General features: G+C 34.6%; 6 protein-coding genes across 15 annotated transcripts; 3 read left to right on the forward strand and 3 right to left on the reverse strand.

Moving 5' to 3' along the window:
• Positions 1–4,625: 4,625 nt before the first annotated feature.
• LOC113780644 lies at positions 4,626–5,549 on the reverse strand. Its single transcript, XM_027326425.1, has one exon. The coding sequence runs from the start codon at positions 5,547–5,549 to the stop codon at positions 4,626–4,628; it is 924 nt and encodes a 307-aa protein (XP_027182226.1).
• Positions 5,550–6,331: 782 nt separating this feature from the next.
• On the reverse strand, positions 6,332–15,522 carry LOC113779280 (peptidyl-prolyl cis-trans isomerase CYP95-like). Of its 4 annotated transcripts, XR_003469466.1 has the most exons (15): positions 15,390–15,522; positions 14,175–14,311; positions 13,942–13,996; positions 13,180–13,268; positions 12,852–12,876; positions 11,661–11,699; positions 10,871–10,988; positions 10,603–10,730; positions 9,988–10,345; positions 9,688–9,788; positions 9,029–9,239; positions 8,162–8,941; positions 8,002–8,067; positions 6,747–7,187; positions 6,332–6,640 (listed from the first exon to the last, which is right to left on the reverse strand). XR_003469466.1 is itself a non-coding variant. In XM_027324826.1 (14 exons), the coding sequence occupies exons 2-14, from the start codon at positions 14,247–14,249 to the stop codon at positions 6,878–6,880; spliced, it is 2,355 nt and encodes a 784-aa protein (XP_027180627.1). In that variant the 5' UTR covers positions 14,250–14,262; positions 15,390–15,522; the 3' UTR covers positions 6,332–6,877. The 4 variants fall into 4 exon arrangements, 3 of the variants coding, with proteins under 3 accessions (XP_027180627.1, XP_027180626.1, XP_027180628.1); XM_027324826.1 differs by having other exon boundaries at positions 6,332–7,187; positions 14,175–14,262; XM_027324825.1 differs by having other exon boundaries at positions 6,332–7,187.
• Positions 15,523–21,217: 5,695 nt separating this feature from the next.
• On the reverse strand, positions 21,218–25,371 carry LOC113780645 (ammonium transporter 3 member 1-like). Its single transcript, XM_027326426.1, has 3 exons — positions 24,757–25,371; positions 22,699–22,984; positions 21,218–21,759 (listed from the first exon to the last, which is right to left on the reverse strand). Exons 1-3 carry the CDS (start codon positions 25,369–25,371, stop codon positions 21,218–21,220), a joined length of 1,443 nt encoding a protein of 480 aa, XP_027182227.1.
• A 7,746-nt stretch (positions 25,372–33,117) lies between these two features.
• On the forward strand, positions 33,118–39,907 carry LOC113781660 (pentatricopeptide repeat-containing protein At4g32450, mitochondrial-like). Of its 7 annotated transcripts, none has more exons than XM_027327625.1 (2): positions 33,118–35,433; positions 39,217–39,907. In XM_027327625.1, the coding sequence occupies exon 1, from the start codon at positions 33,225–33,227 to the stop codon at positions 35,418–35,420; it is 2,196 nt and encodes a 731-aa protein (XP_027183426.1). In that variant the 5' UTR covers positions 33,118–33,224; the 3' UTR covers positions 35,421–35,433; positions 39,217–39,907. The 7 variants fall into 7 exon arrangements, with proteins under 7 accessions (XP_027183426.1, XP_027183427.1, XP_027183428.1 ...); XM_027327626.1 differs by having other exon boundaries at positions 39,221–39,907; XM_027327627.1 differs by having other exon boundaries at positions 39,262–39,907.
• Positions 39,908–40,905: 998 nt separating this feature from the next.
• Positions 40,906–46,496, forward strand: LOC113780646 (tRNA (cytosine(38)-C(5))-methyltransferase 2). Its single transcript, XM_027326428.1, has 10 exons — positions 40,906–40,986; positions 41,077–41,187; positions 41,472–41,565; positions 41,673–41,791; positions 41,898–42,020; positions 42,962–43,295; positions 43,389–43,483; positions 44,819–44,884; positions 44,973–45,037; positions 46,060–46,496. Exons 1-10 carry the CDS (start codon positions 40,906–40,908, stop codon positions 46,136–46,138), a joined length of 1,167 nt encoding a protein of 388 aa, XP_027182229.1. The 3' UTR covers positions 46,139–46,496.
• A 5,098-nt stretch (positions 46,497–51,594) lies between these two features.
• On the forward strand, positions 51,595–57,219 carry LOC113781146 (pentatricopeptide repeat-containing protein At3g54980, mitochondrial-like). The gene is made up of 3 exons (XM_027327009.1): positions 51,595–54,458; positions 55,118–55,288; positions 56,690–57,219. Exon 1 carries the CDS (start codon positions 51,597–51,599, stop codon positions 54,165–54,167), a length of 2,571 nt encoding a protein of 856 aa, XP_027182810.1. The 5' UTR covers positions 51,595–51,596; the 3' UTR covers positions 54,168–54,458; positions 55,118–55,288; positions 56,690–57,219.
• The last annotated feature ends 2,548 nt before the right edge of the window (positions 57,220–59,767 follow it).

Below are 59,767 nucleotides of genomic sequence, written 5' to 3' on the forward strand. Positions count from 1 at the left end.
TCTCTCATTAAAAGTTAGAAGTATAACGTAAGCACAGACCAGTTAGATTGGAACTGAAAATTGACATCATAATTAGGGATATACAACGTTTTGTCTACTATAAGCCAGTGTCAAGATCAACTTTCATATCGTGTCTTAAACAACACATTTGAGAATTTACAGAAAAGTTGTCAAGCCAGAAAGGATGTGTATGTTGAGAAATCAAGCGAATAACCATATTTATTATTTTGTTGTTGAAAGGAAAAAGTTTAACTGGTGGGAAAGATTAGTAGTAGGAGTGACAATCGAGTCAGAAACGGATTGAAGGGCTCGGTTGAGACTCGTGTACAACCGACAACTCGTTGACCGAACACTACCCGTCAACCCGCAACGGGTCAACATACCTGACCTGAATTCAAAATTTTCGAGTTGGCGGGTCACCCGAATGACCCGAAACATAATTTCAATTTACTAATCTACCACTATAGTTTTTAACAAAATTAATTTTGCACAAAGCTAACTACATAATCAAGTAATAAAAATCTCGATAAAATAATTCCAAATCAAATCTGAAATAAATTAAAACACCGTAAAAGTGTTTTATCCCAAACCAAATTTAAAATAAATTAAGACACTATAAAAGTAGAAAATAATGTAATGCATCATTTGTCCAAACATAATAATTCCAACTTCACACAAGTTAAACAAATTCATTTAGGTTTAAGTGGTTAATGCCTTTGGAAAAAAAAAGAATAACTTAGTTTAGTTAGATAAAATATTTTTATATTTATTAAATTATTTTTAATTCATAAATGGGTTATCAGGTCAACCCTTGGGTGACCTAAATTCGATCTATTTTCTTTTCGGATTCGACCCGATTTTGATCCTAACCCGCGAAGTCTCAACTTGAACCCATTAATTTCGTATTAGATTCATATCGTATTTTCAGATCCTGTCAAAACTGTCATCCCTAATTATTATTACGTTCAACATAATGTCATACCGTATTTTTTTCAAATCTTTTGTTTTCCTTGGGTTTTTGGACAAAGATTGTGCTGTTAATTTAAAAGGATATCAATGACCAAATAAATTATTTTATGGTGTAGATAGGGTTTTAATGTAATTTGAACCTCATAATTTTAAATTGGGTGGAGCTAAATCCACACTCCTCTAGTCTAAATCTACACCTTTTACACAAAAATGTCTATAAAGCCCATACTATTTATCAAGATTTCATAGAAATTTTTTCAATACCAAAGCTAAACTTTTGTGGTGGGAAAAGATGATGCCAATTAAGTTTATTTTTCCCTCCACTCAATTGCATCCTTTCATCATCTCTTTTTCCTTACCTTTTGATATTCACGAACTATAGCAGCAATTATCATTAGGTGGAGAACTCCGAACTTTTAGCTCCATGTGAGTATGAAATCATTGTTGATCGACAAATTTCTGCAAGTGCACAGGGTCAATCATAGTAATAAACCACCTAGAGTATTCTAGGGGTCGAACCCATAGGGACGAGTTAATTATTTACTTTAATTATTCTAAAATAACTAAATTTAAATTCAAGGAGTGGTATTTTCTAACTAAACAATAAAATAATAATCAATTCAAATAAAGTAATGGTGAGAAAATAATAGACACGAGTCTAGAGTTTCAGGTTTTAATCCAGAATTTAAGTCAATTATCTAGTTAATTGCTCAATAAACCATGAACGCATCACACATTTGTATTTTAGATTATCTCTCGATACATCTAAAGTGTGTCTAATTAAATCCTACATCTCTTTCGAAATCACAAATATTCAATTAAACGCTTTAAGAACCTTGGTGATATAAATGCGTCATACAAATTCTAATCTACTCTCGTAATTAGGCTAAGTATGTTTATCTATCTAGTGCACGGTTGTATATCCCTTCACAATTCAATATAAACCCTAAGAGTATACCTATGATGGCCAATCACAGACATGTAATTAAATCAAGATAGATAAATCATAGCAAAATATAAGAATCAAATATCTTCATAAAAACCCTAACCCTGGAAACAATTTAGTTCAACATGATTTGAAAATTGTAACCACGAATTCAAAGAGTTGCTACAAAGCTAAGAAAAAGAGTAAGAAAACTTCTTAGTTGCTTGCTCCAATCTTCTTCTTGTGCGCTCCTTGATTCACTTCCGTTTGATCTTGATCTCTCAATAATAAACTATGAAAAGTTGTTAAAACTAACCTAAACTAATGTTTTCCACCCTAAAAAGAAAATGACCTAAAGAACCCCTACTTATAGTTTCTTGAAAATATATTCTAAACAGGGTAGAAATTAGCTTTATTGGACTCGAAAAATCACATTTCTACACATTTTTTCGATGAAGACCAGTCTAATGTTTGGCGTTGATCATTGGGCCAAGATCAAAACACAAAAGAATCTAGAGATGTCCGGTGTGAAGTCTTTTGTGATGTTCAATGCCGGTCATGGATCCGTTCGAGGATCACATTTGAAGCCCCAAAACTCTATCAAATAGACTGAACCAGTTCTTTCTTAAAACACGAAATTGTAGCCCTTTGAATAAGCTTTCTAACACCGTAAGAATCGAGTCATTTGAAGGTTTGAATGTTGAGATATACCCAAAATACTGAGACTTGATCGTAAGAGCATCGCAGCACAAGTATACTTCAGTAATTTGGATTTATGACTATGAAACGTGAGAACTGGACTTTGATGTCTCATAAGATTTGTAGAACATTCTCTTAGTTTCAAACTAAATCAAGAATCATCTCAATCCGATTTGAGTAGCTCAAGTTATCGCCAAAATACTGAAACATGTCCTTCCTATGAAACCTCTTTCTCTTGACTTTTTCCTTTTCCATTGCTTCTTCACTCCATGTTTTTAGTCCATTTTCTCTCCAATTGAGCTTTTCACATATTAGAACAATATAAGAGCAAAATTAAGTAGTTTTCACTCAAGATAAACTAGCAACTTATACCTATTAATGCACAACAATTTACACCCGATCAATTGCCATGATCATCATTTGTTTTCTTTTTATTATTAATAGATATTTGAAAATCAAGTATCACTCTTCAGTCTTGATTGGAAGTTTTTAAGAAATTTTAGTCATTTTAGAGTCTTTGGATATTATGGTTTCTAATCTTTCATTTGATTTGGACATCAAACAATCATACGTTTAGTTGGTTAAATCAATATGGCTATTGAGATGAGAAGCTTATTTTATGCTGGAAAAAACTGACATGGAAATAATTATTGTCTAGTAGTGTTAATCTGTTTACAAACGTAATTCTATTGATTCTCTTAATAGGTTGAGTGCTTGTAACAATTGATCATTTTTAGACTAGTACACTTGTAATCTGTTTTATTCTTAGCATACATGTGAATTATGGTACGAATTACTAACATTTTATAGGTATGATAGAAATGATAGAATGCAACTCAATTGGCACTATATTTAGTGTAGCTGATGACTTCTTGTGGAGCTAGATTTTAGTATGATTTGCAAGAACTGGTGTACAAACCCATTCCTTTCCATTGATTATGTCTATCCCTAACATGGGATTTTTATTCTTCTTTTTAAGGCTCAAATGCATTAGCTGCGTACATCATGGAAGACAACAGAGGAGAAATTTTGTTTCAAATGGCATTATGGGACTGTGACGAGTTTTATTTAGATTTCAATTTTCTATGGAGAACCCATATTCATGTGTTTATTTGGATATCCAGTAGATAGCCTTACATATGTTAATTTCTAAATTTCTTAACCTTTTTCTTCATTCCTTTTGTTGGCATTGGTTGAAACAATGTTATTATCTCTCTTATTATATATGAGAAGATGAGAAATGTTCTGGTAAATTTTTGCTATGCTCTGGTACATTATAGTTGATGATGATAGTTGCTACTATAAGTCTTCAATATTGGAAGGCAAGGTAGGGGACGATAAAAGATGCAGTAAAGTGGGAGAAAAGATGAATTTGATTGACTCCATCTTTTTCTACCACAAAAGCAAAAGGTTAGTTTTGGTATTGAAAAAGTTCCTATGAAATCTTATAAATGGTGTGGGCTTTATAGACATTTTGGTGTAAAGAGTGTGGATTTAGCCCCACCCTTTTAAATTGAGTTAGGTCTAAATTGGTTTCCAATTTCGTTCTACAAAATTGTTCTTTTATGTTTTTAACAATTCCCATACAAGTCTTTCCGAGACAAATTAGGGCAAATGGAATCCATAAAAAACTTCCTTCTAAAAATGAAAGTATGTAATGAATACAACTATGCAAGATGAAGTACATGCCATTCCCTATGAATTTATTCAGATTGTAATATAATGCGTTTTGGACCAAATAGTTTGAGGTATGCCTGGCCTGATGTAGATTGCCACAATGTTGTTTTACACACAAAAATAAGAAAATGAAGATGATTCAATGTGCCTAGCTAATGTTTTTTAAGAGAAAGGAGATTCACAAGAATAACTTAAAAATATATAAAATCAAAAGAAGGCCATGACAATTATACAATGAAATAAACAACTGTAGATGTTGTTTGGGAAGCAACTGTGAAATCAAAAGAAAGTACCTCTGCATGTAAATCATCGCAAAGAAAAAAACTTGAGTGTAGCAACAAATTGATGATTATTTTCACCATTGATGCATCAAATATTTACCATCTACATGGCTATCTAAATTAACCTCCATCATCTTCTTCATCAATGAACCAGCCTTTTCTCGAGCTCTACCAGAACCCCTCACGGAAACATCAGCTAGAACTGTCAAGAAATCAGGCAATCTTAAAGCATCCCTTATGCATCCCTCACTTTCATCAAACAGTCTAATAAGAATATCAGCTGCACCTTCCTTACTCAACATGCATCTACCTTTCAAAACTTCCAGCATTGATCCAACAATCTCATCAGTCTTTCTCAAAGCACTCAATCCCTCTTCAAACCTCGCGAGCAGGCACAAAATCGCCAGGGAAGTGCCAGCGAGATCCTCACCATCTCTATTCCCTGCGAATTTGAGTAGCATTGGAACAGCACCTGACCGTACTGCCACTGTACAGTTGCCGTGGAACTGCACAAGTTCAGCAAGAGAACTAAGAAGGTGATGAGAAGCCGGACCGTGTGATCGTGAAGAAATTGCGCTTACTAGAACCTGAATGGTGCGGGCAACTCCAAACTTTGCCTTGTTTTTGTCCAACATTGCTAGGCTACATAAAAATGAGGCTGCTAATTTGCTGGATTCTGCAGAAGCAGGGGCCAGGATGGCAGAGTTGAGGTAGATTATGTTTTCCATCTCTGCCAACGATTGCTTCAGATTAGGGTTCAGGGAGAGATTGAACAGGATGGTCAGAGCCAGAGTTTCAACCGCTGGGGAGGCAGATTTGGATAGGGAAAGAAGAATAGAGATGGCACCATCTGTTTGTGCTAATAAATTCCTGTTTTGAGGATTAACTTTTGTGATGCTTACCAAAGTTTGCAGAGCCTTTAGCTGATTCTCTCTTGAATCAGATCGGATTTCATCGAGACACTCGACAATGGCTTCGCGGATACGAAGCGAAGACATATTTCTTGATGATTCTTGATCAATTAATTCACCAGCACTGATGGAAATATTTGTGATTATGATATGCATATGCAAACTCCAGGGTTCTCCAGAGGAAGAGCTAATGGTAATTTTCTCGTCATATATAAAGACAGTAGTGTATAAACACGGATACTTCCAATGTTGTGGTACATAAATTTCCTTGCTATTTCAGCCCTGGACATCGTCCGGCTCCACTACGCATGCCAATTTGTGTTCTATCTTTTTGGCAGTTGGGATATTTCTTTCCATAAGCACACAGGTTCAAGATGAAATGACCTGCGTACATGTTTGTGTGTGTAGTGTTTTGCTATCCGTTTGTGTTCTGCGGATATTAAATCCAAAATTAGCTGAGGCCCAACAGCATTGTCAATTAACAAGTAGGAATCAACAAGTTTCATTCACGGATTTGACTTTTATCCATTTAAAGATGAACATATATATATATATATATATATATATATATATATGTAGTGAATATCTCGAAAAACATGAGATCTTTTAACCGATGCTACGGATCTACACTAAGACAGGCAAACACTTTGAGCAGACCGTCTTATGTAGACACTCTTGAGCTCTACGCTAAAACATACATATTGTTTTCTACTTGCAGGGCAAATGACGATCTTCCAATCAAGTCAACGGACTACGTGATAATATTGTTAAGGTGCTGTAAAATCTAAACCATTCAGGTACACAGATTAATCAAGGGAATGAGACCTACGCAGCTGATTTTCGTAATCCAATGTAAATCCCATGATTCTATACCAAAATGATTATATTCCGAGTCTATATCTGCCATGTAGATAACTAGACAAACTTGGCTGATAGATACATGTCAGTCCAAAGAAACTCGAGGCTGGTACACATTAGTATTTTAAGATAATTCAACAATAAAGTAAAATGTCTTAACCTCCAAAAACAAGCCAAAATAAAACGACAGATTCAACTCATCTAAGGACAATATAAGCGTTACGACTTAGGTAGTAAATTATATTGCAGTCTAATTCTCTGCCTCTACCAGGATGGCAAAAAGATCGTAAGCATCGCCAATCCACCAGAAATTTGTGATCCTGGAATAGGAACAAGTATCCTAGGGATTACCAAATAAAGAACGTCTGTAACCCAAATGACTACAATATAACACAGAAAAAAACGCATTATTATTCAGGCATATACCTAAAAAAGCACACCACCTAGCAGTTCTCTCTGATTCCCAAACACCAACTCAACTGTAGTGATGTGGATCTCATAAAACTCCACTGTAAGAGAGAACTCCACCAAGCAGTCTTAAGAGCCAAGATATGATGTTAATCCCGACCTGAGTCGGGAGAGCCATCACCATATGAAACCAGGCCTGGCCTCCCTGGGGGACTCCCAGAGGAGGACCTTGACTTCTCTTTGCTAACCCGCTTTGGAGATTGTGAGGCCAGAGATGATTCCGATTCTGATACGCTCCTACTCCTAGAAGGTGAACGCCGCCTCTCCACACGTGGTGATCCACGGTATCTATCCACAGGTGATCGGCTGCGAACAGGGCTACGGCTGTAGCGACGGCGATAACGAATTGGACTATGAGATACACTGCGACTGCGGCTCCTACTTCTCCTTCCTCTGTATCTGCAACACAAGAATTAGGTTAATCACCATGCTGTGTCATGATGCTTCCCAAAGCAAAGCTTGTCATAAATAGGCACTGAAACTTTTACTGATTCACAAATTAATTTTCGGACATACAGAATCAAGAGATATGCAAACAAATACTACACAATTTGATACAGGTAAGCCATCTCCCACTGATATAGGGACACCAAATTAGAAACAGTACAAAGGATAAGTAATCAGCTAGGCCATTCCAATTTAAATCCCAAGCATAACACAGATTGTACTCACACCATTGCTTAACAATGACAAATGAGCAGTTTTTTTGTTTTGTTCCTTAGTTAATATCCTGCAAGGCATGGGTCCTCATTTTCCCAACTCTATAGTTAATATCCTGCAAGGCATGGGTCCTCATTTTCCCAACTCTATAGTTGCAACCAGCAACCTATTCATCCTACCATTTATGTTTAATATATACTTCTCTCCAGTAAAATGTTTTCAACACACATCTGGACTTGAAAGAAGCTTCATAGAGATAAAAACAGAACTCAATGTGTATCATCCCATTCCGCATACAGATTCTATTTTCCAAACACATTCACCACCTCCCTCTCCAAACCCCCCCTCCCACCCCCCACCCCAAAAAAAAACCAAAAAAAAATATTGATTTCATCATCATAGTAAATTAGAAATTTATTTGCTCAGATGGTCTTGAAAGTAGAATAATGTGCATCTCCAACAGAGGTGTGCCATAGCAACAAAATAACTTGGAACTTTGTAATGCTCCAAGAACACCAAAGAAAAACTCAGACAAAGTATTTAAGTTACAGACCTTGGAGGAGTTCTTCCTCTTGGCGGACTCCTGTAGCGCCTAGGGGATCTTCTATAGCTCGGATATCTATCAATAGAAAAAACAGGAGGTAGGAGTGTATTGACACCAAGCATAAAGCTCATATGCTTTTATAGTAAGATGTTCAAACTAAACATTTTACCTGTCACGGTCACTTCGCCCACCATATCTGTAGGACCGTACAGGTGACCTATCTGGAGAACGGCTCCTGTATCTGCGTACATAAGAGTATCGCTCACTGAAGCCCCTCCCCCTCCTAACACGCTTGGGGGATTCCCCTCCAGAGGGACTTGATGAGCTTCGGCGACGATCAGAAACAGGTGACCTTACCCTACGGATTCCACTTCTAGGACTTCTTGAATAGCTGCGGCGATTGTTTCTGCTGGGTGCCCTACCTGAACTCCGGCTTGGACTTCGCTTAGAAGGGGCCTTCCCAGAGCTTCTGCTGACACTCCTGCGAGTTAAACGGACAGGACTTCTGCTCACACTCTTTCGACGCTGAGAAGGGCTTCTACTTAAACTCCTCCGAGAAGATCTGACTGGACTTCTACTTGCTGATTTGTATGAAGACCTCCTAGATGATGTTCTAGGTGGACTCCGAGTAGGCCTCCTAGGTGGAGATGCTGAGGGACTGCTGCTTCTCCGTGTCTGGGCTCTCACTGGAGGACTCACACTGCGACTTACTCCTCTTTTGCTCCTCACTGGACTTCTACTCACACTTCTAGCAGGGCTCCTGCTGCTAGCACTTCTAACAGGGGTAATACTCCTGCTCCTTCGTAATTGCCGCTGATCGCTGATGCTAGCACTTCGACTCCTGCTCATACTGCGTTTGCGGCTAACACTCCGACCTCCACTTGAACTCCTCTTAGGACTAATGCTCATGCTCTTGCTCATTGTTCTTTTAGAACTCATGCTTCGGCTCCTGCTCATTAACTTTCAATAAAACACCAGATCTGCAGAATCCGTAACGTAAATAACAACGCAGGTGTGAAAGAAATGGAATGTGAACCTAGATTTGTCAGGGTGGTCGTCCACTAAATCAGGTTGTTTATCTGCATTTTTCTGAGATCTAGTTTCAACTCCAATCCCATTGCTTTGAGGCTCTCCATTCTCTTTAGGAAATTCACCCTCTTCCCCTTCAAACATGTCAGTTGACCCCCCTCTATTTTCACGAACTAAAGCAGCTTCACCCTCCTCAACTGGAGGAGATTGATTTCTTTCTGCCACGTATAAAAGAATTAGCAGTGTTAAGAACTTCTGAAATGACAAGCTAGTTTGGTTTGAACAAGCAAAAACAGTCATGTGCTTTACAGATCACACTCCTCTACATGCTAACATGTATAAAGCATTTTCACCAAATAAAACAAGATGCCAAAAAAAATATAAAACATTTTCACCGGAAATAGGTTGTTCAGAACAGGCTTTGCCAAAGGGTGACGCTCATGAGATTAAAGAAGAGTGCAGATTGATTTTTGTTGCATAGAAGAACAGCAAAGATAGTAACTAGGCATTTATAGCGACCAAAAACTAGGATAGAACAGAGAAGCATGCCTTGGATATACAGACAGATACCATGAATATGCATATGTTCAAAACCTCAAGCTGAGAATCCCAGCAGAGATAACCATTTCATATAGACACGATGAAACAGGGTTGTTATAATCTTACCGAAGTTTTTAGGCTTCCTGGCCAACACTTGAGCCTCACCATCATTATCTTTAGAACCACTTTCGCTTCCGGTCTCACTCCCCGAAAGACTATCTGATGCCCTACAAACAAATGAAGGAAGCAGAAACTTTAGCACGATAACAAAATGCTGAATGACGGTGGAAGAAACAAGATCCGTATCATTACAAATGCTACCAACAATCTTAACACCAAAGCCCTAACTCAGCACAGTAAAGGGTAACTATGGAGGTACGCCTTAAGAAAGGTTAGACACAAAAGAAAGCAACAGAGTTGCAAAACCTTCTTGATTTGCGCTTTGATTTCTTATCACGTCTCTTGCGCCTTTTTTCCCTCCGCCTATCCTTCTTTCCACGCCTATGTTTGTCTCTCTTGGATCTCTTCCTCTTGCGCCGCCTGTCATCACTTGAGGAGCTATCATATGTGGATGATGTTCTATCAGAATCTGAATCACTATCGGATTCACTAGATTCAGTGTCATCATCTGAGCTAGTATCTGATTCCGAACTATAATGTTTCCTCCTCCTTTTTCTTCTCTCCTTGGATGATTTTTTGTGCTTCGCCTTGCGCCGAAGTTCATGACTGTTGGCCTCAGGAGAAACATCCTTTCCCTGTTTCAGTTTATGCAGCTTCCTCTTGTCTGGACATGCAGACCAGGGGAGAATTAACAGAAAGGAAACCATAGCACAAGCCCTTAAAAACTTTAAGCAAGAGTTACAAGATATAAACCCAAAAATTTCAGAGTTCAGTGACTGTTAAAAAAATTCTTTTGAGATAATCTGGTATAGTATATAAATAGATTTTTTTAGGTAAATAAAATGGATTTGTTATGCTTAAAAAGCTCAGGACAATTTTGAAAAGAAATAAAATTTATGTTTTTTCTATCTGAAATCTCACCCCAGTGTAGTTCACCACAATTGACTATCTTCACAGTTACAGAAGGTCTGCCATCTTCATCTCCAGTATTTTCAATCTTCTTCAGAACTTCATTCCCATGCACAAGTTTCCCGAACACAACGCATTTCCTGTTTTGAAGATGCCAAAAAACACTTGAGCTAAGGAAGATGCAACTTTTAAGCACAATGGAGGCATAAATGTTCAACTCTAGAACCTCTGGGACTATTTAGTAAAAACACTAAGATACTACAGCAGGATGATGACAAACCTGTCGAGATGATGATCAGCTTTAAATGTTAGAATGAACTGTGAGCCGCGTTCATCACGATCAGCAATCGCCATTGATAGAAGACCAGGCCCGTCATGTTTTAGCTTAGGAGGCTCATCTGAAACAAATAATAATGGTTACTGTGTAGAACTTCACTATAACACACTGATGCAAGCTACAAAGATCCCCCCCACTCTTTAGCAAGAATACTACTCTTTCTAGTAGCAGGAGGGAAGACCTCTGGTAGTAATTCAACTAATAAGTTTTCAGGTTGTAATGTAAAGAAAAATGAAGACATCAACAGATCTACTAGTGAAAGCAACCCTGTGAACAGAAAATTAGCCAATAGTTACAAGGCTAATCTAAAAAATAAAAAGTTGCCTGGATTAAGATGGAACAGCACCCCTGCTATTCCTGGTGCATATGTTCCAGTAGAGCCAAAACATTCATGAGAAAGATGAAGAAAATTATTTCACAAGGATCACTGGCAATCATATATACAGGCAGGCATAACATTTGTATTCCCTACCATTGTAAGAGAGAAAACAATTGTCCAATATCATTTGATTGAAGCTCCCAATGCACCGAGAATAACATCAAAGTCAGGCCCCACCTTCACAGGCAATGCAAAAGGAAAACCATTTGCTTTCAACACACAAATGATTTGGGCAAAAAGAATGTATGAAATGCTGCTTAAGGGGTTACCATACACCATACTTTTTCTATAATAGTACTCAAGACACCCCAAATTGTACCAAAATGGGTGGCAGTCAAAGGAGGAAATTCTCACCTGGAAATTTGTCACCATATATACTTTCTCCATAATTACCTGTAAAGTAGGAAGTGAAGTTCAATTCAAAGAATACAGGAAACAATAATGTTAAGATAGTGCAAGAGCATAAGGACATGGGACCTTCAGCCATAAAAAGTTGTCAACAGTAGTAGGCATAAACAGGAAGTACAGCTTGGCAGAGAGAAGTTGTAAATTACTAAGGCTTACCACCTAAGGGTGCTTCATTATCAATTTGCTAAATCTTCAGCATTCATGATTTTTTACACTTTCCCATAGATTTACAGTTCCATAAACATGGGCTCAATGATGCAACCAAATTTGCAGATTCTTCATACTTCATTTACTTTAAAGCAATATCACACTTTCATTCACTAAACCTTTAGAATTAAGAAGGCAAACCTCAGTCACCAGTGTAGGAAAATTGATATTTAGCGTACCTCTCTGTCCTAATATCAGGGTGCATGTTAACAACCGAAGTTGAACATGAGTTAGAAGGAAATGCATCATGGATCTAGCATAAGCTAAATCACCATACCATTTACCTCTAACCTTCAATAAATGAAAAACGATTCACTTTTTGCCTTAGCACCGCTATCTTCAAAACATAACCTACTACACTATACCAAAAATGTAATTTCCCCAGAGAAACAATTGTCCACAAAGATACTATTATACATTAAGTCTACCAGCATCTGTTTGACAACAAGTACCCACACTCACAGAACCTAAAAAACATTTGACCACTATCACGATCCTCCCGCATTAACTCTTATCAAACTGCCAAAAAAGCAAGCAGTTTGCCATTTAAAACTCATAGTTATAGAAATTCAGCAGAGAGTATCCTATAGAAAAATGAGCAAATTGGACAAAATGTCAAGTTCTACTGTATAGTACAAATAGAATTGAGTGAGAAGAGAGCAATAAATGGACTTCCAAGTAAAGAACATGGGATTCTCTCTTGAGGCACAAATGATAACCACCCTCACATATTTCAGAATAAGCAAAGGAAGTACCAATTGCTTGGATCAAGCACTGATCCATTTTGAATTAAGAAAACTATTCATGTAAGACTGGCCCACCCACGCCAACAAACCCCCCCCCCCCCAAAAAAAAAAAACTGGGGAGAAAGCACAACTGAAGAGAGACAAAAGAGTACTTAAGTTTCAATAAAAATCAACAAATGCATACCATCTCGTCTAAGCAAATCACCAGCCTGCAAAAAAATAATAATCAGTTAGTCTCCTTTCATCAAGAAGACATGATTCTAAAAGCAGGTTCCACATGCTGAAGTTCAGAAATTTCAAAGATGGACAACTAAGTACAACCTCAAAACTAATTCACAAGAAAAGCAGTCGTGACCATCAGCCCTGTACCCTACAGCATAAACACAGATAACTGGCTAAAAGACAGACCACCTCTAAGCCTTTCTAAACCATAGAATCTAAACACAGGCAGCTTAGATCACATTTTAACTCAATCAGAACATGTCAATCCAGGCAAAAATCAGGGGACATACCTTAGCCCAGGATCCTTTAATAATCCTATGGAAGAAAGTTCCTTTGTAATGGAGGGGTCTCTTAGCTCTTGAACTTTCGCCTTCCTCCCCTGAAAAAATTAATAAGCCGTACCAGATTCTGTAAGTATGGGATAAAACTTTCATTAAGATGAGGAAAATCCTGTATCAGGAACAACCAACAGTTTCTCCATTATGAGCAACAAAATCGGCAGATGGACCTTTCCTATACAATGATTTTCAATCACTCGAAAGTTTATTGCAATTGCCATATGCACTTACAAAGGCAAACAACTATACAAGAGTTAAAATCTGACTATAATCGGTACGAAAAATCATCTTGGCTAATATTTCAAACAAACACGAGGAAAGGGAGTTTAACTAAATCATCCTGAATTTCAGCAATAAAAAAAAAGGCTAAGGGCTTTTTCTATTGCACTTTGCAGAGACTAGTTAGTACAAGCTAAGTCATTTGAGAATGCATTTCATCTATGTGCTCTTATTACCATTTTCGAGGTAAAAGTAATTCCTAAATCAGAAAATAGAATGAAAACATTTCTTGGTAATTCAAACGGTGAAATTGATTGCAGTATGACTTACTCTCAGATACTCAGACACATTTCTCAAGATCCCTTGCAAGCAGCAGACATGCTCAAATATTCGAAAATAACTTACAGAGAATTCTCTTAACTATTTTTTCCACGAAAAAGAAATAAGAAATTAACCATGACGTGTGCAGTTCCAAATGCAAAATCGAAAAACCACCTGTACAAAGTGCACGAAAATTTTCAGCAGTCTTTGGAGCAACATCGGTGAAAAGCTGCATGAAGGCAAAAACCAATCAGCTCCAGATACTTTATTAGTAAGAATGAGGGAAAATAAGAAGGGGACTAGGAAGATTTTCCTTAGGAAGAATCGTTGTATAGAAGAGGCAACAAAACAAATAATGATCAAAAGGTTTTTCTTTACATACTAGTGAGCTAGAAAGAATAAAGTACCTCGAATATCATTCTCTCAAAAGGGTCACCATCAATAGACACGTCCAAAAACACCAAAGGCTTGTGTTTACTCATCTTAGCAGAATTTCTGATGTCACAAGCTCAAGTTAGCATCACAAGAAAGGCTGGACAGGTCCCTAACCAGTAACCACAAAAGCAACTAAATGAATTAGTAACCTGACAAGCACTAACTTTATACAGCATACCACAAGAAACAGCACCTTAGGAAGAATTATTCTTCAAATTAACATCAGGAATCATATAGAGCAGGCACAACATAAAGCATATTTTGATGTGGCAGCCAAACAATAAAAAGACAAATTATAGAGAGGAGATTGTACATAATCACAAATGACCAAAAACTACAGGGTACAACATAACCAGCAGATGAAGCTAAGATCAGGTCATGCAATTAAAATAACCAGAAAAAGGGCATTCTTGACCAGGGTATTAATTTGTATTTTCAATGACATTGCTTGCAATAGTCTGACAGACGTAGCTTTCTCCATTTAACAAGTAATCAAGCAAGACTTCATCGCCAAGAGTACATAAAACATCCACGACCGAACTTCATCCCTTTTCATAAAGACAAAAGGATGTATCTTCAGCACGTAACTATAAATGCATAGCTAAAACACCATAACTTGATATACTCTAGAACTAATCACCGATACACCCTTAACAAAAAACTAACTTTAATTAACCGTTCAAGCACATTGGCCCTAAAATGCACTTCACTGCCGCAAAATACCAGATCGAACTATTACAAACATAACCCTTTACAATTTCCGTCAACTAAAAGGACAGAATTAGAAAGTAAAAAAAGGCAAAAAAAAATCCCAAATAAAACATCGCATGCACAACTATGTGTCAGCTAAAACACGACCACAACAACAGATATGACATAAAAAGGTAGGTCCAAACTCCCAAACAAGCAATTGCCTAGAGATACACGAATCAGAAACCTGAAACCCTAAACCCTATCACGAATTTATTAATCTTTTAGATATTCTTCTACCCAAATCAGTAAATCAAATCAACAACAAAATGCTAGTCAGACTCAATCACAACACATAAATACACAAAAAAATATTGATAAAAAAATTAAAAATTAAATAAAAAAAAGTTCATCCTCAAATTCAACATAGTAACGTTTAAGTGAATAGCTGTGCATAATCGTGCGAATCGATAATTTTATTACCGTAACCGGAATACCTTAAAGAGATGGCGCAGCTGATGAAGTTGCTCCTCCACCCGAAGACACAAAAAAGAGGAAAGATAATTGAGAAAAAATTTGTGAAGATTAGAGGAAGAGAGTGATGGAGTGCGTGCGGGTGAGGTGTGTGACTGTGTGAGAAAAGGAGAGGACGAAAAACCTAGAACTTGGAGAGTTAGCTTATAAAGCAGGTCCCAGTTACTTCTGCTGGGCATTTTGACGAAATTAACCCTGGGTTTCTTGCTGATTTACTAGAACCAAAAAAAAAATTTGTTGCTGTGACGGGGAGAGGAGCGTGAATGAGATGTTTGGATTGAAGGCCTCGTTTGATAACTAAATTTAATGAATTTATATCTGAATTTTTAAGACGCATTAGATAGTTAAAAATAAAATATTTAAATTAATTAAATGACACTGAATTTTCTAAGTAAAACTCGCTCTGAAAAAGTGTTAATTTATTCACTTATCACTTAATATCATATACACTTAAATGTACTAGATTTTGTATTTAACAATTCAATAACTTAATAGATTCAAATTTCAAATTTCAGTTTTCAGGTTTCAGTTTTATCAAACGGACCCTTAAAAAATGGAGAAAAATAGTTGTTGTAAATTGTAATATATAGGAGCATCCAAGTGCATGTAATTGTGCCCGTTTGAATTGTAATAATTTTTTTAAAGAGTTTTTACAGAAAAATATAATGTACCGATTTGAGACATGGTTGATTTAAAAAGATAATTACAAAATGTGTTGAGAAAATATTTCAAAATTTTTTTTCTAGAAAATTACAATTTAAACATCAAGTTTAACTTTTTGAAAAGAAAATTGAATGAAAATTAGTTTTACATCAACCTTTCAATTTATTAAGATTGTGTTTTTTTTTTTTATCTTAATTTACTTTTCTTAGTTCGAAGGCGACGAAATTTTAGCTCAAACTTTCTTCTATTTTTTATTTTAGTATAAGTGAGAGATTTTCGAATTGGAGACCTCTCATTTACAGGTCTATCACTTCCTTCGTGCATGCGCGGTAGCCAGAAGAAAAAAATGTGAGTATGTAAGGCACTTTGAGATATCACATATTCATGAACCCTAACTTTATATTTTTTTAGTAGTTAGTTAAGTAAACTCTTTTCCTTATTTCAATTTTGTCCACTAACCTTTCTTAATGCTAACTTTCTGTGTATCATTTTACCCTCTAAACTTGTAAAGATATTTTTTTTTTCACTTCAAAACTGTCCTAAAAGATGAAGTGTGCATGTCACATACTTTTCCACATATCTAAATTAATTGTGGAAACTAAAGGAGAGGTCAAAATATCACACTTTCATAAATTTGATGAGCAAAATGACCAAAAAAAGAAAAAAAAAAATCAATTGAGCAATTGAAAGCTTTAAGCAATTTGGTGATTGTTGGTGCTTTATTATAATTTTTATTTGATATGATAACCTTAGGTTATTTCACATAATACAGTAAAACCTTTTATAAATTAATAACCTTGGAACCATATAAATTCTATTAATTTAAGAAGGTATTAATTAATTGATAAATTAATAATTTATTAATTTATCGAGTGTACTTGCAATTCAAAAAAATACTCATTTAATCAGCTAATGTTCTATTAATAAAAGGAGTCTAAAAATCTAAGAAAAATCTGTTAATAAAAGGCTATAAACATTACTGCTGCCAATAATTGAGGCTGTAAACAAAAACACTAACCAAAACAAACAATAGAAAAAAAAATCTCAGCTAAATTTGACAAAATAACGAATCAAAAAATGTAAAACCATAAAAAATAAATTGGGCAGACGAACCAATAATAACTTGTCATTGTGCTTCTAAGCTCTTTGGAGTTGTAATATGATCCTTTTCAACAACTCCCCCTCAATTCTAGGAAATTTCATATTAACAACTGCAACTAATGCAGCATAAACATCATAAATGCCAGGGGATGCCATCCGAGACTTTGATACTTGAATAGGAAAACAACCCTTTCCCACGAATCAGATTCTCAACAAACAGCTCGTTCCATCATTCTCTGGTACTCTAAGCTACTCTGATCTTCCACTAGTTCCATCATCATTCTCGCCATCAAAGATGGCAAAATGTAGACTCCACTGCTTCTTCCCAACTTCTCCGCCTCTGATTGTTCTCTCGCCTCATTCTTCTTCCCACCATCATCTATAGAGAAAAATGTAGTTTTGGTATCCAAAATTTGGCACATGAACAGTTTTAATCCCCAAATTTTGGACAAAAACAAATTCGGTACCCAAACTTTCAATATTTGAGCATATTTAGTACCTTTAACGATTTTTTTACAAAATGCTATCAGAAAGAGTCATATGATAGTCGCGTGTCCGACCATTATTGCATTAAAAAAATATCAAAAAATGTAAAATATCCTTTTGACACCAAGTACTAAGAAAAATATTTTAAAAACTTTAGTCACTTGCCTAACTTTGCTCATCTTATTCCTTTTCTCCTTCTTTTGCTGCATTTCATCTTCACCTTAGTGTCAGAAAGATATTTTACGTTTTTGTGGGATTTTTTACACAATATTTGCCGAACATATGACTATCACACGATTCTTTCAAGTAGCAATTTGGAAAAAAAATCACTAAGGTTACTAAATGTGCTCAAATATTGAAAGTTTGGGTATCAGATTTGTTTTTGTTCAAAGTTTGAGGATTAAAACTGCTCATGTGTCAAAATTTGGATATCAAAACTGCATTTTTCTCATCATCTATATTTCTCCCTTTTTCTTTCCATAATCATTAGATTTCTTCCTCTGCTTACTGAGTCTCATTCTCAACATCATTGCCCTCTCTATTTGTTCTTCTCCAACTGGTAATCATCCTCATACCTTCCCAACCGCTTCACTCATTAGAATTTCGCTCCTTACTACTATTTTCCCCCTCCTTTTTCTAATCCAAAGACTATGAAGAACTGGCTTTATTTTCACAATTACGAAGGAAAAATTGGTGGGTAAATAGATTCAGAGAGCTGCTGGAGTAACAAATCCCGGTTATTTTAGAATTAGGACGTATATACGTTCTGGGTTCGAGGTAAATCACTTCTTTAACGTGATGCTACATTGTTTGGATCGCGAGTTTTCATTAAAAAAAATCAGGGAATCTATAAATCTTGATTTTTGTCTATTTTTTTTTATTTTTATCAATTTTTTGAGAATTTTATTAATATTCTTGACACATTTTTCTAATTATATGTTTATTTCACATATATAATATTGTTTGCTGAACAAAGGTTTATGGTATATATTTCCCAATCACCTTGGAATATATTTTTTGGCTTAGTTTCAATTTTATTTTTCCTTTTGAACTTAATAATTTGTAATTTTATTTCAATGATACATAAAGCAGTTATAAAGTTAGAATTTAGGTTACAAAACTTAGAATCAATATACTTTAAACTAGAAACAAACCATCTTATAGAGTTCTTTAACTTAAATTTCATATAATTTCACTATAATTTCAACATTTTTCTGAACTTTACTTGTATAATGTATGGATTGAAGATAAAACTAAAGGTTTCTTTTGTATTTGGCGAAACACATTATTGACAGTCTGATAACCTTACTATCTTTCTAAATTGTATAATATTAACCTTAAAATCTTTGACCTCAAGGAAACAAAAGTTATCTAAGAAATTAATAAACATGGAATTCAAAAGTTTCCTTGACAAAGTTTTATAAACAAATATTTTGGAAGCATTTTGTTGAAATTTGCTTTTTAGAAGATGATAAAAATATGAAATATAGGCATGAATTGATGATTATGCAATTTTAATTTAGTAAAAATGGTGTGGATATTTTTTTAATAGTTAGAATATTTCTGATTTTACTGTAGATGATTAGGTGTTTTTTGGAGTGTTATTAGGGTATTTTATAGAATGTATTTTAGATTATTTTTAGAATTTAAAATTTTAGGTGAAAAAGGGAAATGAGGAAGAGAAAGGGAAAAAGAGGGGAAAGGAAAAGAAAAATAAAGGAGGAAGAACGAGAAGAAGGAAGAGATAGGAGAGATGAGGGGGAAGAGGGAATGGGGCGATGGTACTGGTGGTGGTAGAGGTTGAGAAAAAAGAGGGAGGAGGGCAGATGTGCTGGCAGTGGTGGATGGTGATAATGGATGGAAAAAAAAATATTTTATGATTTGGTAAATTTTTGTTATTTTTTATTTATTTTTGTAAGTTATATTTGAGATTGTGTCTGTTTTTGGAGTTGTTATTCTAGACTCCAAAAACAAAAACAGTTTTTGGAAAAAAAAAAGTGAATCCATACAAATTATACATCTTTCGATCTTTGAATGTAAAAAGCGTAAGCATTGCTTTTAATGTTAAAATTTTTTGTCATTTTTATTTTTTTCAATTTTACCCCCAAATAAGTAAGAATTTACACATATAACCACCACAAACAAAGTAATGATACTTACTCGATTTTAACAAGTTACAATAATTTCTTTTATTTTAAATTCCAATAACTTCCTTAAAAAAAAAAATCCACCGGCTTCATTTTTTTCGGCAAATCAAACTTCCAATAATTTCTACTTTTGTTCCAATGCACCCTTTTATTGAGAAAAAAAATTTATTTTTTAATATGCACCCACATAGTGCACGCACTTCTGACTGGTATACATAAAGCATAAGACTTGCCTTTGGTTTTAAAAATTTTTTGTCATCATTTATTGTTCTAGTTTTACCCTATATATATATATATATATGTATATACAGATATATACACACATATACATATATATAGACCCTATAAACAAACTAAGAAGCTTACTTCCTTTAAAAAAACTGCCAATAACTTTTTTTTTTTTTCCTTTGCAAATCAAACTTCTAATAACTTCTACCATTATTGTATACTAAAATTTAAAACTACCCTTTTATTATGAAAACTTTTCTTTTAAATTTGCACATCCATAAGGTGTGCCCTTTTCACTAGTATATAACATTAATATAAAACACAAAACAAGTACGTACATAAATACCCTTGCATATATTTGTGCGTGTATGTATATGTTGCAAGATTGAGTTTTGCATTTCCTCTTGTTTGATCTCTTAAAAATTGTGGCAATTCTACACTTTCAAAACATTGATCAATTATAGGTTACTGAGGCAACCTTTAGGCCAGGATCGGTGTGAAGTACTAGTGGAGGTTTTAGTGGAACGTCAGAAGCAATTGGTGAGCCTTTTATGAGTTTTTGCAAGCAATGGAGATGCACTTGGCTTGTATTTAAATCATTTGTATATTTGTAACTTCTTGCAAACGAGAGCAATTAGGGTAATCTAAATTGTCAAACCCTTGAAAGTTAAGGGATTAAATATGTTAACCCCAAACTTGAGGGAACTAAAACTACACGTTTGGCCACCAATTACCAACCTAAAGGAAGGGACCAAATAGCAATTAGTTGAACCACATTCATTTAGTTGATTTTTTTTTTTTTGTTTTTTAAACTCAAATGAAGGTGAATTTTTTTTTATCTTTCACATTGATCATGCAAAATATACTTGTACATAAATCATAGAAAAACTTTGCTTCTTGACAAATTTAATAAGGTTACACTTAATAACATTTTCAAGTTAAGTGACAACATGCATTTTTTTTTTTTTATTTCTCCACTACAATTGATCTTCTTTGAGTTGGATAACGCGTCCTCCACATTGACAAGCATACAATTTCTTTTTTAGGAAATAAAACTTGATCAAACTAAAAGTCTGTTTTCCCACAAAAGAAACATATTGTAGAAAAATTAAGGCAAGCATACATTTCCAATATTTTCACTTGAAAAGCCATCAAATTTTCTCATCTCATGTCGTCTCAAGCCTTGATTCCTTAGTCCTAGGTGCTCCAAGTTCAACATCATTAACTGAAATCCTTGAATTCTCAAGCCTTTCACCTTGGCCCCAAATAGCATAAGCTTCTTCTCCATGGGCAGCTTCATCACCAACCTCCATATCTTCCTCTGTCATTCTCAGTGGGACAAGAAGTTGTATTAGAAGACAGATCAAACTCGTACTAACAACATTAAGAGCAACCACAAAAAGCACTCCAATAAGCTGCAATCCTATTTGTCTGAACCCATCACGGGCTTTGCTGTTGTGAAAGCCATAAAATAGGCCAGTATAACTTCCAGGCTTCCCATAGAACAAACTGCATAAATTCGGTTCGGCAAATAAACCAGTGAGGATTCCTCCAAGGGTTCCAGCCACAGCATGAGTGTGGAAAACAGCCATTGTGTCATCAACTCTTTGAAGTAGCTGAGACTTTTTGTGCACAACCATCATAGTGAACCAAGGTATAGCACCTGAGCAAAGTCCCATTAGTATGGCTGCCCATCCTTGAACAACACCTACAACCAGAAGATAGAAGGGTTCTTGATTAATTGAGAAGTAGTCTAGCATGGCACATGTAGCACGAATTGAGAATATAGTTTCATCTCATTTGTAACATTTTAGACTTTATTATTATTATTTGAGTTAATCTTATTATATATAGACGTTTGGTTGGTTGCATGACATATATGCAAAATTTGGGTTTCCAATTCAAATTTAGATTATGTATAGAAGATTAATCCTTATTACTTTCTATAAATGCAATCTTTACTTTTTCATTGAAGGTCTTAAACTTTAATTAATTTACATTAACCTTTTTTCTTTCGCTATTCAACCTTCTTAATCGCTAAACTTTAGGAATCAAAGGCAAGAAGATTCTACAATTTCTTTAGGGTACCATTCTATTAGTTCAACACGACAGGTCTGTGATAATTAAAAGGGCCATTAAAGCAACCTCAACTGTAGTACTACTTATTCAATTTTTTAGTCACATAAATTTAAGGTGTTGTAATGAATGTGGCTGATTAACAATTAATGTGGACGGCTTCAATGATGCTTTAAAGAAGAAGACAAACAGGAGATTATTAAAGCATGTTGAAACATAAAGTAATAAAACGGTATTGTATTGCAATAAAAATTTTAAATATGCCCAAGTTAGTACCAATACAAACAGAGTGGGGAAAAAGCACAGAAGTGTATAGCTGTTGAGACGGTGATATTAGGTTGAAAAAAAAAATCAAAAAGCATAACAGCAACAAGAATTAATTTTCTATATACTGTAATAATACATACACTAACAGAATTAGATGCATGACACGTATATAAAATTTGGATTTCCAATTCAATTTAAAATTAGTTGTCATGCATCTGAATCTGATAGTATATATACTGTTAATATATAAAAAATTAACCAACACGAGTAAGAAAAAGAAAGAAGCTGAAAGATAATTATATACCAGCTGCTGGGGTGATACAAACTAAGCCAGTGATCATGCCTTGAACAACACCAATAACAGAAGCTTTGCCAAAGAAAACAATATCGAGTATAAGCCATGTTAATAAGCTGGTAGCAGTACAAACATGAGTGTTCAAGACTGCCAAAGAAGCGTCAATACTAGCAGCATAGGGGTCTCCACCATTGAACCCTGTCCACCCCATCCACAGCAGGCCAGCACCAGCTAGCATTAGCAAGATGTTGTTTGGAGGAAAATTTTGTCTGTCCTTCGTCAAACGAGGACCAACCTGATGATCATTTTTTTAGAACAAAAAGTCTCATCAATTGTATGAGTTAAGTTATTCAATTTTGCATCTTCTAATTGTTTAAACTTTGTAGATTAGATGGAATTGAAATATTGAAGTTCAGTTTTTCCTTGAAAAATGACTGTTTTTTCTTTATTTTTTTGGAGAGTTTATATTAATGGCACCGATTCATATCTTATATATAAATGACCTTTTTTTTTTTTTTTTTTTGGTATCTAAGAAAGCCAAAGCCAGTGAGACTTGAATATTCTACAAGAATTAAGTAGCTTGGAATTTATTTCTATTTTCGGTAAAAGGTTACGACAAATTTTGCTAAGCAAACAGACCAAAAGAAAAAACTATTGAAAGAATGCTATATGTCTTGTTCCTTTGAAGTGCAGTATAATGCTTTTTCAAGTATTGAAAGAAAAGGGCAAAATACACTTTACCTCCCATACTTTAGTAATTTTTCACATAACCTCCTATAATTTCATAAACTATATATAATCCCCTCATAATTTGGATTAAAAATGTTAAAATGACGAATATGATCATTTGTAACGAAACCCATAAAAATATCAAAACTATCCTTATTTAAAAACTAGAATGGCTGAAGTGGTCAAAATATATAAACATAATATGCATGACACTCTTACTCCGTATGATTTAGTGTTTTACCATATAACCCCTTATAGTTTTAAAAATATATACATAACCCCCTGTGGTTAATAAATAATTTCAACTTTACATAGGACTACTTTTGACATTTTAGTTGACTCCGTTATGGAATGCAAATTTCGTCATTTTGACACTTTAATCTAAACCATTAGGAGTTATGTATAGTTTTGAAAACTATAGGGGAGTTATGTAAAAAAGTGCTAAATCACAAGGGGGTAAAGTGTGTTTTGCCTAAAGAAAAATAATTTGTCAATATCTACATAAGCCCAAGTCGTGCAGTAATTGGCTTTCAGAGACAAAATGATACTACTACTTTTGTTAAATATAAATATGCTAAAACATAAAAGCACCAGACAAAACCCTGTCTTTTTACACTTAAAACTTCTAGATGAAGTTGTAAATTTCATTCTAGGTTCTTATTCAATAGTTGCAGCACAAATTTTCTTGGAAGATTGAATATCAAGAAAAAAACGAGATATCCAAACTTCATCCCACTAGACAAATTAAGAACCTCGAAATTTTCCTTCGTTGTTAGCAAAGCAATACGACTTCTTTGAATGGTGTGATGGACATGTTTCTTGGAAAATTTCTTAGGGTAAAAAACAAAAAAATTCCATGTGATAAACTTAATATATAAAAAAATCTCTCATAGTTTCAAAACCTATAACACATCACTTGATTTGAACTAAATAGTAAAGGTGATAGTATCCGGTAAAATTAACGGGGATGGACAAAATGACAAAAATACCCTGATATAACTAAGTAAAGGCAGCTCAATAACATCATTTGTTTTTAGATTCTAGTACGTCATTTTTGTTAATTTTACCGGATTCCGTCGTCTTTACAATTTAGTTCAAAGCATGAGGTATCGTTTTGTACGTTTTGAAATTACAAGAGCTTTTCAATATATTAAATTTACTACGAAGGGCCTTTTTTTTTTTTTGCTTTTTACCCAATTTCTTAATTACAAAATTCTAACAATGTCACAATTTCATAGACATGTTTCTTGGATATCTTTAATCAAATTAAAGAAGAAATGTAGGTGGAAATCTATAACTGAAGAACAGAAGTTAAGAAATCTCACGAGAAAAATTTACCCAATAAGCAGCTGTGAAGCCAGCAACTCCTGAAGATAAATGGATAACATAACCACCAGAATAATCAATGATCCCAGCTGAGGATAGCCAACCGTTAAGAGACCAAATGGTATAAGCTCCAAATGTGTAAGAAAATGTTAGCCACAGAGGAACAAACAGCATCCATGCATAAAAATTCATTCGTCCCAACACAGCCCCAGCAATCAAAATCAAAGTAATTGCAGCAAAAACAAACTGAAAAAACACCATAGTTGCATTTGGAAAATTGCCAGTAAATGCTGGTGACAACAGGTACTTTTGTTCCAATGCAACGTTAATTTTCCCCCAGATTGGGATCAATTCATTGCCAAAGGAAAGTTGATATCCCCAGCAAACCCAACAAACCAAAACACAAGCAAAAGCATATAATGCCATGAAAGCTGAATTTACTGCCCATTTCTTCTTCACAGCTCCTCCATACAAGATTATCAGGCCTGGAACACTTTGTAAACCGACAAGCGTTGCTGCCGTGAGCTGCCATGCATTGTCTCCCTTGTTCAGCCACTCAGGGTTAGCGTCATTAGGCTGCAGATTCTTAGGAAGCCAAAAATATGGAGGGGGTGGTGCGGAACTCATTTTTGATGGATTAATTCTCTTGAGAGTTCAATCCTAGACTCTAAAAAGATCAAGAAATTTTTGCAATATTGGTACATGCCGGTATAGCTTGTTTATATACACAAAATTCTTGAGTTCATGATTCTCACGATAAGCTGTCCTATGCCAGTATCTAGCAATTATAAAAAAAATTGCAGATTCTTTAATTTTTAATGGTTTTTCACCTTGAGATTATTGGTGGGTTCAAAATGATGTTGGATTTATTGATAGGGCTCAAGAACTTGAATGATGTTTTCAAAGTAATTCGTTTGGAGGTTGCTTAATTTTGTTGATCACTTCAAGGTCGTATGATGCTGAAAGTTTGCCATCAGCAACTTCGGGTTCGGGTTTCCTGCAGCTGCTACCTACTTTGCCTGATTTGGAATACTGGTATTCATGAGCAATGAAAATGTATCACCAATATTTATGGAATACTACAAAATTGGCAATTCTTGAATGAACCTCTTGTCTTGAATAGAAAATTTAGAGCTTCTTGATCAATAAAAGTGGAGGAAATACTAAAAACTAAAAGGGGACTAATTCTTCTTGAGTCCTTTGCCTAAGATGGTGGAGCTGTATATTGTGATTTACAGTCATAATATTAACACTAAGACAATCATAGCGTTATTGCTTCTTGATTTGGGAAAATATTTTACTTCTTGATTAACTTTTAGTCTTGAATGGTAATGTGTTATTGCTATTACTACTATAAAATTGATTGATTAAGAATCAGAATCTAGATTAATTGAATCTCTTCTGAAATGGGCTGTAAATAATTCTGTGATTGTTATAAAACTAATCAAATAAGCTACTATAATATCAAGTGAAATATTGGAGAAAGAAGTAGAGAAAGAAGTAGAGAAATGGAGAGTAATATTCTTATATTTCAATAAGATACAAAAGTCCTCCCAAAGGGTCTCAATGTACCTCTATATATAGGCACTACAAGATTAAAGGTACATAAATCCACTACATGAATGGATTTATGAATTGTAACTTATATACATAAGTAGCCATAAAATCATGAATTAATCCCCTTGGGAATACAAAGGGACATCCACATTTTTGTTATTTCATAACACTCCCCCTTGGATGTCCATTACACAAAGAATATGCCTCGTTAAAACCTTACCAGGGAAAAATCCAGTGGGACCAAAAATCCTAGTAAAGGAAAAAGAGTACACTATTCTTGTGTAATAATTTCTCCCCCTGATGCAAACGTCATTTGAGATCTTTTAATCGTTGCATTCCAATACTCTTCACCAATTTCTCAAATGTCGCAGTTGGTAATGCCTTGGTAAATAAATCGGCCAGATTATTATCTGATCGGATTTGTTGCACATCAATTTCACCATTCTTTTGTAAATCATGAGTAAAAAAGAATTTTGGTGAAATATGTTTCGTCCTATCTCCTTTAATATATCCTCCTTTCAATTGAGCTATACAAGCTGCATTATCTTCATATAATATAGTTGGAGGATTTTCTTTTCCGGAGGATAACCCACAATTCTTCCGGATATAGTGGGTCATTGATCTCAACCAAACACATTCTCGACTGGCTTCATGAATTGCTATTATTTCAGCATGATTCGATGAAGTGGCGGCTAGTGATTGCTTTGTAGATCGCCAAGAAATGGTTGTGCCTCCATATGTAAATAAATAACCAATCTGAGACCTTGCTTTATGCGGGTCGGATAAATACCCAGCATCAGCATAACCAACCAATTCAGGTTTGAATTTATTTGAATAAAATAAACCAAGATCTATTGTTCCTTGGAGATAGCGAAAAATATGTTTAATACCATTCCAATGTCGTCTTGTAGGCGAGGAACTAAATCTTGCTAATAAATTTACTGCAAATGATATATCAGGTCTTGTACAATTAGCAAGATACATTAGTGCACCAATTGCACTGAGATATGGTATTTCAGGACCAAGTATCTCTTCATTTTCCTCTCGTGGTCTAAAAGGATCCTTATTAGGATCTAATGATCTGACAACCATTGGGGTACTCAATGTATGTGCTTTGTCCATATAAAATCGCTTTAATACCTTCCGGGTATAAGCAGTTTGGTGGACAAAAATTCCACCTTTCAAATGCTCAATTTGTAAACCAAGGCAGAATTTTGTCTTTCCAAAATCTTTGATCTCAAATTCTTTCTTCAAATATTCAACATTATTTTGAATCTCTTCAGGAGTTCCAATCAAATTTAGATCATCAATATATATAACAATGATCACAAAATTTGATCCATTTTTCTTGGTAAAAACATATGGACATATTGGATCATTGCTATAACCTTCTTTAGTCAGACATTCATTGAGGCGATTATACCACATACGTCCAGATTGTTTGAGCCCATACAGAGACCTTTGTAATTTTATAGAATAAATATTTTTAGAATTTGATTTGCATGCTTCAGGCATGTTGAATCCTTCGGGGATTCTCATATAAATATCATTTTCAAGATTTTCATATAAATATGCAGTAACGACGTCCATTAGACGCATATCTAATTTTTCATGTACTGCAAAACTCATGTACTGCAAAACTCACAAGATATCTAAATGTGATGGCATCCACTACAGGTGAATACGTTTCATCATAATCAAATCCAGACCTTTGTGAAAATCCTTGGGCTACAAGTCTTGCTTTATATCTTACAATTTTATTTTTCTCATTTCTTTTTCTCACAAATACCCATTTATATCCTACTGGCTTTACACCTTCAGGTGTTTGGACTACAGGTCCAAAAACTTTTCTTTTAACCAGTGAGTCCAATTCAGATTGGATCGCATCTTTCCATTTTGAACAATCATTTCTATACCGACATTCATCAACCGATTTAGATTCATGATCCTCATCAATTTCTATAATATCAAGTGCTACATTTCATTAGGCTCCAATTAAATTTTTTTTTTTTATGATTTCATTCTCTTCAGGAGTTTGCTCTTCAGGAGCAACCTCTGCAAGAGGTTGAATTTTGTCATGACATTTAATCTCCAGAGATATTTGAAATCAATTTATACCTTATTTAGATAGGCCGGCCTTAAATTTATTTGTAGCACTTGTACATGTCCTTCAGGGACATCAATTTTAACCAGAGTATTTCCTGCAGGAATAGTTGATTTAATGGCTCTTCTGGAGTCGATAAATATATCTGACAATTGATTTGCAGTTTTCAGCAAATGAATAATTTCTTGAACTTCCAGTTCACGTTATTTTGTATGAGGATCGAGAAAATCTAATTTTTTTTTAAAATGATTTCCTTTCGGTTGATCTTTTCCTCCCCCTATTGTCGGGAATCGTAACTCATCAGAATAAATAAATCATTTAATAGATCACCCATCAAATATTTTACGATATTTAATCGTAAAAACTGATTCATACCCGACATAAAAATTAAATATTTTTTTTGGAGCCATATATAATATAAAGGGGGTATGTATAAACATTTGTCGGCTCTCAAATATTTTCACTTTCGTTAAATCAGGTATTCATTGGGATCAGTAAACTTCTGATTTACTGCAGGTGATAATTATAAGTCAAATGAGAATGAAGACAACTATATCGATAACCATTTCTCTCTCGAATGGTTATTATGATATAATTAACCTTTATCTCACTTGATTTCTATACATGATCTCTATTGTTGTCTCATTTAATATCTCAATTTGATATCCATTTCAACGGATATTCAAATTCAATAAATTTTCGAGACATGATAAAAAAATAGTACTTTATTCATAATAAACTTTTCTCCTACAGGGAGAAATATAGTAGTGGCTCTTCTGGAGCTTTCAATCACTTATACACTACAACTGATTGTATTTGTCTCTCTCATTGGAATATAATGTATATAGTAGCACTTATTAATGAAACACATATCATTGTCACCATAATTCTTATGGGACAAATATCATCACCATAATTTTTTTTTTAATCCCAAATATTTAACATTCATTTCATCTTCAGGAAGAAAAGCTAATTACTATCATAAATTAAATCAAACATCATACACCTTCAGGGTGTTTAAAGAAATTGGCCATGTGAAGATGCGATTATAATTTTGATTTGTCAAATGTACTTCAGGACATTTATCTTTAGGACCTTTATTTTCTTGTCCTTATCATTATTATCCCACTTCAAGTGGTAATTTTTTTTCTTGTCATGGTAAAATATATATTTACCAAAATCATAGTCATGACAACAACCATAACTAATAAATTGAAATTTAGTCGCATTCACTTCTGGGAATGGACTAAAACTAGCATGCAATAAGTACAAAATACTTCTCAAAATTTCTCTCAATATTGCTACTACAGGAGCATATTCGAGAAATCAATTGTGGAGAGTATTATTTTTAATATATCTTATGAGTAAAATTTTCTCAACACAATTTCAACTGAGAAGTAATTCTAAAAATTGCATAATTATGTTCTTGTAGCCACAGGTAAATTTATCATACCAGGCTTTTGAAATAATGACCATCTTCTAGTGGCCAAATATTTTCATTAAAGAACGACCATCTTCAGGTGGTCGAATCTTTTTCTTTAAATATTTCAAAGGACAAGTAGATCCTCAAATATAATTGATTTTCTATAATAACATCTCTAAAACTCAATGCATCAGAATATAAGTATTTATAACGAATAATTATAAAGGTAAACAAGTAGAATTAAAAGGAGAAATATTACCTCAAAGATATCAAACAATATATGTTTGTGTTTAGTGGTTGTTCAACAGTAGGTACTTGTATTTTGCGATAATTCAAATGTTAGCCATAAGAAATTGAAATAAGTTTATGAGTTAGAAATTTACCTCAGAATTTTCTTGAAGAAATATGGACAGAATTTCGACAAAATCTTGTACTTCACCTTTGTTCAAGGTAGAGCCCCCGTTTTCACCTTTTGCTCAAAAGTAGAGATTTCGTGCTGATAACGTGTTATAAAACTAATCAAATAAGCTACTATAATATCAAGTGAAATATTGGAGAAAGAAGTAGAGAAATGGAGAGTAATATTCTTATATTCCAATAAGATACAAAAGTCCTTCCAAAGGGTCTCAATGTACCTCTATATATAGGCACTACAAGATTAAAGGTACATAAATCCTATTAAACATCCATTACTACAATAATATGAAGAAACGGTTTCTCCACTACATGAATGGATTTATGAATTGTAACTTATATACATAAGTAGCCATAAAATCATGAATTAATCCCCTTGGGAATACAAAGGGACATCCACATTTTTGTTATTTCATAACAGTGATTCCTTTATTGGTCTTGTTGCTAGTTGTCTATTCAGCTTGTTCTTTAGTCAAGTGTTCCATCATGTCGAAACAAGCAAATCCCTATGTAGACTTAGACCAATTGGAAGCAAGTAATACACATTGTCTAATTAATTTCATGCGATTTGGCAACTTAAACACAGTATCTCTAATTCGGCATGCAACTTGGGGACAATATATCAAAAGTCATCTACAATTTCATTATGATATTTGAGAATTTGGCTATTTTTTTTATATATAAAAAAAATGAATTCAATATTCCAAGAAAGAATAACAATATATAAACGAAAACTAACAAACAAATATGATAGCTAGCTCCATCTGGTAGATACAGGTGGACATGGCTTCAGTTTTTATATCCGGAATCTGCAGAAAATTGCAGTCCAAATTTATTGGACAAATTTTTACTATTCCGCATCAAAATTGTAATACATACTAATTTACGGATTCGTTTTCTTACACAAATCCAAGAACCCCACTGTCAATTTGAATAGAGAGTGTTTCTTACTAAGTCCTTTGTTTGACATTTATAGTTAGTAGCATTTGATTATTTGTATTTTTCTCTTGAAGAATCTGCAAGGTACACGAAAATTATGAATGCTGATTTTATTTTATTTCTTTCTACTTTAAAGCAATGTAATTACGTAGTTCTTTTTTTTAAAGCCACTATAATTAGTTTTTCTTTTGAGGGACCACTATAATTAGTTAATTTACGTGTACATCTTCTGTGTTTTTTTATTAATATACACTTTGCATCGCATTAGTTAATTGTAGAATCATTGGCTTGCATTTGCCTAATAATATCAAATGGTGTTTTCCCTTTATCCATCGAAATCGAAGGATTTTTTTTTTTTTTTCAATTTTTACCCTCCGCTCCTTCCCATACCCTTCATATCCCCAATGGTCTTGGTGTTTTCCCCTTATCCATCCAAATCGAAGGATTTTTTTTAATTCTCTCGCTTCTTCCTATATCCTTTCTATGTCAAGTCCGCGATTCGTTTTGAATCTTGAATCTTGAATCTTACACCACGAAGAAGTCTAAAATCCCTATTTTGATCATTGAGTCAACCCCAATAGTTTGCCTAATATTAAATGGGATCACTTATCAAGCAAAATATAAAAAATAAAACGAAATGGGACCAATAATCATATTCTATCTGGCCTAAATAAAAATTCTTATTTATTCAGTCATCTTTGATTTGACTCTCAAGACATTTTTTGTTTATTTTTTTCTCTTGTAATGATCAAAGTTAATTATTTAGCTAAATTTCTCCTAATTATTTAATAATTAATCTTTGACAAACAGGGATTTTATATGTTACAAGAAGCACATCTTACATTTAGAATTCTTTTATTTTATACATGGCATACATACATAAGATGCTCTGGATGCAAAAAAAAAAAAAAAATTCATCACAATATAGAGGTCTTTCTTTATATATGTTTTTTTGCTACACAAATATTAGTATAGTATTATATATAAAAAAGAAATAAAATTAAAATTTAGGGTATTATATAGAAAAAAAGAAAAAATTAAAAGGAAAAATTGTTCAAAACGTTCTTCACATTTTGCAACATTGACTTTTTCCGTCCCTTACTTTTAAAAGTGTAAGTTTACTTCCTTTACAAATTTATATTGGTCAAATTCAATCCCTATTTAGGTATTCAACTAATTTTTAGTCGGAATTCACTATGTGCCTTACACGTGATCATTTTTTAGCGACAAAATTATCAAATCACATTTCATATAATCCGAACTATAGTTCCTCACATTTCACAAAATAAATTTTTTCTTCCATCACATTTCACAAAATGAAACTTTTCGTCCCTCATTGATCATGTGTACGAATTTTTTTTATAAACTCATGTTTATATCTATTTGATTTTATTGAACAGTACGAGTAGCATGTAATATATCTCTATTTGATTTTAGGTAAAATCAAATAGACATATATTACATGCTACTCGTACTGTTCAATGAAATCAAATAGACATAAATATGAATTTTCAAAAATAAGAAAAAACTATTTGTACACATGATCAATGAGAAATGAAAAAACTTATTTTGTGAAATGTGAGGAATGAAAAAATTTATTTTGTGAATTGTGAGGGATTATAAATCAAATTATGTAGAATATAATTTAACAATTTTCTCCTAAAAAATGATTACGTGCAAAATATGTGCTGAATTTCGATAAAAAACTAGTCAAAAAAATTAAATAAAAATCAAATTTGATCGATGTTAATTTATAAAGAATGTAAAATTATACTTTTAAAAGTAACAGGCGAAAATAAGTTATTTTACAAAATGTGATACACCTTTTTTAACTATTTTTCCAAATTAAAATTAAGGGAAAACACGAGGGTTTACTGAAAACTCCATTAAAACAGAACAAACGGAGGGAGCTGTTTTCTGCAGCTTCCAAAACTCTCCTCTTTCTTCCTTCTCCAAACTCCGGCCATTCGTCTCCCTCACGTGGTGGTCTGACTCACTGAGTTAACCGGAACGAGTCTAGTCAAGTGAGTTCAACGCACAGACATGTATAGGAAGAAAGCTACGCTTCTTACTACTTTCAACTCTCTCGCAACTCTCCCAAAGGTACGCAGATATCCCAACTCTCAGAGCTGCATAAAGACCCTTGCTTTATTGTGTAATTTCAGTACTGCCACTGAAAGATCAGATTTTAGATCAGATTTTGATACCTCCACTGAGATTAATAGCGATTATTATGCTGATTATAAGCAAAACAATAATGGGTTTTATAGAAATACTAGTGGGAAGGTGGGAAATTGGAACGTTGGAGGAAATTATGGGCAATTTGAGGAAAATCCACATGGGTTTTATGTTAGAAACGGAAATCAAACTGGGGTGGTTTATCAGCAAAACCCTAGTAGGGTTTATCCCATAAACCCTAGGCAGCAAAACCCAGTTGGGAAAAATGGGGTTTTTGCAAGTAATAGTGATAGCAATATGTCTTTTGATGGCTTTAAGAAGGGGTTTCAGCCGAACCAGGAAGAGCGAAATGGGGATTTCATGCCTATAAATGAGTTTCAGCACGGTTCAGGTGGGCAAAATGTGAATTTTGGGAGGGAAAGCTATGAAAGTATGCAACAGAATTCAGGTGCAATTTATCAGAGACGAGAGGGGGGAAATGGGAATTTTACAAATGGGCATTTCAGAGAGGGCCACAGAACTCAGCTTCAGCAGAGCTCGGTTGGTAGAAGTGGGAATTTGAGTAATGGGGGTTCAGTTGGGGCTGAACGGAATCTAAATTGGAATCACAGAACAAATCCAGCATTACAGACGGGCGGTTTCTCTGATGGTTATGGTGGAGCGTCACAGCATAATGGAATGAGCCATAATGTGGGGAAGGTTGGAACTTTGCAGCAAAATTCTCAGAATATTCATGCTGGAAGACCTGGAAATATTGAACAAATGCAGGGCAGCTATGGTAATGCAGGAATGCGTCAGCAAATTATAAGTGAAGATTTGAAAGCGGGTGATGAGTCAAGTGGAAATTATGGTGATATGAATATGACAGGCAGGATTGAGGAGCTTGATCATTACGTTGAAGAGGGTAAACTGGAGGAAGCAGTGAAAGTTTTGGGGTTGTTAGGGGAGCAGGGTATCAAAGTTGATTTGCCTCGTTATTTAGCCTTGATGACTGCATGTGGCAAGGATAAAGCTCTTGAAGAGGCAAAGTGCATTCATCAACATCTTATGAGATCGATACCTAATCTTGAAGTTAGTACTTACAATAAGATTCTTGAGATGTACTGTCAATGCAGAGCGATGGAGGATGCTTATAGTATATTTGAGAAGATGCCACAACATAACTTGACTTCTTGGGACATTATGATTGCTGGGCTTGCTAAGAATGGTCATGGAGAAAATGCCATTGAATTGTTCACGGAATTCAAAGAATTGGGACTGAAACCTGATGGTCAAATGTACCTTGGTGTTTTTAGTGCATGTGCTGACTTACTTGACACCACTGAGGGCATGTTGCATTTTGAAGCAATGAGCAAAGATTATGGCATTGTTCCATCCATGGAACACTACGTGAGTGTGGTGGACATGCTTGGAAGTGCAGGTTATCTGGATGAAGCTTTAGAGTTCATTGAAAAGATGCCAGTGCAGCCAAGTGTGGAAGTCTGGGAAACTCTGATGCATCTTTCTAGAGTTCAGGGTAACATGGAGCTTGGGGACCGTTGTGCTGAGCTTGTAGAGCTTCTGGATCCATCTCGACTGAATGAACAATCAAGGGCAGGTCTCATACCATTCAAAGCTTCAGACCTTTCTAAAGGGAAGGAAAAGAGGAAAGCTGATGGTCATAATCCTCTTGAGGTTAGGAGCCGGGTCCATGAATTCAGGGCAGGAGATAGATCTGATCCTGATCATGAAAAATTATATGCACTGCTTCGGGGACTGAAGCATCAAATGAAAGAGGCTGGTTATATTCCAGAAACTAAAGTTGTGCTCCATGACATTGACCAAGAATCGAAGGAGGAAGCTGTGCTCGGACATAGTGAGAGACTTGCTGTTGCCAAGGGTCTCTTAAATACCCCTGCTAGGTCTGCAATGCGGATAATTAAAAATCTTCGTATCTGTCTTGATTGTCATAATGCTATGAAGATTATCTCAAAGCTGGTTGGTAGGGAACTTATTATGCGAGATGCCAAGAGATTTCACCATTTTAAAGATGGGGTATGTTCTTGTCGGGATTATTGGTGAAGACCACTTTGAGGTACTATTTAGATTCTTCTTCATATGATGGTCAAGTAACCTCTAACTTTAAACTCTCTTAGCATGAGAACACATCTAGATTCTTTTTTGAAAATATTTGTTACTAAAGAGTGTGTTCCCCTACTTTCCTCTAGTGCACACTGAAGAAATAGAGATGGAAAACATGGCAGATGTATATGGGAACAGGAATGGGTCTTTCATTTGGCTCAGTATTGTTGTCCAATCTTTCAATAGTCAATTAGAACAATAAATATTTTTATATTCTTCATTAGCATTTGCATGGGGTAATATGAACTTGTTGACAGGATGATTCTCAAAGCTTATATCTTTTGAAGACTTTTCTCTGATGGACGTTGGTTCCTTGAGGTCTGGGAATGTATTATGAGATCAAACTGCATTCCTGATTAGATAGCCTCGTAGCGTTCCATGTTAGAAGTTCCTGTTAGCTTGTGGTGAAGTTTTGACTGTTACTCATTCCTTCTGTCTTTAGTGTGAGGAGTAATTTTTTTTTTTTGTAGTTCCGGTGTGAAGAATCCAACCTGACTTGTCTAGAATCTTGGATGAACTTGGAACAGCTCTAGATAGATAAGATACTTCTTATTTTACATTGTGGAATACTTATTTATGTAGGATATGTAGATCATTTTATTGATGTAAAGAAGCAGATTATACATTTTGAAAGGCATAGTCCTTGAATTAACTTGAGCAGTGAATATCTTATCTGGAATCCTTTTGGTCATTGCATACAGTAGCAATATAACATGTCGTGCAAGTTTTGTGTTCTGAATAGTGGCTTTGGATGGATACTTAGAGAGTGACCGTTGATTTGTTTCTGTTGGTAAATGTTGAAGAAATATTCACCTAGGGGCAGATAACTAACTAAAATGGAAGGATTTGGAAGTTTCTCATATTGGATTTATTTCTTTCTTCAACCAGAAAATCAATCCAAAGTGTACGAGTGGAAACTTGTTAGTGCATTCAAGGGTGTACCCCTGCAACATTTATGATATAATAATAGAAGAGCGTGTCATTATAATTTACAGTAAGTATTTATAAAGTGTACCTTGACCAAAATCCTATTAAATTGTTGCAGTAGCCTGTAGGAGCTCTGGATCTTCTTGCAACTTCCAATATCTAACTACTCTTAATAGCAATAAATATATCAGACAGATTTTTTCATCTAAGTTTCTGGGAAGAGGTACAAGAGTTTCTTTTGCCAAATTTAAGTGAAGATTAAGCCAATAAATTTATCTTCAGAATCATCTTTAGTATGTATTTTCTCACAACCTATTGGATTTCAACCTGCCAAGTTTAACTGCATTACCAACTTATTTAGTACTTGATCCAAAAATAGGCAGTAAATCAGTAAGACAATTATCAGAAGGCAGCCCTGCAACAAAGAGGATTCATGTTTATTCAAAATTTACGAATCACATTACTTTCTTTAGTATGGATTCTTGGTAAAGCACAAGTGCCAGAGTACATCAATAAACTTCAGAAGCTTTGTTTAGACCAGAAAATAGAGGGCAATGAAACATCATGAAGCTATAGTCCTCATCCTATCCACAACATTTTGTACTGAACAATTAGTATTTGAATCTGATGCCTCTGCCCCAGCTCATGTATTCGGATATCAGAAGGAAATCAATAGAGTTGATCAAATTATTCATTCATGGCGGTGTGGCTTGGGTGAAGCAAATGAAGGGAAGCTTGTGAGCCGTCTAAGGGAGGGGCCAGCTCCATGAATGTACTACTTGTTGGTTTATGCCTAAACTAGCTTTTGTTTGGGATATTGAAGATATTAGTCGTTAAGAACTTCTTGGTGTTATGTTTCTTTTAAGCTAATATAATAACTATATTACCTGTGCGTCTCCTTGGTTGCTTACCTTACCTGATAGAAATTGTGTCTTACTGAGTTTCAGACTTTGCTCTGCAGATGTGTTACTCAATGTGAAACACAATTGTATGAGCTTTTTGAAGCAGAGATGAAGTCTGCGTGCTTAAATTCATGGTGCATAGAAGAAACAATTAGTGTGTTTGGATTGAGAAGATTTGAAATAAAATAATTTGCTTCACAAATTTCAATCACCTTTTTATCTCGCATACATCACATCACAAAAAGTGCTACAGTAATTATCTCAAATAAATCATCCAAATAAACTCCTATTGGGTGGAGCCCATGGACACTGAATGACATTTTGCATATTGGCTATCTACATACTAAATTGCCATGTGCATTCAATAATTTCTCTACACCTTATTAATTCGTCAGTTGGCCACGGAAGTCACTTATGGGCTCAGATTAAGTTGAAGGGATTTCTGAAACTGTTTGGAAAGAAACTTTTATGGCATTTTAGATAATAGATAGATTATCATTTAACAGATCTCTTAATCACAGCCAATTATTCATTTCCAGAGGGGGCATGTATAGAAAAAATGGTATGAACTAAGAGCCGAAGCATATGAAGTGGTTAGCATCTCAGAGAAGAAAGCAAGAGAACAAAATATGTGAAGGATTTGGTTATATCTAAAGAATAGATGAAGGAATTTGAGCTTCTTGTCTTTTGTTTTATGACTGATTTGGCAGTTATCCAAATCATTTCAGGTTTTGGAACAATAATCTGTGTACTATAAGAAATTATGCGTAATCCATTTATTCTTTCGAAAGGAGTGCTTTTGCTGCTTAGTGTGCTTTCTTTGTTGGTGCTGGTTTTCTATTCTAGGTGTAACAGAAGTGGCACTGACTTTTCATCAGTCATTATTTAACTGCCATTTGTTTGTGTAATTTAATATAAACCCATTCTGGTCATTCCAACCTTATGGACAGGATATATACTGGAAGTTTGGAAGTTGCCTGCCATTTCGCAGTCTGTATGAGTAGTGTTTTCTTTCTCATGGTTTGAATTGAAGTTGCTTGTCGCCACTGTAGCTTTTTTGCAATCAAAGCCGAAATTGTTTTTCCCAGAAAACTCAGATGCTCTGCTCTTCTGCTAACCTTATTATTTACATTTGATAGATGTTGTTGAAGTTTCTGTCCCGTAAAATGCTAAAATCCTGCCTAGTATATATCTTTTTTCTTGTTTTCCCCATTTATCTTCTTTTTTAGTGCATCTAATGTGATCTTTTTTTGGGTCCTTTTCTTGAACATGTTTTACTTGTTATGACATTTTGTTTGGTTGCATGTGACATACTATATGTCGTAATGTTCTTGTTTCTAGTCTATTTGGGTTTACTACTCTGCCTACTATCTGCTTTGCTTGGTGAATTTGCTGCTCTCCACCTGTGATTCCCACTGCCATCAATGGTTTATCTTTCAACCATATTTCATTACCCTGGCCTGGATGCATTAAGTGAAATTGGGGATTCACCTTATTGCCTATTTTACTATGTTAAAGTTCGGCATTACTTTTTCTGGGGTTATTTTGAACTGTTTGTACTCTTTTGTCAGTTGGCATGCATAACCATGTCTACGATTAATCAGATTTTCGGCTGATACCATTACTACTTCTCTGGTTTCTGTGTTATAGGGGGAAATTCATTCTTGTGGGTCTGCTTCATTTAGGCTTCTGGTAGGAAGATCTAGATGTTCAAAACTATCTACTGAAGTGAAAGTTAATCCTTGCAGTACTAAGTTCTTGGCCAGTTGCTGTGCCATAAATTATAAATTTGTTTCGCAATTTAATTAAAGCAGCTTAATTAAGGTTTTCCCTGATTTCTTAAATGGCTTCTTTTGATCTGTCTTGATCCCTTAGTTTTTTTAACTTTTGACAATGTGTTTTTCAAGGAAGATGAGTATGCTACTGCAATGGAACGAGGATTGTTTTCTAAGACTAGGATGGCTGGGAGATTTTTTTCTTCAAAGAATCAGTAGTGGTTCTCCACTTACTCCTTGACAAGGTGAAATGTGCTACCAATTAGGCTGCGTTTCGTTGTCAATGACCGGGATTCTTGAGAAGTGCTCCCCGAGTCTCGTAATCAGGTTCACTATTACAGAGTACATAGTTTGACAAAATTTTCCAATGAGAACAATCATACAAGGGACGGTATACTTGGTATGAGGAGCCTGACAGCAACAAGTATTGAAGAGCTTCTCCAATTAGTCTTGAGAGTCTTGGTCTTTCTTCTCCAGTTCCAGGGTAACTGGTGAGATTCTCCAATTTCAGCCTTCAGAAACTGTGAAGGCTTTCTTGAGTAGTAGTAGTAGCAGTAGTAATGGTTTTGACTCAAGGGCCAGGCAAATCTCATGGGCAACAGCTTCAGTCCTGACAAACCAGTGATTTTGACTTCCTTCTCTATTCCTGCAAAAGTCTTCCTGTATCACCCCACTTGTGAATGGGATCAGAAAAAATTCTCAGAAACTTTCAATCTCTTATAAGTTGATTGCTTTATGTAAGCCTAGTAGTAAACTGCGCATAAGTGGAAGAAGAAGTGTAGAAAAGTAGAAAAGAGGAAAATGAGAAGTCGATTTCTTTAAATCGAATTTAAAGTCAATTTTTTGGAGGAATGGAATTTAATCTTAATTTATAAATACTAATTGATTTCTACTATTTCTTCGATTTTGGAATAGATTGCAATATTAATGTAGATAACCCAAATTATCACATAAATCAGAAGTTATCAAATATGTTGGCAAATCACATTGTTTGGATTGAGATGATTTCAAATAAAATAATTTACTTCACAAATTCAAAGTAATTTTTTGTCTTTCCAATTTCTTTTTCATCTCACATACATTATATCACAAAAAGTATTAAAGTAATAATTTCAAATAAATTATCCAAATAAACTCTTATACAAACAAACCTTTTAAATTTATCTTCTGCGGTAGTAGCAAGAAGATTAAATTTACGAAAACATTTTTATGAGCAGGAAAAATTTCATAAATCCAGAATTTAGTCAAAAAGAAAGAAAGTGCAACTCACAAGTTTTTTTTTTTTGGGGGAGCGCGGGGGGGGGGGGGAGTATTATTACCTATACCAAAACAAAGCTGAAAAATAAGCAAGAAGTAAAGAACTTGATAGTTGAATCATGATAACACTTATATTTAAAAAATGTTTACATTAAATTGCAATTATAAAGTTTAAGTAAATTTTGATTCTAAATTGTTTGGTGAATTAAATGTTCGATTCAAATTTTCTTAATTCCCTTACTTCTTCTTCGCTTCTTAAATCTCATTCCTCTCTTGCTGAATTTTTTTTATTTTTTTACTAAAATAAAGTCTAGACAGTCTAGTGAGGAGAAAAGGTAGGGATATTTTTTCTTTTCTTCATATTGTTTCACACTATTCCAAACCAAAATGCAAAAAATTCAGGGGCCAAACCATCATTAGGCAAAAATTTGCAGTCAAAAAGATAAAAAAAAAATGAAAACACAATAAATCTATGGCTCCAAACGACGCCGCTTTCTACCGCAATCGTACCGAATGAGTAAACTTTCCCAAGCACTAAATTCATTCAAGAATTTTAGAATTGCAATGGAGTTTGAGGGTTTAAGGGAAGAGAGAGAACAAAAGCCATGGCGGGTTCTCGAATTCTACAGTGGAATTGGCGGCATGGTACGGTTATTACTATTTTAATTCTTTTATATTTTCTCAGAATTAATTTTGATATTTTTCCCTTTTCGTTTTTGGGTTTATTTTTGGCAGAGATATTCATTGATGAAGGCAGGAGTAAACGCAGTAGTTGTGGAAGCATTCGACATAAACGACGTTGCAAATGATGTTTATCAGCATAATTTTGGCCACCGGCCTTACCAGGTATTGTTTTAATATCCAGGAAGTTATGGTTTTCACTTTAGCAAATGATTTTTGTTTTTCATCCGATTTTATAATGTACACTAAAGCAGTGATTAGCGTCTGTTTTTGAGTTAGTTGGAAAAGATTTAAATAAAAAAAATAAAGGGTTTTGCTTGATTCAGTCTGTATTTTCTTGCTATGATATGTAACGTAGGTGCCTCCCCTTTTTTTTTTGTTATTTAATTTTTAATTTAATTTGAATTTTTTCAAAGTTGTAAAATTTGATTCTTTTTGGATGAGTTTAGGGCAACATTCAATCTCTAAGTGCTGCTGATCTTGATAGTTATGAGGCCGAGGTGTGGCTTCTATCTCCGCCTTGTCAACCATACACTCGACAAGGTGATGGATTTGCTTCTTTTCGTTGGATTTTGTTTTTGTTGAATCTTTGGGATGTAGCATTGCTCTTGTAGAATGGAATGCATTTTTGAGTTTGTGTTTTAGTTCAGGGCTTCAGAAGGGATCCAGTGATGCTCGGGCGTCCTCTTTTCTGAGGATTTTGGAATTGATACCACAAACTTCACAGCCTCTGCTCATGCTATTTGTTGAGAATGTTGTTGGATTTGAGGTGCATTTGACAGAATTGATATCAAAATCATGGATGGTTCTTAAGTTGTTTGAGTTCGTGATTGATATGCTTTTCCTTTACATGATATGTCTATTTTTTTTGGCAGACATCTGATACCCATAAGAGGATGGTTAAAATGTTAGAAGAAAACAATTTCATCCTACAAGAATTTATTTTGAGCCCATTGCAGTTTGGCATACCTTATTCTCGGCCTCGATATTTCTGTTTGGTCTCTCTCTCTGTCTCTCTCTCTCACAACTACAAGTTCATGTATGCATATTCTCTTACTAAACAATTGATATTATCACATTAGAATGTTCATGAAGCAATAATTGGATGGGAAGCTGATAAATCAGTTGAGCATATGTCAAGTTAAGAAAAAAAATGACTAATAAGTGCTAATGCCCATAGTTGCAAAGAACTCTATCCTCTGATGATTAAGTAATATTTTTGAATTTTTACCATTTGCTAGGTGGTTGCACTCCATGGTTCAAAATCTTAACTTGTTTTAAAATGATTGAGAGAAATGATAGATTGAGTAAATTAAAAAAGACAGTGAACTAAGAAGCAGTATAGCTCCAAAATATGAAGTTCATTCACTCATGTGTTGCATTTATTTTACGACTTTTTGGTACTTTTATGACTGGTTTGTTTTGCAAATTCCATAAATAAAGAATAGAAACTTACAGAAAAGAACTTTTCTTTTTTCACCTGGAGTTCTCAAAACAAAGAGTAACTTGCTGACATCAAGTAACCACATTTATGTGGGTGCCTTTCCTTTCCAAGCAGATTGGTGCTTAATTCTTATGACTGTTAGTACTACTTTGCTTTATTAGATGATGTTGTACCGGTAGCTTGGTAAAGTATTGGTATAATGTACTACCTGATAGCTTCTACAAAGGCCTTTAAATCATTTGTGCAACTTCTTGTAATTAAGTTCTACTGCAGTTTCAGATTATCTTTTGTTTTTAAAGCATGCACATTATTTTATTTGTCCGTGTTCAAACATGATAAAACTATTTGAATATCTTTGGGCTGCAACCCCTTGGCACTAGGTCCGTGGATTATGATCTATAGATTTTGTTCTTCAATAATAAGGTTTCATGAGTACATGTGCATTTTACGGTGCTTGGTCGCAGTCTTATAAGTGAAATTCCATTCATGCTGCAGGCCAAAAGGAAACCTTTAGCCTTCAAAAATCCACAATTCAACAATCAACTTCTTTGGAGTCCCGGTCCACTGTATGAACAAGATGATCAAAAAAGCGGCATGGTTGACCAGTCACATGGAATTTTTGATGACTCAATTAAAGCATGTAGGCCTATAGAGGATTTTCTTGAGGACAAGGTGCCCAGAAACAAGGTTCATTCAGATTATTGTACTTTGCTGGCTAATATTTCCGATTTATCTGAGCAAACTGATAAAAGAAATGGTTGTAGCCATAGCTCCTTGAACACATATCTGGTCCCATTAAGCTTAGTAGAGAGATGGGGCAGTGCCATGGGTATCCATATGAACCATATCATAACAACTTTTTCTTTGATAGCTTCTCTTCCCAATCACCAAACTGCTTGTCAGTTTCCTTAAGAGATTGCAGATATCGTTTTTCCTGCATCGAGACGCTGTTGTTGTTTTACGAAAAGCTACTACCGCTTTGTGAAGGGTACTGGTTCCTTGTTGGCAACCAATCAGGTATTGTCTTTTCTAATATATGTGTACTTTTCTAATAGATGTGTACCTTTGTGAAGGATTTCTGTAGCATTATTCTTTTGTTCTAATTTGTGCTAATTCAAACTGTCAGAGGGTGTTGGCTTTTCATGTTTTAGCTTCTTTTTCTTCGTTTCTAATTATTACTTTAACATTTTTTAAAATTTTGTTCCTTTAATTTGTAAATTTGGTATTAATTTCCACTTTGTTTTATCTCATGAACAGTCCTATTTGAAAAGTTGAAATATCAGCCTCCAAGTCATCCCGGTTTACTCCCTTTGGAGCAGATATAGATTTCATTTCCAAAGCTATAGCTTCGTCTCCATCGTCATTTATCTGTTTAAGTTTGAGAAGAGTTACTTAAGAATGGGATTTCTGCATAAATGGCTAAGACATGCTATAAACTATTAGCGTGTTTCTTATATTGTGTGTATTTCTGGACAATAGGTTAGTCACTCACTATATTGTGCATAATTGGATTAACATATAAATGTGGCTGTCTCTACAGTGAGATACTGACTTCTACCTTACTAGACGAATTGGATGCTTAAGTGCTAGTTTTTGTATAGCTGGTGCCATGTGTTTAGAGTAGTGCAACACCCATTCCATGCATACCATAGTTAGTCTTACAATGATCTGGCTACAAACTTTGTCCAATATGAGGCTGCATAATTAATGGCATCAATTGATCATACTAGAACTTAAACACGCTAAATTGTTATTGGCATAGGTAATGTGGTTCTTCTTTAGTTGATAGACTAGTTTCAGTAATAAAAATTACTACAATATTGAAGCAAGAAGAAGAACAAGTAAACACTTCTGAAGGATGAATTGATTACTTGCAGTGACACGAATACCTTCTTATGCAGGTTGGTCCAAATCTAGTTTAAGGCAAATATTTGATGAACTTTAATGCAAATATTTGGTCCAAAGCTAGGAGCATATGGTTCTCTTCTTTGTGCTTACGATGATGATCTTTGTATTAGGACTCAATAAGCTCATCTTCATTGGCTTTGGACAATTTTATGAATTTTATCTGCAAATCTCTCTTTTGCTCTTTGACATCAGTAGCTGCTGCTCCAAGATGGTTGTTAAATGGTTGGTTAGAACTTAAAAAGAAAATAAGATATTTCCATTCAGGTTAGAATAGAACTTTTATCTGTCCTAGATTAGTTTTTCATCTACTGAATGTGTCCACACTACATGACCCAATAAATCTCATCAGTTTTATGTTGATTGGGAACCTCACATTCTTTGATTGTTATATTGACCTTATAACCTAATGGAAATTTTTTTCCATCTTATATGCATGAAATACAGGAAAAAACCGAGGATAAAATTGTTCCACTGGAGGAACTTGGTCTTAGATACTTTACCCCTAGGGAGGTATGTTATGGACATTATTTCGTACATGAGTTAGTTCCTTCTAAGCGCATTTCCACTGTAATGTATAACTGCTACCTGTTTTTCTTAGGTTGCAAATTTGCATTCCTTTCCAGAGGATTTCCAATTTCCAGAGCACATCAGCCTTCGACAATGGTATGTTTTTCTGAGTTCAGCTTTGTTGGAAAGTAAGAATATTGCTTGTGTATTGATTGAGAAGTATGTTAATCCTTCAAAACAGCGTATTTGTATGTATTATTTATCCCATATTTTCTTTTTCCTTTTATTTCTGATTTGTGTTTGCCATATATATTATGTGTCACAGGAAAGGACTCTAAGCAACTGTGTTTCTTTTGACTTCTGCTTTTCTTTTTTCCCCTTTCTTTCTTTTTCTGCACCAGGGGAGGGGTTGGTGGCACAGTATACTTATGATAGAAACATATTTTATCTTTGTTCCCAAATTCCCAAATCCCCCAAAGAGATAAACAGCATGAAATAGAAACTGTAATAGGTGGAACAATCAGCAACTAAATTTGCTTTGGCTGGACTTCCTTAGTAGTAGCACATCATTGTACACCCTCTGATAGCACATAAGAGTGAATGGAGATTCACAATGTCTCTGGAGAAACCCATTACCCTATTCAAATTCAAATTGCAATAGTGCTGATGCTTTCAAGATTTCTGTGCTGCAGAAGAGTTAGGTAAACAGCCTCTCCATTTCAAGCAAAGAGGCTTGTTATGCTGATGTGGTGTAGTCATTATTGCAAGGCTTAATAAGTGAACACTAATAATACATTGTCCACATGTATGTACACACACACACACACACATATAGGGTGTCTGGTGGCAGCAATAAGTCGCTTGAAGATCTTACCCAAGAATTTGTTTCAGTACCTGATCTTCAATTAGTACTTTATGCTAAATGGGAATCAGTGGTTTCTTCCATGTCCCTTGAATTACTGAATTTCTTGCCAACATGTTTGAAACGAACAAATTAAATCAAGTATCTATAAGGTTATACATTAGTGATGCCTTGCTCTTTTATAATTCCAATCTCCTTTTGTGCTATTATGATTTTTCTTGCCTTTAGCTAGAGATATTGCTATGAAATGATTGCGTTCTTTTTTCTGACATGTCATTGCTCAGCTCCCTGACTAGATACATTGTCTATTTTGCAGTTATGCGTTGCTTGGGAATAGTTTAAGTGTTGGAGTGGTTGCTCCACAATTGCGCTACCTATTTTCTCATCCAACATGACTGTTAAGTTACAATCTGCACATTGAAGCTTCCCTTGATGATGATCGACTGATTTTCTCACTTGGGATTTAACAGTAACATGCTAGCTGTGGAACAATTCTTCCAGCTACAAGTTGTATTTACTGATTCAGAAGTTCAGTCATTCATTGCTGTCAGTAACATGCTTGATTTTGTTGATTTATATTGTTGTAACAAGTGGATAGTTCTTTTCTGCTGATGCAAAATTTGTATTTTCTGATTGCCAAGACCTCATATTGTAGTGCTCCGAGCAGATTGTGGCAATTTAAGAAGGCCATCACTGTTTCATTAGTTATGTTATTGTAAAATTAGAAATAGCAAAATTTTGTTGAACCGTTTATTCTTTGTTCTTATACCACTTGAGGAAGTTTTTCGAAGTTTTTCCATTTCTTCACAGGAAATAACTTCTTGATTTGGAGTTTGCCTTTGATACCCTAGAGATGGCAGGTATCTTTGTCACTAATTTGGTCCTTTTGTCTAGTCCAAAAATTATTATTGCTGTACAGGAAACTACAGACCAATTGCGGAAGCTCTTGGGTCAGTTAAAGGATTCTTTCTTGCTGCTAAAAGAAAATGCATACTTCGCTTGCTGTTTAATGCACCTAGAATTTCGCAAGAGTAGTCAATTTTGATTCCATGGCAACAGTGAGGGAATTTTCAAACTCATAATTCAAGTTCAAAAAATTTGCATGTCTTCTTCCTAGCCATAGATACAAAAGTAGCAATACGGGTTTGCACTGAAATGCTCTATGCCTCTAGAAAGGAAGAGTCTTGGTTCCTTCATTTCTTGTTTTTGGGCTACAGGGGGGAGGGGAAAAGGGGGATTATTAGCAGCATCCAGGATGTTCAAATGCTATTCTCATACATATAAATTTCATAAAAACAAGAAAGCTAAACCCTCCAAACCGCTTCACAAAGATCACTGAGAAACTTTTACTGATGCTACCACGAAGCAGTCTGGCGCCATGCAAATTACTCTATTCTGAGGGAGGACAGCTGAGGTTGCACATGTAAATGACTTCCTCGCCTCAGAAAGAGCCTGTACGTTTGCAAATGACTAGCCACGGCTTCTAATGTCATGCCCCCATCAAGGTCACTCATTTGCTCTAAAATCTGCTCAGGCAAAGCTGTCTCAATTCCCAAGTTGTTAACAATTTGTACAAACCTTCTGTGACGTTCTACATTCCAGACCGGCCGTCGAGCTCCTCCAACTGCCGATGGTGGAAGAGGTGGTGCTTGGGAAGGGGATGGGTTGTGTATGGCGTTAGAGTTTGGTGGAATTTGGGATTCCATTAGGCACAAAATTTGGTCAGGCTTTCTTCTTCCTGCAGTCGTTAATATATAGATGCACTAGGGTTGACAAATGACCAGAAATATGATCTTTTCTTGATGTTGGACTTTTTTCCTTCCTATGAACTTTGGAGTTGACTCATTTTATTCAAGAATTCTCCTAACAGGTGCTATATACACCATTTACGTTGTTTATAACGAAATGTGTTAAAATTTTACAGTACCTTGCGGGCATTTATAATGAGGGCTAATTAGATACAAATTCTTATTCAATAATATGACAAAGTTTGCCAGCTTGTGTTAGTCAAAGTTTGTCCTCATTTCTTTAAGGGCAAATTATATTTCCTCATGTGGTTTAGCATTTTTTACATAACCCCCCTATGGTTTCAAAAGTTATACATAACCCCCTCATGGTTTGGATTAAAGCGTCAAAGTGACGGAAATAGTCATTCGTAACGAAATTTCTAGAAATGTCAAAATTACCTCTATAAATATATGACACACTAATCCCGTATGATTTTTATATTTTACCATATAATTCCCTTATGGTTTTCAATACACATAACCCCCCTTGGTTAATAAATAATTTTCAACTTTACATAAGGGTATTTTTTGACATTTTAGATGACTCCGTTATGAATGATCATTCCCGTCACTTTGACACTTTAATCCAAACCATGAGGGGGTTATGTATAACTTTTGAAACTATAGGGGGGTTATGTAAAAAATGCTAAACCACAGGGGGGTAAAGTGAAATTTACCCTTTCTTTAACCTAACCTGTTTTCCGATTTACATCTCCATTCTCTTAACTGTATTAAGTTCAACATGGTTTTGATTGTCAAAACACTTGCCTATTAACAATAACCATATTCAGATTGTGAGTGCACGTAGATATCAGAATGTGATGAAAGGATGAATGCTCTTTCTGCAACACAATATTCACATTTAAGCAAAATCTCAACTTAAAGATCTTTAGGTGTATAGACTGATTTAGTTCCATTCACAATTTCCATTGCATTTTAAAGCAACAGCTACTGTTTACTTCGCATCGGTTAATAAAGTTCAACCCATGAACCAAACTGTTAAGAAAGCTTATTTGCTTAGACATTCAAGAATGCATGTTAGCCTACACTCTCCAACTTGTTGCGAGAAAATCCAAGATTATGGGGTGAGGGGGAGCGGGTGGGGAAAGCATCTAATGTATTGTTACGTGTAATTGCAACTGTCTCAACTTGCTTTTCACCTGTAATAAAAAGGGAAAAATGAAAAAGGAAATTTCATATGGTTTTTTCTATATACGTACTAGACAAAGGAAGGATTGATGCTATAAAATTACCATCCCCTGAACTGAAATTCTTTCGAGAAAGAGATGCATCCTTTCGGCAAAAAAAAAAAAAAAAATTGACTCACTTTTTATTTTGTGTTTACGGACGTTGGTGTGTGTGGGTACTATATAGACAAATTTATTATATATAACTATTCTACTTTGAAATCTATTAACCCACTCATACGTGCAAAAGCTAATATCTCTATGATTTTAAAGGCATGTTCTGATTTGTGATGATGCAAGGTGGTTATAGGAGCCGCAACCACCTAAAATTTTTCATACTGTCTTAGGCTTATTTTAGGAGTTTAGAAGAGAAAAGAAAAGGAAGGATAAGTTATGAGAAAAAAGAAAAGAAAAGAAAAGATATGATTTTATTTTCAAATTGATTGGGAGTTTAAAAAAGAAAAGGAATGATTTTGGACAGATTAAGCACTGTGATTTTATTGTTTAACATTTTGTGAGTAAAGTTGGCATTTTCAAGAAGTTTAAAAAGGTTAAATTTTCCTTCCCGTTCTTCTCATTTTTGGGGGGAAAGTTTTCTAGCCAATCTATCCTTCCACTTTCCTTTCTTTTCTTCCCACTTAAAGCTCCCAATATTTCCCCTTCTTTTCCCTTATTTTCTCACCAAATCCTTGATTGCCAAACTAAGATGACCAAATCCTTATACTTCCTCCATCCCACTTTGATATTCTTATTTTCATTTTTCGTATGTTCCAAATTATAATCCACTTTTTAATTGAAAATGTCGTTATCTTTTTATTTCTCTAAACTACCCTTATTCAATGTAGGTTGTTATTAGTATAAACTACCTTATTTAATATAGATTGTTAACTTACGCCATTTAATACATTTAGATTGATCTTTCAAGCCAGCTTTGTTATTCTTTCAAGCCAAAATTGAAATAATGTAAAATGAGAATTGATTTTTTCTTGATCATCAATTTAAGTTCTTATAAACCATCAATTCAAGTTTTCATGAATAATTAATATAAAGTTGTACTCTATTTAATGTAAGGGTATTTTAGAAAAATAGCAATTTAAATTTATTATTCCAACAAAGTTAACTACTTTTTCTTAATCTGTGTGGAAAAAAAAAAACTAGAACTACCAAAATGTGACAGAGGAAGTACTATATAAAAATGAGTTGTGGTCAAAGGAGATTTGAATTTCAACCGCATAGAGAGGGATTTTTTGGAAATGTGGAATGTTGTGTAGTTTTTTTAAAACTTTTGATATAATTGAGGACAACATGTGTTTAGCTATATTTACCGAAATGCACTTATTTTGGTATATTTAAAGTTTTGATTTATGGGATAATTTCAGAAACCTCCCCTGAGATTTGTCGTAATATCACTCAACTCCTCTCAAGTTTTTAAAATCTCACTTACCTTCCTTGTCAACTTGACAAGACTACATATTCCTATCAAAGGTCACAAATTAACAACATTACCATTGTTCTTAATAACTATTTAACCAAAAAGCCAAAACAAAATAAAATTTTAAAAGAAATAAATGTAAATTAAAGAAATAAATTGCAAGCTAATAATGGTTCATATTTCTTTACATTTGAGTCATGATGGAATAGTAAAGGATATGAATAAATTAAATCTAATCAAGATCAACCATTTAGGAGGGTTTTAGAGAGTAATTAAAACATTAAAAAATTTCGTTTACAATTAAGGAAGTCAAAATATTTTTTGGGGAAATATGTTTTAATTTATGGTGTTGTTTAAGTCGTATTGAAAACTAAAATAACTAAAATAATCTCTTTATACGTGTGAATTTTTTAAGGTCCAATACAACTAAAATAAATAGTTTACATCAAGAAATTTACACCTTATAAAAATTTAGCCTTATTTTATTCTTTATTGTTGTTATAAATTTTATAAGTAGGATAATATAAGGGTAGTATTAGAACAAAAGTTTTATCTTTCTTGTATTTTCTCCAAAGGGATTAAAATGTTACAAGAAATACCAATTCAACAGAGGTAAGTGAGATTTTGAAAAGTTCAGAGGAGCTGAGTGATATTATAAGAAACCTCAAGGGAGGTTACTGAAATTATCCCTTGATTTATGGAGACATCTAGATATTTTTTGAATATGAAATTATTTTGCAACCGTTTTTGCATCTAGTACAACACATATAAGCTTATGTGTTAGTGTAAATACTGAAATAATGTTATAGATACATTTAATTGAAGTGTGGATTTTATTGTGCAATTAATACAAATATATGTTAACACGTTGTGTAATTAACATGTTGTTGTAACTAGCAATTAGAGGATATTCTTTTGTTTGAAACAACTTATGTCTGCTCTTGGGCGATTTTCAACTGACATTTGTAGGGATCTTTTAGAAATAGTAAAGTATTGATAAAACAAAGTGTACAAGTGTATGTTGTGATTAGAATATACTATTATTAGTTTTATCATATTTGATGACTATCTTTTTTAAAATATACTATTATTTGTTCAATGACAAATTCTCTTTAACCACAAGCACCAAATATTCGCACGATACGCGGGCACTCTTTCCCTAGTATTGAAACACGAGGAGAAGAATTGTTCCAATTTTAAGTGAAACACAAATGGGACAACATTTGAAGCAAATTTGATATGGAGGACTAAATTGACACTATACTAAACATGAGGGACGAAATCTGAAAATTTCCAAATCCATGTTGACATCGCTAAAGATTGCTCCTACAAAGAAAATGACAACAGAAACTGGGGGTTTAAGCCTTCTTTGCTAGGGTATAAGAGCTCCCTGTCTCTTTACTGGCTACTGAGTATTGATTTCCATTGTCAGAATAGCCCTCAAACAATGAGACATTTTCTTCCTTCTTCTTCAAAACCTTCATGGCGAATCCGTTACTTAACTCCCTACAGATATCACTGTTCTTCTCCAACATTGACCCCAGAACCTGAAAATCCCCAAATTGTCCCTTCAGATTCTCAGGGTTCAAAAAATCCTGAATTTTCTTCCAAGATCCAAATTTTGTCTAACCTTAACGAAAATTGGAAAAAACCCATTTCGGAAAATCCAGGTTTAAGCCGAACCCATGTCGTAGAATCCCTTTTAAGCCATAGAAATGACCCTGCTGCTGCTTTCAAGTACTTCCAGTGGGCTGAGGGGCAGCGCGGTTTCTTGCGTGGAGTCTCTGATCCTTACTGTGTTTTGCTTCATATTTTGGTGAGTTCTCCGAATGAGTACAGTTTAACTAGGAGGTTACTTAATAGTTATGTCTCAAGTGATTCTAGTCCTTCAGGTATTCTTCTTTTTGATCATCTAATCAGTTGTTCTGAAAGATTCGACTTTCCGTTGAATTCAGAGGTTTTTAATTATTTGTTGAACAGTTACGTCAGAGCTTGTCGAAATAGAGATGCCATTGATTGTTTCAATGCAATGGTTTCGCGTAATATTATGCCAAATGTCACGGTTGTAAGTATTACTTTGAGTGCATTGGTCAGGAGGAAACTGATCTCGGAAGCACGAAAAATGTATGATGATATAGTGGGTAGAGGGATTAATCATGATTGTGCTGCTGTGCATGTGATTATGCGGGCCTGTTTGAAAGAAGGGAACATGGTGGAGGCAGAGAAGTGTTTTTCTGAAGCAAAGGCCAGGGGACTTGTGCTTGATGCAGCAGTTTATAGCACTGCTGTTCATGTTGCTTGTCGTAAATTAGACACGGATAACGCAAGCGAGTTGTTAAAAGAGATGAAAAGGAAGGGATGGATTCCTTCTGAGGGTACGTATACTAATGTGGTGTGTGCTTATGTGAAGCAGAGGAATATGGTTGAAGCCTTGAGGATAAAGGATGAGATGATCGGAAGTGGTCATTCACTGAATTTAGTTGTTGCAACTAGCTTGATGAAAGGATATAATCTACAGGGACAATTTATTGCTGCTCTGGATTTATTTAATGACATAGTTGCACGTGGTCTTAATCCCAACAAGGTCACCTATGCTGTCCTGATAGAAGGGTGCTGCAGGTATGGAAATATGGAAAAGGCATCTGAGTTGTATACCATGATGAAATTTGCTGGAATCCGGCCAACTGTATACACTGTTAATTCTTTAATAAGAGGGTTTCTAAAAGCAGGGTTGTTGGATGAGGCAATTAAGCAGTTTGATGAGGCAGTTGATGCTGGTATTGCCAATGTTTTCACATACAATAGCCTTATGTCGTGTTTTTGTAAGGGGGGTAAAGTTAATGATGCTCTTATAATATGGGATAAAATGGTGAACAACAGCATTGAACCATCTGCAGTTTCATATAACAATATGATTCTTGGAAATTGCAGGCAGGGTAACATGGAGGCTGCATTGAGTTTATTGTCCAAAATGCTGGAAAAGAATCTGAAAGCTAATGTATATACTTATACCATTCTTATAGATGGGTATTTCAGAAAAGGAGAGAAAGACCAAGCACTTAGGATGTTTGACCAAATGGCAGCTTCTGGAGTTCCTATTACTGACTTCACATACAACACGATAATCAATGGGTTGTGCAAAGCTGGGTCGACATCTGAGGCGAAAAGTTTTCTGAATAAGCTGATGCATACAGGATATACTCCCCTTGTTATGGCTTATAATAGCATTATAGATGGTTATGAGAAGGAAGGTGCCATCAACTCTGCACTTGCTGCTTATGCAGAGATGTGTGAAAGTGGGATCTCTCCGAATGTTGTTACTTACACTTGCATGATTAATGGCTATTGCAAAAGCAATCAGATTGACCTTGCTTTAAAGCTGAGCACCGAGATGAGAACCAAAGGTGTCGCATGGGATATTACTGTGTACAGTGCCCTAATAGACGGTTTTTGCAAAAGAAGAGACATGGAAAGTGCACGTGAACTTTTCGATGAACTCTTTGAAGTTGGTTTATATCCTAATGTGGTTGTTTATAACAGTATGATTAGTGGCTTCAGGAACATAAATAACATGGAAGCAGCCCTTGCCTTGCATAAAAGAATGTGCAATGAGGGAATCCCATGTGATGTGGATATATATACCACATTAATCGATGGTCTTTTGAAAGATGGGAAATTACTTCTTGCCTCTGATCTGTACACAGAGATGCTTGCCAAGGATATTGTGCCTGATGCAGTCACTTACTTTGTTTTGGTACATGGTCTGTGTAACAAAGGACAGGTGGAGAACGCAAGAAGAATCTTGAATGATATGTATGGGATGAATATGACACCAAATGTTCTTATATATAATACGTTAATTGCTGGATATTTCAAGGAGGGCAATTTGCAAGAGGCTTTTAGGCTGCATGATGAGATGCTTGAGAGAGGTCTGGCCCCTGATGACACAACTTTTGATATTCTTGTAACTGGAAAATACAAAGGAGGCAATTTTCCTCTTAGAGTTTCAAGTGGCTAATATTAAAAGGAGATCACTTGCCTGTTGGTGTTACCAAGTCCCTCCTGCTTCTGTAAAGGAGAGACATATTCTCCCATTGACATTCTTGGACATCCTCAGTTGTCTTCAGGGTAATATTACTTTTTAACATTGTATTGGCTTTTGGGCGGGGCCAGCAATTTGGGGAACTTCACGTGATGACTCCTCGATTGTTGTCTTTTAGGTTGCACGGTAATTATGTGCTGCCACACTAGCAGAGAAACTCTTTCATGTTGATAGGTTTTCACACCAGATGGTGTTAGTTCTCTTCCGGTACTGATTCTTTTCTGTACATCTTCTTTTATTGGTGTATGTATGGATTGACAAGATGCAATGGCTGCTAGCTCTTATGTGTTGGAAATATTGATTTTCCTGTTTGGATGTGTTTAAGTTGTTTGTGTTCTTTTGTAAAACCAAACCACTTAGCTAAATTCCTGTGGTGCATTTAGTGGAAATTGTTTAAATGTGAATATGTTGTATATGCCTAATGTTTAGCAAATATTTAAACATACAACAAAGATGGGGATGGTTTGAAATACAAAAAGTTAATACAGCCTTCTTAAAAAAAAAAAGAAAGAAAGAAAGAAATGTAATGATAATACTAAATAAAAAAAAAGAATAACATCTGGTTTGAAACAAATTAACCTGACACTATTTGCTCGGGTGACTTTGTCGAGCATTACATTAGCCTATGTTACTTTTGTGTTAGTGTCACGTGCATACCTCATTTTAACTCTTGTTATTGTAGTTTTTTGTTTTTTTTTGGGGTGACCAATTAGATTTTGTTATTTCAATCTTTATGAACTGTTTGTCTTTTCATTGATCTTTCATTTGGGATTGTGACCTAATAATTATTGCTGTTGTTTCTTCCTCACAAAAGGAGCCAGGGGAAGGGGGACATATATACTAATGAACTTCATTGTGTTATGCAGGTAACATCTGCTTTACATCTACTTCACAAGTTGATCACTTGACCTCAGACTCTGGTGAATTGCAAAACATGAACTCTCGGCTTGGATGGTGTATGCATGTACTTGGTAATTTGTGAAGGATTTGTTTTCTGCGATCTATGAGGGGTCCATTGTTTGGACTGTCTTCCAAAGGTAATTTACTGACAGATAAATGGTTAACCTCCTCAAATTACAAAATATTCTGGCACAACTATCAAACATAGATAATGTGGAAACCTAGAATTAGATAGGATAATATATAGAAAATTTCAATTGTAGCATATAGATTTTACGTTCTTCTGGTTTTATGTACATCATATATTAGATTTAGGGAAATAAGATACATAACATTGTGAATTGATTTTCTTGCTTGAAGATGATGTCATAAAACAAGTTAGTACTATGTCTGGTTCATCTGAAGATATTTTCTTTGCAAAATTGGCTGTACAGAAGATTCAATTTGAAGTGTTTTCTTTCTACAACAAAATCTTATTGATCAGGTAATAAATGCATCTGTTACATAAAATGGCATTCTGAATATGTTTCCTTAACTCAGAGAAGAAGTTCAAGAAAAAAAATCATAGTAGGTATGTTTTATTTGCATTTGGGAAGTTCCTGCTTTGTAATTTTGTTACTGAAAGCATGCATTCAACTAAATTGAGATTGAACCTTTTTGAGTAGCTACCCAAATACTCCCTCTGTCCCATTGTTAATGTCATGTTTCCACTTTTTGGATGTCCAAAAAAAAGAGTCACTTTCTAAAAGTCAATGCAATATTTTATTACCTTTCCCACTTTGCAATTTGAAAAAGCAACTTTTTCCACCCACCCAATGCATTGCTCATACTTTCAGGTTTTGAAAACAAAGGAAGTAAAACTTTTTCTTTCTTTGGCATGTCATAATATGGTCACAAAACAAAGGAAGTAAAAGTGGTTGTTACACTTATGTTTGTGCCTGCTTGTGCTGATTGGAAAGTCAAGGGCTCAAACATTTAATTCATCATTTCATGGGTGTTACTCCTTTTCTTTTTCCATTTTTTTCTTTGTTTTTAAGGTACACAAAGCCAAAACAGAGTTGTATATGAGGGGAAATGGGGGGTCAGGGATGGGGGAATTTTTCTTCCCACCTTAAATGGTGCGGGATTCGGATTTAGGTGAACCAGAAACAAGAATCCTTAATTAACGCTTGCCGGTTGGATATGATAGCCAAAGAGATGGTGAGATTAGAAGAGAGTATCTAAAGAAATGGAAAGGGCAACAGACAAGCCGGCTATCTATAGAAGTGGAAAGGGCAATAGACCAGCTGGCTTTCAGACTCTTTCTTGAAGATTATTTGTTTCTTTCATCAACTTTGATCAGGCATTAAGTTTGATGTTGAGGGTGGCAGATAACTGTATGATCATTAGTTATAACTAAGCTCTTTCTTTTTTTTTTCCCAAGTAAATTATGATTTGAGTTATGCTTTAAGTAACATTTTGCTCTATGTATTTTGTGTTAACTCTCTTAACAGTCCCATGTAGCACAACTAAAGATTACCATTCCTTGTCATACCCAGGCAAGCACACTTAGAACTGCTGAAGTAGAGCTGCTTTGAACCGGTGAATGACAAACAGTCACAAGATTAATCAGCAACTTACTGCTCAAGATGATTACTTGAATTCCACTTGCCAAATGCGTACGCCTACCAAAATTTGGCAGAGGATGCAAATCAGAAGAGAGCTTACGGGAAGGTACTTGCACTTTCGCTTCTGTTGCCATATTCTCCTAGTCTGCTCTCCAGAAAACCCAAAAGGCAGAAGGAAACAGGAGGGAGAAAAGAATAACTGCAAGCAGCATGCGTGCTGCAGTCTTATTGCACAAATTAAGAAACAGAATCAAGGCTGTGATGCAAATCTCTAGTGCTATTGCAAGCAAAAATCCGGAGGACAATGCTGATGTGTATAGACAATCTTTTGCCTCTTGCAGAAAAATGATTGACTCATCTTACTGTTATTGTTGTTATTTATTCTTGTGGTTCTATTACTCAAGGATTATAAGGCCTGAAGTTGGGTTGGGGTGTTTTTGATTAAAAAAAAAGTACTTTAAAAGTACTTTTGAGGGTTTGGTGAATATTATTTTATAAAATTAGGAGTGGAATTTGAGGTGTTAAAAGTACTTTTAGCAAAAGTTAAATTTGGTGCTTTTAGAATAACTTTTGTGTTTTATAAACTTAATAAAGAGATAAATATATTTAAAAAATTTTAAATTGCACATTATCTAATATGATAAGTACTTATTGAACTTTCTAATCAAACATGTTTGAAAGCACTTAACTGACTTAAGCACTTAACAAGTGCGCGTGCATTTATTAAAAAATTTATTAGGTGAAGTATTTTAAATAAACTAACGTAATTCTAAATAAGCCCTAAATTGCTTTATGTGCGAGCTATTTTAATTTTATTTTAATTGACTAGTATTTCCAAAGAAGGTGTACCCCCCCCCCCCCCAAACCCCTACCCCTACCAAAAAAAAAAAAGATTCATGCTAGTTGGTAATTTGGTAAAACAGACCAGACTCTGTAATGATATTGGTGTAAAAGAGTTTCATATATGGTGTTTTAAAGGGGTTGCAAATGAGCTTCATCAATTCATACAAAAAGTAAAGTAAAGAATACAAATAAGGCTAGTAAATGATACGGTTTAATTTTCTTTATATATGTAATTTACAATTTAAGATTCTCTAAAAGTTATACTATGGTAATTCGTTCCAAAATTTTTATTTTATCAATACGTGAAAATAAAACGTTCAACCCAGAGCTTAAAAAAAAAGATCTATATTTCCCGTCTTAAAATTAACTATCAGGGTATCTTATTAGTTAGTTTTTTAAAAAAAATTATCAAGTATTTTTTGTGTGCTTATCGAAATTTGTAGTATTAATTTGGCAAATTCTGAGTGCCTAAAAAAATCTTATTTTGATACAAAAATCCAATCAGATAAATTTTCCCTTCTTAACGGGCAATTTTTGGAATTTCAAATTTAGTCACTAGATCAAAACTTCTTTGGTAAATATCAAATAAACAGTTAAAAGGGCAAAACAATGTCCCGATGATGAATTACATTTTTCTTTTTTTTTGGGGGGCAAATTACATTTTACCCCCTTGTAGTTTAGTATTTTTTTATATAACCCCCCTATGGTTTCAAAAATTATACATAACCCCCTCATGGTTTGGATTAAAGTGTCAAAATGAAAGAAATAGTCATTCGTAACGAAACTTCTAAAAATATCGAAATTACCCTTATAAATACATGACACACTAACCCCATATAATTTTTATGTTTTACCATATAATTTTCTTATAATTTAATACTTTATCATATAATCCTCTTATAGTTTTCAAAATATACACATAACCCCCCTTAGTTGATAAATAATTTTCAACTTTACATAAGGGTATTTTTGATATTTTAGGTGATTCCGTTACGAATAATCATTTTCGTCACTTTAACACTTTAATCCAAATTATGAGGGGATTATGTATAGTTTTTGAAACCATAAGAGAGCTATGCAAAAAAATACTAAATCACAGGGGGGGGTAAAGTGGAATTTGCCCTTTTCTTGGGGCTTCATGAATGAGTATCAACTATCAGCTATCAATCTAATGCCTTTTTATGATTACAACTGCTAGTAGTAACTTGGTATTCTGAACCTTTAAAACTTTCTTTAATTCTTTCTTCCGTGTGTTTTTTTATTTTCTTGTGACCATAAATAGCTGGTTTTATGTTTTGTATGTTTTGTCAAGCCGTCATAGTCGAAAAAGTTATTAGAAATGAAAAGACACAAGAATTTGGGCTGGCGAAGTTGTCTGTGATTATGATAAGTAATAATCTGTGCTAATCCTTATCATAGATGGAGATACAGGAACTTGAAGGTATTCAACAATCTCCCGTATTCTCTTGAGTTTGATTGTTAGCGGGATTGTACAGTATGGTTAGTGTTTAGAAAAGGGATAATTTCAGATATCTCCCCTGAGGTTTCTGACAGTTTCACTCCCCTCCCCTGTGGTTTCAAAAATACCACAAACCTCCCTTGTTAGATTATTAGGTTCCATTTCTTACATCATTGGTGCCAAAAAGACTTAAATACCCTCACTAGTTTGCTAATATTTTGTGATTATCTGAAAAAATTTAGTTAAGTTAGTTATAAACACAATTAATGTAATTAACGATAAATTAGAGTCCTAACAACCAATATAGAAAAGGGTCTTTAGCAAAATGGCGCCAAACTTAGGCGCCATGTGGTGATTGACATAATAGCTTGAAAGGCACGGTACATATAGAAGCAAGAAACTTACTCTGTTCCCGCCATTGTTGAGATATAGCAACTGAGGTTGATGGTTGGCAAACAAAGCTCTTGATTGTAACCTTTGATGAAGAGTCTCTTAGCTCATTAAGAAAAATTTACCAGGTAAGTGTTTAAGATTTTGTTTACTGTTTCGATATTCCTTGGCAACTTATGATGATTTGGTTGTTGTTTGTGTAAGCTTGATACATGTTTGCTTATGATTTTCTAGTTTGTCATGTGACTTGGTTTGCTAAGCCTCTACCAGATTATGCTTACTTGATGCTATATTTCTCGTCTGACTTGGGTTGTTTG

Source organism: Coffea eugenioides, chromosome 8, assembly GCF_003713205.1.
Source record: "Coffea eugenioides isolate CCC68of chromosome 8, Ceug_1.0, whole genome shotgun sequence".
Classification (NCBI taxonomy): Eukaryota; Viridiplantae; Streptophyta; class Magnoliopsida; order Gentianales; family Rubiaceae; genus Coffea; species Coffea eugenioides.

Excerpts from the sequence above, each read along its gene's own strand:
- LOC113780644 (XM_027326425.1), bottom strand. The coding sequence starts at position 5,549 with ATGTCTTCGCTTCGTATCCGCGAAGCCATTGTCGAGTGTCTCGATGAA.
- LOC113779280 (XM_027324826.1), bottom strand. The coding sequence starts at position 14,249 with ATGAGTAAACACAAGCCTTTGGTGTTTTTGGACGTGTCTATTGATGGT. Across the intron at positions 13,269-13,941 it reads TTTTCGTGCACTTTGTACAG|GGGAGGAAGGCGAAAGTTCA; the intron begins GTGGTTTTTCGA and ends TAATTTTTTCAG. Across the intron at positions 8,942-9,028 it reads GACCACCCTGACAAATCTAG|GAGCCGAAGCATGAGTTCTA; the intron begins GTTCACATTCCA and ends GTTAATGAGCAG.
- LOC113780645 (XM_027326426.1), bottom strand. The coding sequence starts at position 25,371 with ATGAGTTCCGCACCACCCCCTCCATATTTTTGGCTTCCTAAGAATCTG. Across the intron at positions 22,985-24,756 it reads GCTTCACAGCTGCTTATTGG|GTTGGTCCTCGTTTGACGAA; the intron begins GTAAATTTTTCT and ends AATGATCATCAG. Across the intron at positions 21,760-22,698 it reads TTGTATCACCCCAGCAGCTG|GTGTTGTTCAAGGATGGGCA; the intron begins GTATATAATTAT and ends TTCTGGTTGTAG.
- LOC113781660 (XM_027327625.1), top strand. The coding sequence starts at position 33,225 with ATGTATAGGAAGAAAGCTACGCTTCTTACTACTTTCAACTCTCTCGCA.
- LOC113780646 (XM_027326428.1), top strand. The coding sequence starts at position 40,906 with ATGGAGTTTGAGGGTTTAAGGGAAGAGAGAGAACAAAAGCCATGGCGG. Across the intron at positions 41,566-41,672 it reads TCAACCATACACTCGACAAG|GGCTTCAGAAGGGATCCAGT; the intron begins GTGATGGATTTG and ends GTTTTAGTTCAG. Across the intron at positions 41,792-41,897 it reads AGAATGTTGTTGGATTTGAG|ACATCTGATACCCATAAGAG; the intron begins GTGCATTTGACA and ends TTTTTTTGGCAG.
- LOC113781146 (XM_027327009.1), top strand. The coding sequence starts at position 51,597 with ATGAGACATTTTCTTCCTTCTTCTTCAAAACCTTCATGGCGAATCCGT.